At 41.1% G+C, this 57,976-nt stretch overlaps 1 protein-coding gene across 1 annotated transcript; it reads left to right on the top strand.

The window, feature by feature from the left end:
• The first annotated feature begins 739 nt into the window (after positions 1–739).
• On the top strand, positions 740–34,033 carry LOC136878741 (glutathione S-transferase). The gene is made up of 4 exons (XM_067152198.2): positions 740–938; positions 19,488–19,655; positions 22,761–22,903; positions 33,731–34,033. The coding sequence occupies exons 1-4, from the start codon at positions 803–805 to the stop codon at positions 33,896–33,898; spliced, it is 615 nt and encodes a 204-aa protein (XP_067008299.2). The 5' UTR covers positions 740–802; the 3' UTR covers positions 33,899–34,033.
• The last annotated feature ends 23,943 nt before the right edge of the window (positions 34,034–57,976 follow it).

The raw sequence follows: 57,976 nt of genomic DNA, 5'->3' as shown, positions 1-57,976 counted from the left end.
GCCCTGCATTATCTCTACTTGCCTCTGGCATTCCTCTAAAATTTCACGAACTACGTGTCCGCCTACGTAGCGTAACGTAGCGTAGCGGGTCTGCTCGATGTAACTCGTGTCTATCGCTGGCTGTTTTTTTCTATTCCTCATAGCACCTGGCCTTGCGCACCTTCCTCACGTCTCACAGCCCCGCGTCCTCAGTCTAGAAATTGAAACTCCGCTGGTTCTGCAGAGCAGCAGAGTGTTGAAGTCAACATTATCGCGAGTATACAGAGCTAATTACAGGAAGAGGCTCTTGATAAACTATTTTACTAAGACTAATTTATAGCTGGTTAACGCGGCGCTCCTCTTATTAATGTGTTCTTATTGTGATGAATGGCTCAACAAGCAAATGTAGCGACAAATTGAAGTCCTAAAGCTGTCCTAATTCTATTGCAGCCACTTATCTGCACTAGATACCCGTACTGTTGCAATAGTACAAAACTAACTCGTTAACGCATGGTACAGGAACTATTCTCATATATTTTCGTGAGTTTCTTCTTTTAGTTCTGTTTCTTACTTGATAACTGTAGTAGGTAGCACGAACCGTCACTGGAGTTGGCTCTACGGTATTTGCGAAGATTGTTATGTAATTTATCGTATTAGAGAAATAGCAATCAGCTTATCAATATCTCTACAAGGAGGACGTTGATAAAAAAGTGCCCACTCATTGTCTTACGCAATGTTCAGCCAGACAGCCTTGAGTTTCGTTGGTGTACATCAGCGACGAGCCCACAGATCAGTTCTATGTCTGGCAGCTGGAAGGAGAACAATGGCTCCCAAGTACAAGCTCACATACTTCAATGCCAGAGGGCGCGGTGAACCTATTCGATTCCTGTTTCATTATGGAGGTATTGAGTTTGAAGACATTCGCATCGAAGTTGAAGATTGGCCTAAGGCGAAGGAATGTAAGTACCGGACAGTTTAATTTGCTCATTGCTTTTCATTTTGGGGTTTCAGATCAGTCATGTGCGAATATTGTCTTGCCTCTATTTTAAATAATATTCAATGAATACTTTTGACCTCGGATTTGGACAAGAACCCTTTGTTTGAAGCTACGTCAACGGTCGGTATTTATTAAGACGAGTTATTTGAGAATCATGACACTAAGGCCGGGTGTACAGGATGCTTTTTTCACAGCACGAGTAGGCATGCTAGGCGTTAGAGGGATCACATATTTCAGATAAATTTCAGCTTATCGTAGTAAACGGTAACTGATACAGAGCTCGAGAGACCCGATGCTGTCTCCTGCGCCACATTGAGCTTCACTTGTACTGTTAATGCTGGAATTTAGTATCCTCAAGTATCCACTTGCATGACCAGATTCCTTTTCCGTTTAGTTTCATAATTTTCATCACCTCTCGCGTATTGTAACGCTACTCTTTTGTCGGAAATCACCCAGAACAAATGGAGCTGCTTTTCTTTGTATTTTTTTCTGTTCTTGAATCAAGTAATTCTGGTGAGGGTCCGATACAACGGAACCATACCCTAGTGAGAGAAAGAAGAAGAGCTGCTCGACTAAGTGGTATGTTCCGAGCTGTCAGCGGAGAGATGGCGTGGAATGACATTAGTAGACGAATAAGTTTGAATGGCGTTTATAAAAGTAGGAAAGATCACAATATGAAGATAAAGTTGGAATTCAAGAGGACAAACTGGGGCAAATATTCATTTATAGGAAGGGGAGTTAGGGATTGGAATAACTTACCAAGGGGGACGTTCAATAAATTTCCGATTTTTTTGAAATCATTTAGGAAAGGGCTAGGAAAGCTACAGATAAGGAATCTGCCACCTGGGCGACTGCTCTAAATGCAGATCAGTATTGATTGATTGATTGATTGATTGATTGATTGATTGATTGATTGATTGATTGATTGATTGATTGATTGATTGATTGATTGATTGATTGATTGATTGATTGATTGATTGATTGATTGATTACCAGAGACTTACATGCCCTCTCCTTTACATCCTCACTAAAACCCCTAAATACCCTCACAACCATGTGCAGAGATCTGTACCTTTTATTTACAATCCCATTTATGTGATTATCCCAATGGAGATCTTTCCTTATATTTACACCTAGATACTTACAACGATCCCCAAAAGGAACTTTCACCCCATCAACGCAGTAATTAAAACTGAGAGGATTTTTCCTATTTGTGAAACTCACAACCTGACTTTTAAACCCGTTCATTATCATACCATTGCCTACTGTGCCTCTCACAACATTATCGACGTCATTTTGCAGTTGCTCACAATCTTGTAACTTATTTATTACTCTGTACAGAATAACATCATCTGCAAACAGCCTTATCTCTAATTCCACTTCCTTACTCATATCATTTATATACATAGGGAAACAGAAAGGTCCAATAATACTGCCTTGAGGAATTCCCTTCATAATTATTACAGGGACAGATAAAGATTCGCCTACTCTAATTCTCTGAAACATAGCCACCAATTCAGTCACTCTTTTGTCAAGTCCAATTGTATGCATTTTGGCCAGTAGTCTCGCATGATCCACCCTATCAAATGCCTTAGATAGGTCAATTGCGATACAGTCCATTTGACCATCTGAATCCACGACATCTGCTATATCTTGTTGGAATCCTGCAAATTGAGCTTCAGTGGAATAACTTTTCCTAAACCCAAACTGTCTTCTATCAAACCAGTTATTAATTTCACAAATATGTCTAATTTAATCAGAAAGAATGCTTTCCCAAAGCTTACATGCAAAGCATGTCAAACTGACTGGCCTGTAATTTTCAGCTTTACGTATATAAAAGTTTCCTTTATACGCATTCATTTGGTATAGCTCCTTCATGCAAACAATAATCAAATAAATACTTCAGATATGGTACAATATCCCAACCCATTGTCTTTAGTATATCGCACGATACCTTATCAATTCCAGCAGCCTTTCTAGTTTTCAACTTGTGTATCTTACTGTCAATGTCATTGTTGTCATAGGTAAATTTTATACTTCTTTAGTATTAGTCACCTCCTCTATCTCGAGATTATTCTTGTAACCAACAATCTTTACATACTGCTGACTGCATACTTCTGCCTTTTGAGGATCCTCGCATACACACTATGTTGAGCGCCAATTATGTTTGCCACCATGTTATCCTTAGCTGACTTCTTTGTTAGAATCAATTTCCTAGTAAGTTCCTTCAATTTCTCCTTTTGAGCGAGTGCTGACTGTACTCATTTTCCACCGACTTTATATAACGAGTGTTCATTCCAACTTGTAAGGCGGTCTGAACAACAACAATATAACAGGGGATGTCTCTTAGTGGAATGAACATTCTTTATCATAAAGTCGGTGGAAAATGAGTACAGTCAGCACTCGCTCAAAAAAAGACAAACTTTTTCCATAGACGAAATTACATCTAAAGTTTGAACTATCGAAGTTGTACGATGTGAAATGATAGCTGTCTAGGTAGAAGAGTACATAAATTTAACTGAGTGCCTTGAAAACTCCGGAAGTTGTCGGGGAAACGGATTGAAAAGCACGTTTTAAACAAAACGAGCGACAAACTCGCTCACGTGTTGGAAAGCTTCTAGAATTTAAATGGCTAAGGTAGTGATGGCCCGGCACTCTTTAGGTCATAACGTTGAAAGTATTGTAGACATCTGCCAAGTTCCGAAAGATGTTTCATAGTTCATAAAGATTTTTCTTTGAAGAATGACAGTTTTGGATCCCCAAAGGTGTTGGTCCAGCCTTAACGGTGTGACAGAGTGGGCGGTGGGGATTAATGACGTTCAGAGCACGAGTATTGCATCTGCAGGTTGAGCAAGATACTACTCACTGGGCTAATCATGCTGCAATAGCACATTGTGGCTTAGTGAAGAACTGCCTCACTCATTATGGCGCCACCGATATCAATCAATCAATCAATCAATCAATCAATCAATCAATCAATCAATCAATCAATCAATCAATCAATCAATCAATCAATCAATCAATCAATCAATCAATCAATCAATACTGATCTGCAATTAGAACAGTCGCCCAGGTGGCAGATTCCCTATCTGTTGTTTTCCTAGCCTTTTCTTAAATGATTGCAAAGAACGACATGGCATTAGGAGGTACTTTTCTAGCATCCAACCAGCCTTACGGTTGAAAACATTACGAACTTTATTACATACTAGCACACTCGTCACAGCTTCGCCCGTGGTAATAACGCACGGAACTCATAATGATATGTGATGTACCAGGAAGGCATAGGCCCTGGCACATATAAATCACACATTTTATTTTCTAGCATTCAATTCAGTTCCGATACGTGAAGAGCTGTGTGAGAGAATGATCTCGTACCTACTGCACGACACGAGCGAGAACGCAAGTCAAGCAAGGTCAAGTGCCGTCACCGCCGCTTGCAGCTTACTTCCCTACCGAAGTTTCTCGATTGTATTTTTACGAACTTCTTAACGCCTGGACCGATTAACACGAGACCAACACTGAATTATAGCTAATATTCTGAAAGTAAAACCCTGCAAATTTGAAATCAATCCGTCCAATGGTTTCTGAGATATGACAATTTAAAATTTGGGAGAAATACTCGCCCCTTATCGCCGGATTCCAAGCGCCGCCCGCCTGACGTGTATATATAGGCCACTGGGCCAAGGCCATAGCGAATGCAGTCCCGTCAGTGCAGTCCCGTGTACAGAGTCATGTGTGCACAGTGTGTGTAGAAAGTATGCTCCGTCGCGATTCGCGAGGATATAATAGTGGCCGTACTCAAACGCTGTTGTAATAGTAAAAGGACGTCGTACCGTACGTAAAGTTTCTGCCGCGCCGCGACGACTTTAAGATTCTAGACATTTTTCAAGGTGCTAGAATACTTACAAATTTGTTATAAAAGTGAAGCTATAATAAGAAATAAGAATAGAAGTATCTCATATTTCACTGACTAAAATACGACACCGTGAACTGTGCAAGTTCCACATAATTCTAAACTGTGCTAATATCATAAATCATTGCGTGTAGTAAACTGAAATCGTAATTTAAAACCACTTCTAAGACATATTTCCCTTACAGTGAACTGTGCGAGAATGTATTTACTCGATATTCGTCCCAGAAGAGGGCAAAGATTAACTAATTTCATTGTGCACTTTCTCGATCTTTCGATCACTACGGTGAGAAATCCAGTGAACATTAAGGACATTTTTAAATAATATTAAGTAGTACGGACTAGTGTGGTGTGAATACAACCATAAAACCACCTTAATCTGTTAATAATATTTGTTCAGAGACTGTGATAGAGACTGTGATAGATCACGTTTTCAAATGCTTATGTACTGTGTATATAAAAACTGTGTTTTCTACAGCATGGACTGTGAATGTTAATTTAAGGCCTAAAATCAGTGTGAAAATAGAACTGTGCATTACGACGGTGTGTGATACTAACATCCGTAATATTTTCAATAGTGCCAATTGAACTTTCCGTGTTCCGACATTACTTTCAAGAACAACGGAAATCTTGGCAAAAGTAATTCGAGATCCTGCTACATTAAACGTCGCTTCCAACGAGGGATTTACATGATTTCTTCAGTTACGGTACCCATCGAGGGACGTCGACGAGGGAGATAAACGTGGTATCTTCACTGAACATCGCCGGTGCTGAGTTCAAGTCTTCGTCCGCACTCCGCGGAATGTTTCAGACACCGTACAGCTCAACTCCAACATTAGTAAGCAGATCTTCTTGTAATCTGAGTGAGTAATCACAACTGACTGACTTTTTACTAAGCACTTTGTTCAGTACAGTGTTCTTACAAGTGCTGCGTGTGGATGTTAATTCATAATTTCATCGTCAGTTAAAAATTCATATTTTGCTGTAAATTCCTTTCTAAGTCATTAATTAATTGAAGTGCTTTACTCGTTTCATTTTTCAATTTAAACAAACTGAAAGACATACTGCAAGAGTCAAATATTTAATTTATCAAACTTTCCATGACAAGTGTGTGTTTATTTTGTGTTTCAAAATTTAGAAAGACTGTAGGTCAGCACCTTAAATGATGACCTGACAATTTGCAAGGTGCTAGGCAATATTTGTGTGTGTTTGCATTTAAAATTAGAAAGACTGTAAGCTATTCATGATCTATAGAAGAACAATAATTTTTTTGAAATTCTCAAGCGAACAGACGTCAAGAAAATCATGACATAAATATTTTCTTCTTCATGTTTGCAAATATTAACTACCAAGTTGAGTTGCAATTGCAGGGTGATATATCTGTGGCTGTTATTAATAAATTTTATAGAAAAAAGAATTACCATCTATTATTCGCCCTGTGATACTATCCGTCTCTGTACCTGCTCCAATATACACCGGACACTACCTGAGATCCTTCCCATGCTCACACCCCACAATAATTTCCCGGTACAATATATTAATTAATAATGGTGCGTGTGGGTAAACTGATGAAGTAGTTTTGTGATTAGTGATAATATATATGTTATATTAATGTAGATAGGTAGATTGATAAAACAAACTGGTTTCGTACAACTAAGAGGCCATTATCAGTGGTATTTCCTGAGAGCCATAGATATTGGCATATTTGACCATTTTAGACTGCACACTCGTAACGATGGAGAAAACACATACAGTTATACCTAGAAAGGTTAGATTTTATTTTTGTCATGCTTAATTTCGTTTCGAGGACAATTTCCGACGTGCGTGCGTAAGGTAGGTACGTAGGTATTAAAAATTAGTAGGTAGGTAACAATTACAAAATAATTTTTATAGGTTTTGATGACTAATCGTACCAAGTCTTCAAATTATTCTCTCCCATTATTTATTTCGATGCAGTACTGTTCTTTTCTTTCCGTTGAGAAAGAGGTTCGTAATTCAGGAGTGGTTCAAGTGTCAACCATCTGCGTGTTGACTCAGAAAGCAACGACACTACAACGCTGCGTATCGTTTAGGTGCAGATCTACGTCCCAGTGCTCCGACGTTTTTGTTGCTGGCCGCGTCAGCTGTGTCTCACTATTTCATGAACATCCTTCCCAATGAAGATGCTGTTGACGTTTGAGATCATGTATCTCATGTATGTAATTTTGTAACCGGATCGGTATTACCCTCCACATATAAACAAACTCACAAAATTCATGCTCTCTTTTTATAATATTATAGTATTATGGATTATTATACATTCTGTAATTACATGTATCCAATGACTTTCTACCAATGGTCGAACTTACTTTTGTAATGTACAAATTAATCAATTTATCTCTTTCATATGATATCCCACTCGGCCGCATTTCATAGGTTTCGATTTCTACCTACCTCAGCCCTCCTGCCTCGCTAACCCCCCGACAGATTCTGCCCAAGTTCCAAATTAATTGTGTAATGTACACATTAAGCTCTTTCATCAGTGGCGTACTCTGAGGGCTACCAAGGCTATCGCTGAAGCCCATACTTCAATTGAGAATGATGGAAGTTTAAAGCACATTATAATGTAAGCATCTGACACATTTTTCCGTTTACAAAACTTGAAAGCAGCGAGAAAAAATGTCGCTCGTATTTCTGAGAGCTAGGCATCGGAGATTGATATCGCAGCCAAGACTCTGGTCCCTCTTCCCTCTACTCACCCCTCGCGGCTTGCTGCTGTATATCGGATACCGGGGTGATAGGTGTGCTAGCCTTCGGTCCGTCAGATCGCCACTGCTAACTATCAACAAGGCGTTACTCATCGTATATACTTCCTCACCTCATACTTCTGACTTAATCATATAGATAACAGAGCGCTGGTATTTCACTTTCGTTTACTTCTACATCCTTGTAGGAAGATACTGCAGAGCTGCTGTTATAGAAGTAATATAGTTTTCTTTTTATAGGTAGATCTGCTGAAATGGAATGCAATATTGCAGGTTCAATTTTGTTGGTTGGAATCAAACCCGTGATCATGGGTTAGACACCACCCCTGATCTTCCAAGGAAGCTAATAAACCAGTGAACGATGGGTACGACCACTGTAAAATTCAACATTTGTATTTAATAATAATAATGGTGCATGGCATCTGTATAGGCTTCGTGGTGAGGATGAATGACGAAGACGTTATAAACATCCAGTCCCCAAGCCAGAGCAATTAACCGTATGAGGGGGTTGATTATGAAAATTGAACCGGGCCATCAGACCAAAGGCAAGCATTCAATCCATTTAACCACAAAACCGGACTCTAATTTGCTAAATCTTAGGCTATCATCTCCACTGATCAGGGGTTGAGCATTGGCAGTAGCAGAGGTCGGGGCAGTAGCTTGTGAAGCAGCCTCCACAACGCAACAGGCTTCTCCGTTGGCTATCGGCTGCAGGCTTGACGTTTACTAAACCAACCACTGGTAGCCCACGTCTTGTTACCAGCATACGCCACTATCTTTCATATAATATCCCACTCGGCCATATTTCCTAATTTTCGATTTTTCATCTCCCCCACCAGACTCCCCTGACTCGGTAACTCCCCTTCCTTGATTCTGCTCAAGTTCCAAATTAATTTTGTAATGTACAAATTTATTCATTTTATACCCCACTCTGTTGTTTTACCTAGGTTTCGTTTTATAACCCTGCCCCCTAACCCTTGCGGGTCAATTTCCAAAAAACGTGTTTCTAGAAAGGGGCTGCCTAGCCGAGGCGGTAGAGGCGTGCTCGATTCGCCCGGAAGGACGTGGGTTCGAATCCTCGTCAGGAAGTCTTAAAATTTAAGAAGTGAGATTTCCACCTCCGGAGGTTCACTCAGCTTACACCAAAAGTGAGTACCAGGTTAACTCCTGGGGGCAAAGGCGGCCGGGCGTAGAGCTAACCACTCCACCCCATCATGTGCCGAGGTTACGATTGGTGGAAGCCTTTACCTTCCACCCCTCCAAGGGCCTTCATGGCCTGGGCAATATGATCTCTGCACAAAATCCAGGGTCATTCCCAAATATCTTGTCTTGGGTTGCCATGGTAGAGAGGTATTGTTAAAAGTCAATGGCGGGGGATCTATTTTGAGTCTAGCAAAGTTCATGGAAACCGTCTTCGACGCGTTAACCTTAACACGGTTAACGTCGCACCAGTCCTCACCAAATAAATATTTAGAGCTCAGATGTCGTTTAGCTATAACGTAGAGTGTAACATCGTCTGCGTATTGCACTGTACGTACGTGCGATAATCTTTGAAGATCGTTCACCATGAGGCTGTAGTGCACCGGTGAAAGTGTGCTGCCTTGGGGTTCTCCCGCTTCCACTCCGCTCACCATCTACACTCACAAAGAACGATCTTCTGTCCAGGAACCTGGCTACCATTCGAGTCAGGTAAGGCCGTACATGGGCATCAAAGTGCATTTTACATAACAACAAAGGGTACCACACTGTATCAAATGCGTGTTCGATGTCCATGAATACAGCCGGGACCGGCAGTTGTTATGTCGTATACCAGTCGTAGTACGTTTTGTCCTGAACCCGAACTGCTCGGGTCGTATTATGTCATGACTGTTGAGGTGGGAATTGAGGTGTCTTAAGACGCATCTCTCAAGTATCTTTGAAATATGGGACAGCAATGAGATGGGTCTATAATTTTGAGGGAAACGTTGGTCCTTTCTGGGCTTGGGGATCATTATTATCTTTGCTATTTTCCAATCACTAGGGAAGTAGCCAATGAAAAATGCAAGCATTGAATATATCTGACTAAAATTTCAATGCATTGGGGGGCAAATGTTTTAAGTGCTCTGTTCTTACACTATCAGGGCCTGCGGCTTTGCCCTTTTTCATAGACAGCACCATGCAGAAAAAGCACATTGCCCGTCTTAAAGATGGCTGACCTAGGCAACGCCGTAAATAGAAAGTAGAGTCAAGACCAACTACAATTACATCAGACCGTAACCCAAGAAAAACATGGCGGATATGGGTGGGCGACATGAGAGGTTGAGGAGAAGATTATGCACGTTTATTCCGAGTCATTCAATAGAAACACCACAAGTTAAGCGTCATGAAACGCAACCTATTAGCTCAAAATATGACTACACCAAGTGTATCCCTATCGCGGAATTCTATTGTGAGTCTAATTGTAATTTCAGTGGGAAGATAACGAAGGGAGAATTATTTTATCAACGTCAGGTTGAGACAGACCCGCATTTTAAAAGTATTTCTATATGAAACTCCAGACAGCAAATAAGATAAATATATATAAACAATAATATTATTAATCATGCATGAAATACTATGCAAAGTCACCATTAACCACAGCCCACTATGTAAAACGTGCAAAGAAATACATTTTCGTACAAAATTTCAACTCTCCAAAATCCACCCGTATTGTTGAGTAGGTACAGTGATATTTGTATGATCCATTTGAATATCTAAAGCACTTGTCACCTTAGAACTCGCCGGAGTTGATGGCAAATTATCCTCTTTTAATTTATGGAAAGGAACGTAATCCACATTTTCACTCACGAGGAATGGGGTTAGGTTTAGTTTACGCACCTTGTTTGTAAATCACTGAAAATTATTAATCGCATCATTCTTGCACCGCCGTTTAAAATTGTTTTCGTTTCACAATCATAACTCTTGGCCACTATTTTCTGGATCTTTCCGGGACTGGTTGACTTTGCATCGGCTGATAGTGGAAAATACTACGATAGGCATCAGCATTCTAATAGCATCACCACCTTCTATGGATATCAATATCTTCCCTAACAACAAATTTGATTATTACAAGTCGTCCATTTCATGACCGTATCGATGAGTATAATCAAGAAGTTAATATAAAGAACCGACTAATCGATACTTTATTTTTTGCCTCAGGCAAAATTGAATATATATTAACACTTACAGAACATGTTTCGACCACTTAGTGGTCATCTTCAGCTGTATAAAGAAAAAACTAAGATGAAAAAACATTAGGACAATAAGCACAAGTGATACTCTTGGCTTATGATGAAAAAAATTGCAGTGTTGACGGTTTGGTAAAACTTCTTTGGTAATTCCTCTGTTATAAATGGCGGTCATCTGATCAGGACATCTTGCCTCTCGTTCTTATTTGGAAAAGATGTTTATTCTGCGCTGTCCAGAGGGTCTGTCTTTGAGCGCGACCTAGTGTAGTAGCGATGTGACACAGTCTGACAGTTCCTGCAATACTCTGGAGAGAAGGGAAGTAGAGTTCTGTCGTCATCTAATATATCATGTGAGGGAGGAGGAAGATTTGGCTGTGCTTCTGCGATGTCGTGTTTGATAATATCTCTTGTCCGTCTTGTCTGTTTCCTGTCTACCCATTCCAAGTATTTACTGATATGCTCGTATAAGAAGTTTTTTGCTCGTTGTTTTCGTTAAGATTCTGTTCACCGTTTTCTAATTTATCAAGAACGATGTGGATGTTTTCCATGTTGTTCATTAGACTTCCTTTATTTATCATACAGATGATTTGAAGGTCCTGTCTGATATTAGTGAATTTGTGGTTCCCATGGCCGAGAATCTTCTGTATTTTTCTGCATTGACGTGTTCTTGATATCTAATTAAGAAGCTCCTTCCTGATTGTCCCACGTATGTTTTTTTACACTGAGTACATGTTAGCTTATAAATGCCAGATTCCTGGAATTCGTCATCCTTAAGTTTATTAGCTTTATTGTGATTAAAGAACCTATGTTTCGTATTGTTTTTGGTTGAGAAAGCTACTTTGGTGTTGTATTTCTTGAATAAGTTGGTTATTTCATAAATCCTCGGGTTATTAAAGGTGAATTTGACATATCTCTTTGCCTTTTAAGTTTAATTTGTTGTTGATATTTGCATTTAGTAATGATTTCATTGATGCATTTCAAATATCACGACATACACTGTACCCGATAGGGACATACGGCGAGGACTAATGGTCAAGTTTAATGGTCTAAGTCAGAGATGTAGTGCCATTTTGAGGAGGGAAACTTAAAATTAATAAGTCTCAACATCCTGGAAGGAGATAAAATCATCCTATAAATTTTATTCCACAATTTTTCTTTATTTATGATCAAGTTGGGCAAGCATTTCTTTGTCTGAGAGCGAGTTCGCGGGAGTTCGAAGCTTGTGACGCTATGGGTGTAGCCTGCCCCAAGGAAGCACCAAGATGAATATTAGGAGATGTTACCCCCACCTTATGCTGTAGCCGAGTGGGAGAGGTAAACCTTTCGAATCGAAATATGGGAGCCATCTTTAAATCAGCATGACCAACTTGATCGTCTACGTTGAAAGAATTCATTAAATACATATTACCGCATTGCCTTTTGATCCAAAAGAGCTAGTCGTAATTGGAGAATTTATTTAGAGTATGTGATGTCCTTTTTAGTAATAATCTGCTGCTGAAAGGAAGAAAAGTTGGTTCCGTAATGACGGAAAGTTACTGCGAACTATCTGGTTTATCTCTTCACACCTCATCGACGAGGACGGGAGAAGTTGAGGAGAGATATGTATTGATTACTAGAGATCCCACGATCGGATTTCGTACGGATATGTCTCATTTACATTAGGAGGTTACCTGTCACCTCATTATCTCACTATTTTGAATCTGTTAGGCCGAGAACAGGCTGTATGCGAGTTTTGAGAGGGTGTAGTTTCATAGTTGTTACAAGGCTGTAGAAGCGTCATCCCACACCTCGCGAGGGGTGGACCTATGTCCAGGCGAGCTCCAAGTTTTTCATTGTCTAGTGAACTGTTGAATTTGAAAACTGCTAAAACTCCTTAATTCAAATGAAATGTGTGCTGAACTAATACGCAAGGCTCAAATAAGTAACTGTGTCGAGTTTTGAACATATTGTGTAAACTCGTAAACATATTTTAATTAATATTACCGGTATTACTTCAACGCTTACCCGAGATAACAGAGGGGACACGTAATAATAAATGCACTGTTCCGGCCTAAGATGCAGGGTTAACTCAGTGTGGAGTCGTGTATACTTTCATGCGGGTCGTATCGTAAAACCTTGTATCAGTATTCCTTGATTCGCGACTTGCTAATCAAAGATCGCGTCGGTTTGTGCGTGGTAAAGCAGACGTGCCTAACGAGGATTCAACCTGTGCATATTCTATGTCTAGATAATTGAAGAGTTTCCATTCGCCAAGGACGATGGAGATTAAACCCAGCAGTCAACTTGTGGAATCAGCGTCCGTCACAATGGAGATGAGCCGGCGCTAAACCTGAGCTGACGAAGCTATGTACAGTGATATAAGGCTGAGTAGCACCATTCTTTATGCATGACGTTGGGGTACGGGAATTTGTTTTGAACTGTAGCTATAAATTGTCAGGCATTCAATTTTATTTAAATATAAATGTGCCTAAGCAGAGCACAGAGCTTTTCCCTTTGTAACAAGTCTGAGCGGCTTTAATTGTAAATATGTGTAAATTTATTTGCGGAGAAAAGTATTTTACTTTCCATTTTATTTGGTGTTCCTTACGTTTCACTAATCGTTTTATATGATGAGTAGTTTTGATAGATTCTGGGTGTGATGATGCAGGGGAAGCTGATCCTTAACCAGCGGAAGCAGTAGTGGTATTATTGAAGAATAAGTTGTGTGAGAGAAGAAATGCGACTGTGAGAATCGCCCAGATGACCGAACCTGCCCTCCAATGAGACATTTAGCTAGGGACTATTTCATGTTATTGTGTTCATTTAACGTGTGTTTGATATTACGCTTTGAACAATGTGAAACGATCATTGTGCTTTTTTTGTTGTTTTATTAACGCGTGTGTTGTTTTAATTACCGTGTGTGTTGTTTTGATTAACGCGTGTGTGGTATGTAAATCGCGTAGGCATGTCAGATAGACACTAGACCCAGCTTTAAAAGATCCGCAATAATAATAATAATAATAACAATAATAATAATAGTTACGGAGATTCCGTGGTTGACAGAGGTGAAAGAAGGTGCGGCCATAAATGGGTCTATCTACTACAGTACAATCGAAAGATTAATTAAAAGCTTTAAAAATCAAAGTTATATTTGTTTACCCTTTTATCCTTTTTTCTAATGCAAGATATTAACAAAACCAGTCGCTCAGCGAGTACAAGATTTCAGGTGCAATAGTTTAAAAACAAAGTAGGAGAAATAAGAAAAACAACAAAATTTGTCAATTAGTCCTCTGAGCTTGAAGCTCCCTATTTTACAAATGTTCCTTGAGCATCGTTGCTCCAAACACTCAAGAGTTAAGGAGACAGGTCTCCCAATTTCCTTTACAGAGTTCTAATAACACTTCTGACTTGGTTCAGTATGACTCTGAACCTCTCATATATTGAATTAAAAATATCAATACAATAAAAAACGTACCTTGCCACCAACAAAATATCCTCCATTTTCTTTGACTCTAGCATCAAGTTTGCTGAGGAATTGTGGTACTGTCTCCTTCAGAGCAATCTCTTTTTTCTTCTGCTTGATTGCCTCATCCGGCTCGTAGAAATATGCTACCAGAACTGGAAGAGAGAATCAACACTGCTGTTATCTGTAATGCCTCAGAGTGCATGAAGAGGGATACAATACTAAGTAAACAATCTCATGTTCCAAAATACAGGATCATACTTGAGCTCCACAGAGTATCGTGAGTGCATAGATATGCCCTTTATATTTTCACTTGGGTGAAAACAGCCTACTTCTTCAACTAGTTCCTTCTCCTATTCATATTTCTGTATTTCCACGTAATTATGTAGCTTTTAACAGGGAATCTCGACAAGACCTTTTGAATGTGGTTAATGAATTACTGTCCCTGACACGGAACGACAAGGAAGTCTCAAACAGGTCACATTAAATACGTAAACACGGCGAGTGTCTACAGTTTTGAAAAGAGAAGAGAAAGTAAGAGGAAATATGCTGAGATGAGTTGGTTAGTACTTTGTGTATTAAAACAAGTATGTAATATTTTCATCGTTTATCGGGTTTTAGGCAGTTAAATTCTTGATAGTGAGGCGTTGTATGCACATCATCACTAGAGTTAACAATGAATCTAAGGCAACAGTTCAAAGCTCGCTGCAGATTCATCCTCTGTTCCTTAGTTTCATTCTATAAGGTGGAATACGTCTACTGTGGCTCACACGTAGGCACTTCCTAGAGCCGACAATGATTGCTTGTGCTTTCGATGGATTTGTGTGAATTTTGTTTGATCGTGCATATTCGGTTAGTTGTTTCAAGTCAGCTTCAAGGTGTTTCAGATGTAAATAATAATTTAAGCCTAGGTCGGACGCGGTACCTTATCCCACGTTTGTCTACGCCCGATGGTGCTTAACTCGGGGTTGTAGCGACGAATTGACAACTTACCGGAATTAGCAGGAATGAAAATATAAAATTTGAATAAAATGTGAGTAAATAAGTTTAGGTTATTTATTATCATTATGTGTGAAACGGAACGTGATTTAAAGGATTTCAATAATTATACTACGTAAAGAAGCAAAATATATCGCCGGTCTCGTTCAACAGCCAAGTGGCCGGCAAGCGCGAGGAGAAGGGGAACGTGCCGGGGAGAACCAGTTGGAGTGGAGAAGGCGGTGCAGAGGGTGTGTCTCCAGACGGGAAGTGTGTGTGCCGGCTTAGCATTGGCCAGCAGGTATTCATTGCTGATCGCGCGGAACTTGAAATGTCGCAACTTTTAGGCCCCTTAGTTAACGTGCTAATGAATGTTGGCGCCTAAAATTGATGCTGGCATTGTTTTTACATGTACCTCAATGTGTTTTCTAAGTTTCATCGCGATCGGCGACTTTACCATTGCCAATGTTCCCTTGTCAGAGGGAAACCATATATTTTGTTTGAGACTCCTGTGGAGTGTTTGTTTGTGTGAGGTTCGAGCCTAACGTGACCTCTGGTCTGACAGGCGTTTTGTTCTTGCGAACGAGTCGATTGATTTATTGCCTCAGCTGATTTATTATCAAATTCAGATACAAGCGGCCCGGTGTTTTGTATTTATTATTTTCGTTATTATTGTTTTCCTGCATATTAAATGGCTAGTTAGGATTTCAGGATCCCTGGAGCCATCGTGGACCTGTGTTCGGTTCTGTGCTTGGGAACAGCTATCTCACAGTGTTGGGACGAATGATGTGCGTCTCACATGCTGCGTGTACATAAAAATGTGTGTTTCTCATGTGTCTTTTTTTGTGTTTCGTGTCTTGTTTGGGTTGCTTTTCAGCGTCGACAATGGCTGTTCTCCATTGGTTTGGCGAAATTGTATATTCAGGTGAAGATTCGATCCGAACCCAAGACTTATGATGCCTGATAAGTTTGTATCATATCATGTCAGGTTATTCCATTGGGGAACCAATTTTTGGTAGGATAGATGCCATTCAGACTTGTCTGCATTCAGTGTTTAATTTAAGTGCCCAGTAATGTGGGAATGGATTCAGTGATTTATGTTAAATGTTTCCGTACACGTCGAGTCATGACATAGTTGCTTTACGAATGGTGGGTACTCAGACTTATCCTTCAATATCAGAATTTAAAACAATCCAAAACGATGTAGAATCAATTCTTATAAATCACTTGTGCATGTGTATCATTCCTAATAATAATCAGAATTTAATAAACCCCTTTGATGTAATATAAACTTGTTTTCATTCTAATATAGATATGACACCCGTCTTTTTCTACCCATTATGCCGCTAAGTTATTTTATATTTGATGCCCACTTGATTTTAATCCGAAAGCGACCCTGAAGATTCAACGCCTGATGCCATAGGGTAGGGGCGGGTGCAACTCAAATCAAGAGAAACACATGCTAGCACTCTAATTTCCGCCATTATGGACAGTTTCAATAGGTCGGTTAAGATGTGAGGTATTTTAGTAGGTCGAGGTAGAGTGCACATCATCTTTGTGGTTTCCATGGTAGTGATGGCAAGACAACCTTGGTATTGATTAATAAATAAATATATTTCCATTCCGTTGACTATTGAAGCTCAACTTGTAGGAATCCAGCTAGATATAGCAGATATATTGAATTCAGGAGGTCATATGGACTGTATCGAAATTGACCTGTCTAAAGCATTTGATAGGGTGGATCATGGGAGACTACTAGCAAAAATGAGTTCAATTGGACTAGACAAAAGAGTGACTGAATGGGTTGTTATATTTCTGGAAAATAGAACTCAGAGAATTAGATTAGGCGATGCCTTGTCTGACCCTGTAATGATTAAGAGGGGAATTCCTCAAGGCAGTATTATTGTTTTCTTATATATACATGATATGGGTAAAGAAGTGGAATCAGAGGTAAGGCTTTTTGCGGACGATGTTATTCTGTATAGAGTAATAAAAAAGTTATAAGATTGTGAGCAATTGCAAAATTACCTCGATAATGTGAGATGGACAGCAGGCGATGGTATAATGATAACCGGGGTTAAAAGTCAAGTGGTGAGTTTCACGAATGGGAAAAGTCCTCTCTGTTTTAATTACTGCGTTGATGGGATGAAAGTTCCTTTTGGGGATCATTGTAAGTACCTAGGAGTTAATATAAGCAAGGATCTTCATTGGGGGTAATCACATAAATGGGATTGTACATAAAGGGTACAGATCTTTGCACATAGTTGTGAGGGAATTTAGGGGTTGTAGTAAGCATGTAAAGGAGAGGGAGTATAAGTCCCTGGTAAAATCCCAACTAGAGTATTGTTCCAGTGTATGGGACCCTCACCAGGATTACTTGATTCACGAACTGGAAACAAATCCAAAGAAAAGCAGCTCGATTTGTTCTGGATGATTTCCGACAAAAGAATAGCGTTACAAAAATGTTGCAAAGTTTGGGCTGGGAAGACTTGGGAGAAAGAAGACGAGCTTGTCGACTAAGTGGTATGTTCCGAGCTGTCAGCGGAGAGATGGCGTGGAATGACATTAGTAGACGAATAAGTTTGAGTGGCGTCTTTAAAAGTAGGAAAGATCACAATAGAAATTTAACGTTGGAATTCAAGAGGACAAATTGGGGCAAATATTCGTCTATAGGAAGGAGAGTTGGGGTTTGGAATAACTTACCAAGGGAGATGTTCAATAAATTTCCAATTTCTTTGAAATCTTATAAGGAAAGGCTAGGAAGCACCAGGTATGGAATCAGCCACCTGGGCGACTGACCTAAATGCAGATCAGTATTGATTGATTGATTGATTGATTGATTGATTGATTGATTGATTGATTGATTGATTGATTGATTGACATGGAAATTTTTTCCTGTGCTATTGAGACGATTTGGGAAATTTTGGTACAAGGCGCACCCCTTAAACGTCCTATGGTTTAAGTGCTTGAGTTTTGTGAAACACACTTCAGCGTTTTATATAAGTAAGTAGTGGTACCTGACGTGCTCTGCTACGCCTCAATAAATAACGTTTTTGTTTTTTCATTCTAGTTTTTATAATGTTCATTAACGTATTCTTTCATTATGTTTGGTTGTTTTATGTAAATTTTTCATTAGAGTTACATGTATTGTTTCACTTTGGAACAATCTGTCCATCAAGATCGTTTCGATCTTAGTGCGAACTTACAGAAGTATTTCATCTTGAAAATAAATAGATTATTTTTAATTTTCAAGAAATTCAAGATTTTTCCTGTACTATTAAAACGATTTGGAAGATTTTGGTATAAATCGCACCTTCTAACTCCCTCTGGTTTAAGAGCTTGAGTTTCGTGAAACATACACTTTAGCGACGTCGTGCCGTGATACCCAGACTTGTTCAATCCCTCTTTGAGTCTGCTGTAAGATCAACCCTTCTCTCCTTGGAAAACTTGCAGAGTCGACCCGAGTTACGTCATTAACACAGTAGCTACCTGTCCCTTATTTCCCGGGGCTTTTCCGAATTTGAACAACATTTCCTGTATAGAGGATTAAAGTCGTTTGAAACGTGAAGTGTCCTGAATGCGTCTTGCTGTCCATGAATGCATTTTATATCAAATAATGCATGTTTGTAGATCTAACGATTTACTGAGAAAGTAGGTCGTGCGGTTACAGTCACGTAGCAGTGAGTTTGGGGTCGAATCCCACCATCGGCAGCTCTGAAGGTGGTTTTCCGTCGTTTACTGCTTTAGCACCAGGCAAATGCTGGGGCTGTATCTTGCTTCCTTTCCACTCCTAGCACTTTCCTTTCCTTGCGTCAACGAAAAAAAAATACAATATGCTTTAGGTTGCAGTGACACAGAGAGGTTTTTGGCGACGGTGGGATAGGAAAGGCCTAGGAGTTATTAGGAATCGGACTTGGCCTTAATTATGGTAGAGCCCTAGCATTTGGCTGGTGTGGACCGTACGTCCAGCCAGTAGAAAGCCTATTATTGCAATGAACGACTGATGACGACATTTAATCACAAAATGAGAACTAAGGACGCGAATCTCTTATTTTCAAAGTTTATTTCAATTGTTTGATTTCCTGTTAATGCAAGTATAAGGTACTAATTTTTGGCTGAACTTTCTGCAGCTATTGCCTTCTGTAGATTTGTATACTATATTCTGTAAGCTTCTTATAAACATGTCTCCAAAATAAAGCCTGTCACTTAAAAACATTTTTTCTCTCCACAGCTACACCTTATGGATTGGTTCCCTATATTGACATTGATGGAAAACGAATCACTCAAGGAGCTGCTATTGCTCGTTACGTGGCAAAACTAGTCGGCCTTGCTGGGAAAGACGATTTGGAGAACTTGGAGATTGATTCCGTTGTTGACACCATCGTTGATCTTTTAATGGGTAAGATGATATATTTGGTAGTAAAAATAATATGTTTTTCCTCAGTGAACTTTTTTTCCATAAAGTCGATCTGCCTATTGGTCTTCCTATGTCCACTCAAACACACAAAATTTGTTCGTCCAGAAGATGACACTGCTTTGAGATGGGATGAACAGATTGTGCAGGTGTAAAATGAAGTATTTCTTTGCCGGACTTCTTTTGTGTGGTTGACTGTACATTGTTACCCGACTCTATGGCCAAATGGTTCGCGTGCTGGTTTTTGTGGAAGAGGTCCCGGGTTCGATTTCCGGCCGAATCGGGGATTTTAACCCTCATTTGTTAATTCGTCCGGCTCGTGGACTCTGTACCTGTGTGTGCCGTCTTCAATATTAGAATTATTCAGCCGTGTTGGAAGACGCGTAAGGACAACAGGTATGATTTCCAAGAAGCCACAAGTCTGCGATAGGATCGTTACATCGGGTGAAACAGAAGAGTCCGTTCTGGAGGCAGCTCGTAATAATCCACACATCAGTACAAGGGCGATTGCACAACAGGTAATCACCAGCCAGCCGTCCGTCTGGCGAATACTGCATGAACATAAATTTCACCCACACCATCTTGAGCTATACCAAGAGTTCCATGGGCAGGATTTCGAAGCTCGAATGGAGTTCTGTGATTGGGTATTCGGCAGTCAGGACAATGATGCAGCATCCGTATCGGAAATCTTGTTCTCGGACGAATCGAGTTTCCAAAATAATAGGAACGTCAATCGCCACAACATGCACTATTGGAGTCCGGACAATCCTCACTGGGCTGAGACGGGCGGCCCATCAAGTACGATGGGAAGTGAATGTTCAGTGTGGAATGTTCGGGGATCGCCTGATTGAACATTATTTCTTTGAGGGCTGTTGGACGGGCTCACACTACCTGCACTTTCTGCGTCAGGACCTCCCACTGCTGCTGGAGGATGTGCCCTTGCACGATCATTTGACGATGTGGTTGCAACAGGATGGAGCTCCAGCACATTCGACATTGCCCGTTCGTAACCATTTGAACGAGCAACTGCCAGGGAAATGGATAGGACGAGAGGACCCTTTTTTTGGCCCACCAGATCACCGGAATTAACACCGTCAAACTTCTTCTTGTAGGGCCATTTGAAGAACGTCGTTTACACTCAAGCGCCGGAAAACCCCGACCAGCTCCGGCAAGTCATCACGAACGCCTGCAGAGCAATTACACCTAGAATGCTTCAGCACGCAAGCCTATCTATAGAACACCGGGCCCAAATGTGCATAGACCAAACTGGTCATGACATCGAACATTTGCTACGATAAAACATTGTCAGGGCAGTGTCATCATCATCATCATCATCATCATCATCTGTTTACCCTCCAGGTTCTGTTTATCCCTCGGACTTAGCGAGGGATCCCATCTCTACCGCGTCAAGGGCAGTGTCCTGGAGCTTCAGACACTTGGTCGGGGATACAACTGGGGAGTATGACCAGTACCTCGCCCAGGCGGCCTCACCTGTTATGCTGAACAGGGGCCTTGTGGAGGGATGGGAAGATTGGAAGGGATAGCCAAGGATGAGGGAAGGAAGCGGCCGTGGCCTTAAGTTAGGTACCATCCCGGCATTCGCCTGGAGGAGAAGTGGGAAACCACGGAAAACCACTTCCAGGATGGCTGAGGTGGGAATTGAACCCACCTCTACTCAGTTGACCTCCCGAGGCTGAGTGGACCCCGCTCCAGCCCTCGTACCAATTTTCAAATTTCGTGGCAGAGCCGGGAATCGAACCCGGGCCTCTGGGGGTGGCAGCTAATCACGCTAACCACTACACCACAGAGGCGGACCAGAGCAGTTGTGTTCCTATTATTTCTGGTCCGTATGTGTCCGGCTTGCTAACTAATCGGCTCTTCTTAGGGCCTCAAACACATTCATTCAGACACAAATAGCATGAAATCGGCTATTGATCTTACATTACACGCAGTACGTATTAAAGGAAAGAATTATGGAAACTTCGCTCTGGACTCGAACCTCCCACCTCACACGTAAGTCCCCTCCGCCGTGCTTTTACCAAGTACGCCACGATTCCATACGTCTCAGTGTGCATCTTATAGCATGTATTAGGTTTACTGCGGTCACAACATCAATTTGGTGTTTCCCCGGTTTGTCAGGTTCATATGATCTAGGAGGCACACGCATGCCTTCCAGTGTTTAATGCGAGTATAATATTACGGCGTCTTGTAATGGTGAGGTGGTAAATACCGAGATATCCGGTTGTGGTGTCTGACCATACCGACAGGGCAGGTGTTTTCAGGACGGAATTAATATTGCGGGTTGCATAAAACTACATTGGAAAGGGCGGCTGAATCACACGGTATAGATACTGCAGAATAAACGAATTATCACATGGCGAACAAAAAGTAAATGCTGACTTGAAACAACTAACCGAATACGCACGATCAAACAAAATTCACACAAATCCATCGAAAGCACAAACAATCATTGTCGGCTCTATGAAGTGCCTACGTGTGAGCCACAGTAGACGTATTCCACCTTATAGAATGAAACTAAGGAACAAAGGATGAAACTGCAGCGAGCTTTCAACTGTTGCATTAGTTTCAATGTTAACTCTAGTGATGATGTGCATACAACGCTTTACAATCAAGAATTTAACTGCCTAAAACCCGATAAAAGATGTAAATATTACATACTAGTTTTAATACAGAAAGTACTAACCAACATATCTCAGCATATTTCCTCTTACTTTCTCTTCTCTTTTCAAAACTGTAAACACGTATTTAATGTGACCTGTGTGAGACTTCCTTGTCGTTCCATGTCAGGGACAGTAATTCACGTGGAAATACAGAAACATGAATAGGAGAAGGAACTAGTAGAAGAAAATATAAAGGGCATATTTATGTACTCACGATACTCTGTGGAGCTTAAGTATTATCCTGTATTTTGTGACATGTGATTGTTTACTTAGTATTGATGATGATGCTTGTTGTTTAAAGGGGCCTAACATCGAAGGTCATCGGCCCCGATTGTTTAATTAGTATTGTATCCCTCTTCATGCACTCTGAGGCATTACAGATAACAGCAGTGTTGATTCTCTCTTCCAGTTCTGGTAGCATATTACTACGAGCCGGATGAGGCAAGCAAGCAGAAGAAAAAAGAGATTGCTCTGAAGGAGACAGTACCACAGTTCCTCAGCAAACTTGATGCTAGAGTCAAAGAAAACGGAGGATATTTTGTTGGTGGCAAGGTACATTTTTTATTGTATTGATATTTTACTATTTTAATTCAATATATGAGAGGTTCACAGTCATACTGAACCGACTCCGTACACAGGGTGGTGGAAAACAACGTGAACTCTGTATCCACAAAGAGGCACACGAGATGCGGTCAGTTTACTACACAGTAACTCTCTTTCAACAACTCACTTAACAGTAACTCTCAAATCACTCTTCCCAATACCTAACTTGTCGCTGTCAAGATCGTCTCCTTACATATATATATATATATATGTGTGTGTGTGCCAGTTCACGTTGTTTCCCACCACATTGTCACATTGTCACACTGATCCAGCACATTACTCCATTTGCTGTCTCATGTTTGTAAAGAGCAATTGAAGAGAGCTCTAGTTTCCTTCACATCCATACTGAACCATGTAGTGGTCATTATCATCATCTGGAGCAGTTTCCAACCACAGGCTGGGTCTGCTTGGAACATAAGCCTCTCCATCCACCACTTCTCTTCTCTCACTGTCGTGTAGTTCTCTCTTCTCCACACCTTTCAGCCATCTGTCCGTCGGTCTTCCTCGAGGTCTCCTTCCCTTCAACTCCATTTATAACATATTTCTAAGTATCCTTTCTTCTCCCATTCTCCTAACATGTCCATAACACTGCAACCTTGATTTTTCTATCTTTTCCTGTAGGGGTACCTCATTTCCCGAACTCTCTCATTTCTTACTCTATCCATTCTTGTTAAACCTACTCGACATCTTTGAAACTTCATTTCCACTGCTTGTGTTCTACTTTTATCCCTCTCCATCATCCGTGTTTCTGATCCAAACGTCATAAACCACACAAAATATGTATTTTAGATAATTCCTTTACATCTCCGCCTCATCCTCTCACACTCTTAAAGGATTCGTTTGCACACCTTCCTCTTTCCATCCTGTTTCCTGCATTTTATTCAATTACATTTCCCAGCTATTTGAAGTTTTCAGCACTCTTCAACTCCTCCCCTCCTAATGTCATGGCATTGTACGTTCAGTTCTTCCCATATATTTAACTCTCCCTGCACGTCACTCTCACTGTTTCCCCATATTAGAAGATCATCTGCAATCAACACTGCTTTCATTCTTCTCTCCCCAATGGTCTGTGCTACCTTCTATATTATATCATCCATCACCACTATAAATAGCAGAGTGAGAGGGCACTTCCTTGTTTTACATCATTCGTTAACCTAAACCTTACAGTTCTTTCACTTACGACTTTGACACAGCTTTCCCTTCCGTCATTCATCTCACCCACGTCACTATCTGTTCATTTACTACTTTTACTCTCATAGCTCCCCAGATCTTGTTTCTACGGACACAGTCATATGCCTTCTCTATGTCCATGAAGGTCAACACTAAATCTTCCCCATACCCAAAGTGCCGTCCTTGTAGTTGCCCCACTTAGAATATGAAGTCAATAGTGGACCTTTCTTGTCCAATACCATACTGTTCTTTTCTGAATTACTTTTCCATTGCCTTTCTTATTCGCTTTCCCAGTACTTTTTCATATATCTTGGCACAGTGACACATCAAGGATATACCAAAGTAGTTCTGACATTTTATTCTGCCTCCTTTCTTAAATATGGGTTCTATCACACCCTTCTTCCAATCTTCTAGTACCGTACTTGTTTCTCATTCCACACTACCCGCATCATCCTGTATACCTACTTCCCCTGTAACTCTTATCGTCTCCACACTTAACGCATCCACTCCTGGTGCTTTTCCCAGTTTCATCTTATTCATAGCTTCCTCCACTTCTGCTTAGGTTAACTCCTCCATTTTCTCATCACACATGCCATCAATTTCCTCAATATAATATTCTTCACTAAATCCAACCACATTCAGTAGGTCATAGAAGTATTCCTTCTACATTAGTCTAATTTCCTTCCTTTTCTCTACTACGTTACTACTTTTAACCTCAATTTTGTCCACTTCACTCTGCCTACACTTCCTTTTATTTATCGCGGTTCCATATAATACTTTCCGATTGCCTTTCCATCACTGTGTCCACTTCTCCATTCGCTTCCTCCTCTTCTCTGTAACTACCTTTTTAGCTTCCATCCGTTTGTTCATATATTCTTCTCTTGTCTCTGGTGTTCTTTTTTGGAACCACAACCGAAAAGTCTTGTTTTTCCTTCCCTGCTGCATTCCTCACTCTATTATTCCACAGTGATGTCTTATTCAATTTCTTCCTTTCACATGCCCTTCCACATGTTGCTTCCAAAGCTTTTACTAATGTAGTTTTGGATCTGTCCCTTTCCTCCTCTCCTGTCCTTGGTTCGTCAGTTAGTAATTTCTTCCTTGTTAGTACCTGATACTCTTCCTTGGTTTCTTTCAGTTTCCATACTTTTATATAAATTTCCTGCGATTCTGCATTTTTTTTTCTTTCAGTATTCGAAGATTCATTGCTAATAGCCAATGGCCATATTCTAAGGTCAATGATGGTATTGCGTTCACATCTGTGATGTTCCACTTTATCTCAGAGCATATCTTCCGCAACTGATTTCGGTGACCAATCCCTGCTATACCATGTTTTCTTGTGGCCCTCTTTCTTCTTAAACTATGAGTTTCCTACCATCAACCAACTCTTCTTGTAAAACTCCAGAAATTTCCTTCCTTCATCATTCCTCTTTCCCCAACCTTCTGGTTAACTCCTGTCCATACCTACGTGCGCATTAAATCTCCCATGGTTAAAATGTACTGGCCATTTAGCTTTTTCTGCAATGAAATCCTCAAAAGCTTCCTTCTCTTGCAGAGTGCAGCCTGCCTGATGGCCATACACCTGATGAACTTCCATGACCATTTCTTTTAGAAATAATTTTATTTTCATAATTCGGTCACTTATTCCTTTAACTTCCACTTTCAGTCCCTTTCTCACTACTGCTCCTACCCACTATCCTTTCCTTCTCCCTTTCCACGTCAGTACCACCAGAAACCATTCCTCAGTTCTTTATTACTTTCTCCTCTCCATCTTGTCACTGCCAAACATTAACTTACTAGGAAACTGAATCTAGCAAAGAAGGCAGCAAAGGATAACATGATGGCATGCATAATTGGCAGTCATACAAATTATAGTGAAAAATTGAAGGGTATGTTTAGGTACTCTAAGGCAGAGACAGGTTCCAAGAAGGACATTCCAGGAAATAATTAATGAACATGGGGAGTGTGTATGTGAGGATCTTCAAAAGGCAGAAGTATTTAGTCAGCAGTAATCAAAGATTGTTGGTTACAAGGATAATGTCCAGATAGAGAAGGAGACTAATGATAAAGAAGTATTAAAATTTACATATAATAACAACGATTTTTACACTAATATACAAAATTGATAACTAGGAAATGGCTGAATTGATAAGATTTCTGGGGATATACTAAAGGTAATGGGTTGGGATATAGTGCCGTATCTGAAGTAGTTATTTGACTATTGTTTGGTTGAAGGAGATATGCCAAACGAATGGAAGTTGCTGTAGTAGCCCCTGTGTATAAAGGAAAGGGTAATAGACATAAAGCTGAAAATTACAGGCCAGTCAGTTTGACATGCATTGCATGTAAGCTTTGGGAAGGCATTCTTTCTGATTATATTAGACAGGTCTGGAAAATTAATAACTGGTTCGTTAGAAGGCAGTTCGGTTTTATGAAAGGTTATTCCACTGAAGCTCAACATGTAGGATTCCAGCAAGATATGGCAGACATCTTGGATTCAGGAGGTAAAATGGCTGTATCGCGATTGACCTGTCTAAAGCATTTGATAGGGTGGATCATGGGAGATTACTGGCAAAAATGAGTGCAATTGGACTAGACAAAAGAGTGACTGAATGGGTTGCTATATTTCTAGAAAGTAGATCTCAGATAATTAGAGTAGGTGAAGCTTTATCTGACCCTGTAATAATTAGGAGGGGAATTCCTCAAGGCAGTATTATTGGACCTTTATGTTTTCTTATATATATATATATATATATATATATATATATAAATGATATGAGTAAAGAAGTAGATTCAGAGGTAAGGCCTTTTGCAGATGATGTTATTCTGTATAGTGTAATAAGTTACAAGATTGTGAGCAACGGCAACGTGACCTCGATAATGTTGTGAGATGGACAGCAGGCAATGGTATGTTGATAAACGGGGTTAAAAGTCAGGTTGTGAGTTTCACAAATAGGAAAAGTCCTCTCAGTTTTAATTACTGCATTGATGAGGTGAAAGTTAACTTTGGAGATCATTGTAAATACCTAGGTATTTATATAAGGAAAGATCTTCACTGAGGTAATCACATAAATATGATTGTAAATAAAGGGAAGAGATCTCTGCACATGGTTATGAGGGTATTTTGGGGTTGTAGTAAGGATGTAAAGGAGAGTGCATATAAGTCTCTGGTAAGACCCCAACTAGAGTATGATACCGGTGTATGGAATCCTCACCAGTATTACTAGATTCAAGAACTGGAAAAAATCTAAAGAAAAGCAGCTCGATTTGTTCTGGGTGGTTTCCGATAAAATATTACTTACTTACTTACTTATTTACTTACTTACTTACTTACTTACTTACTTACTTACTTACTTACTCCTTGACGCTACGGTCCTTGCAGAACCTTGGTCTCCGCAACAATCTTCTTCCAAAGCTCTCTGTCGATTGCCTTGGTCTTCCATCTCCGGACTCCCATGGTACGTAGATCAGCCTCCACCTCTTCTATCCATCGCTTTCTTGGTCTACCTCTACATCGTCTTCCACCTGGATGCCCCTCCAGCACTTTCTTAGGTTCTCTTGTAGTCTCCATTCGATGGACATGTCCTAGCCAACGCACTCTAGCAGTCTTCATGAAAGATACTATATCCTGCTCTTCGTACAGGTCTCTAAGCTCCTGATTAGATCTAATACACCATCCCAGTGCAGTTTTAACTGGCCCAAAAATCTTCCTCAATACCTTTCTTTCCCGTGTCATTAACCTATATTCTTCTGTTTTATTTAATACCCAGGTCTCAGCTCCATATGTAACCACGGGTCTAATGACAGTCTTATAAATGGTCAACTTAGCTTTCCTGGATATTTGTTTATTTCTTAATGTTGGAATTAAGGCAGCATAGCATCGATTTCCTGCAGCCAGTCTAGAATTTATTTCCGTTTTTGTTTCATTTTGTGAAGTAATCAGAGAGCCTAGATATCTAAATTCCTGTACCCTTTCAAAACACTTTTCTCCACACCTAAGTGCATTTGGAGGTTGACTAGATCTGGAACTCACTAGGAACTTAGTTTTGTTGTTATTCACTACCAGGCCAATTTGCTGTGCTCCCCTCTCCAATTCTTCATAGGTTTCGAGAAGTGCATTCTTTGTACGAGAAATAATGGCCACATCATCTGCATATGCCAATATTTGAATTAGTCTATGATATATGTTCCTTTCACGATTTGCAGTGATGGTACGCACAGCTGTTTCTAAAGCAATATTGAAGAGGACAGCAGACATTGGATCTACTTGCCTCAAACCCACTTTTACGTCGAAGGTTCGCGATACTTTCCCTTGTACGCATACCTTAGATTTACTTCCACTCAAATCTGTTTTTACCAACCTAATCAGCTTCCCAGGATAACCAAGGGCTTTCATTTCGATGAGTAGTTTTCCTCTTTGCACTGAATCGTACGCTTGTTTAAAATCAACGTACAGTTGATACAGTGGTATGTTATTTTCATAGCACCTCTCCAGGATGATCCTCATTGTAAAGATATGATCTATTGTTGAACGGTTTGCACGAAATCCACACTGATATTCTCCAAGATCCTGCTCTGCTTTGTGTGTTAGACGCTTAGCTATTATTATGCTAAAGATCTTGTAGCCTATGCAAAGCAGAGATATCCCTCTGTAATTTTCACATTTCAATTTATTTCCCTTCTTAAGAATTGGGTACACCAAAGATGTTTCCCATTCTTCTGGTAATTTCTCTGTTCGCCAGATTTCCAGTATCATCTTATACAATGCTTGTATCAACACCGTACCACCATATTTTAACAACTCAGCTGTTATTCCATCTTCTCCTGGTGACTTATTATTCTTCATCGATAAGAGAACACCTTTTACTTCCTCCAAAGTGGGTGGTTCACTATTGCATTCCTCAGATTCATCTTCATTAGATTCACTATTTGGCAATTCTAATTCATATTCTTCATTTTGTATTTTAACTGGATTCAAAACCTCCTCAAAATATTCCGCCCATCTATCTAATATTTCCTGGGTATTTCCAAGTAGTTGCCCATCCTCATTTTGTATGCAGCTTACTCTTGGTAGAAATCCACTTTTTCTCTGCTTTACGTTTCTATAAAACTTTCTACTTCTCTTATGCTCATAATCTTGTTGCATCTCTTTTATCAGATCTTTTTCCATTTCTCTTTTCTTTTTTCTACAAAGATTCTTGGCTTCCCTTCTACATTCCACATACGTTTGGTGAGTAGCTCTTGTTGCTCGTTGCATATATATCATCGTTGCTCTATTTCTTTTCTCCAAGGCTATCTTTACTTCCTCATCACACCAATCCTTCTTTGGCTGTTTCTTTCTTTCTCCTAGTACCTCCTGGGCTGCATTTGTGATGGCTTCTTTAATCACCCGCCATGATTCATCCACTGTTACTGCATTTTTATGGTTTTTCAAACCTTCTTCAACCTGTCTTTCATACTCCTTTCTCCTTGCATCATCATTAAGTTGTTCTTGGTTAAATCCTTTCCTCCTTTCTGCTTTACCTCTGACTCTTACCGCAAGCTTTTGTTTCAATTTAGCTTTCACCAAATAGTGGTCTGAATCTATATCTGCACCTCTATAAGTACGCACATCTTGTACATCTGACGCATGTCTTTTATCAATCAGTAGGTGGTCAATTTGATTCTTGGTGTTCCCATCTGGTGCCTCCCAAGTTTCTTTATGAATTCTCTTGTGCTCAAATGTAGTGCTACTGATTACCATATCCTTTGCTGTAGCGAAGTCAATAAGCCGTAACCCATTGTTGTTACTTTCCAAATATAAACTCTGTGCTCCTATTGTGGGTCTAAATTCTTCCTCTTGTCCCACTTTTGCATTGAAGTCCCCAATTACTATTTTAATGTCATGTCTAGGTGCCTCATCGTACTGTTTCTCTAGTTATTCATAAAACTTATCCTTTAGTTCATCCTCCTTTTCTTCCGTAGGTGCGTGTACGCTTATAAGTGTATAATTGAAGAAGCGGCCCCTGATTCTCATGATACAGATTCTTTCATTTACTGCCTTGTAAGACATTAAGGTATGCTTCAGTTGTTTAGATATCATAAAGCCTGTTCCACAGATGTTATCGCCATTCCCACTGTTGATTAAAGTATAATCCTGTAAATCGAACATCTCAATTTCCCGCCATCTAATTTCTTGTAGAGCAGCGATTTCAACATTATACTTTCTTAGTTCCTCTTCTAGTTTTCTGCTTTTCCCTGGCGGGAGTAGGCTTCTCACATTCCAAGTCGCTAATACCAATCCATAACTATTTCCTCGCCTAGGTCGTTTGTCAATTTTATCCGTCCAGTTTGTTCTTACTCTTTGCGGCTTCTCAACAGTTTATTTTTTAAATGGGATAGAGTTGTCAACCCTATGCCCAACCCCCAACCTGGAGGACCAGGGTATCCCTTTTAGTCTGGATCATCACCTTCGACCTGTCCGGCAAGGGAGGCCCTACCAGTAGCTAAGCTACCGCCGGCATAGCTCTCAGGATCTTTTGACCACACAAGCCCCACCACCATGACAAGATAAAGATACCATCGATGGGGGATAAAATATTAGAGTTACAAAAATGCTGCAAAGGTTGGGCTGCGAAGACTTGGGAGAAAGGAGACGAGCTGCTCGACTAAGTGGTATGTTCCGAGTTGTCAGTTGAGAGATGGCATGGAATGACATTAGTGGACGAACAAAATTTGAACGGTGTCTTTAAAAGTAGGAAAGATCACAATATGAAGGTAAAGTTGGAATTCAAGAGGAAATATTGGTGCAAATATTCATTTATATGAAGGGGAGTTAGGGACTGAAATAAGTTACAAAGGGAGATGTTTAATAAATTTCCAATTTCTTTGATATCTTTTAAGAAAAAGCCAGGAAAACAACAGATAGGCAATCTGCCATCTGGGCGACTGTGCTAAATGCAGATCAATATTGATTGATTGATCGATTGATTGATTGATTGATTGATTGATTGATTGATTGATTGATTGATTGATTGATTGATTGATTGATTGATTGATTGATTGATTGATTGATTGAATATATCTCTTTTCCTTTTCTCCATCTTATCCACAATCTCCTCCATTTTGTTTGTTAATGTCGCAATGTTCAGTGTTCCAAATTGTTGTCCGTTGTTCTAGCCTTCTGATATAACCGTCCGGCTTAATGTTCCTTTTCTTAAAAGCAACTTTTTATGTAGTGGTATAATACAATAATTACAATCAATTAAATAGATAACGTAAATGGGCAATGATTTTGGATCTTCTGGTGAAGAACCTGTTCTTCATTAATAAAGAAACTGATGATGCATTTTCGCTGAGAGGATGAGGAAACCATAACATAGCTATGTAGCCTACAAAAATTTAACTGCCATTTCGAACTGGAAGTTGTCGAAATCTTGGTTCAAATTCCGTACTAAAAATGCAGCTACTGGACAACCCTTACATCTTGGTGGTGCGGCGTACAGCGGAGTGGAGTTGCAGTTGTGTTGGAGAGAGACAGAACGAACTGGGAGGTCACTGGGCGCCCAGATCACTTTAATGTTAGGGAATGAAAATGAAATCTAAATGAGGTGTGTTAATCGCATGATAAAACTCAAATATTTCTGCAGCACGCACAACGAATATGCACCTAAACGCCACAAGCTATCCGTACTTGTTTGAAGATATCTCTGTTGTGTAATTGGTTGCGAACCATAACTTTTGAATCATATCCTTGAACCATAGGGGAGAAAATTGAAAATGAATGAAGGATTGCATTTTAAATAAAGTGTGATGTTTCTCTGATAAACCACAAATCGGAAGTCTTCACAAGGTGGTATAATAGGCCTTTCTGTTAAACGGTGAAAAACTCACCCACGGGCTGTATTTTCCCTGTAGTGCAGGGAGGCATCTGGGGAACATCATTCTATACTTTTGCGAGGGGGAATATGTTCATGGCAGCATTTATCACTATAAGTAGTCTGGGAATCTAGCAGTAGCAAACACTTGTCTTCTGCGATTGGGAAGAAAGCCTCTTTAAAAGAATAGTTTAGTTCTTTTATCCAAGTTTTCACTAATTTTGTGGCTGTTGGGATTATATTTTCGGAATGTAGCATTTCTTTCAAAACTGTCGGACCAAAAGTTCCAGTTGTCTCCTGTGGTACAATTAATAATTTCTGGAAAAGTGTACCTGTCATACTAACAGTAGGCATAATTGTGTACGAATGGGTAAATGCACTAACTGATTGAGCACCTGCTTCTGTATGTTTCTCACCAACACACAATAGAGTCCTTTTCGCTTTTAGTTCGTGAACGAAACCACTCTTATCTGTATTGTATAATGAAGAAGGTGTGTAATCTAAAAGTCACTCAGTAGCTATTCTCACACATTTCTTGGCGATTTATCTTCTTCTTCTTCTTCGTTTTCTTCTTTCAGATATGCGCGGGATGCTAATTTCATGATTTTTCTACTTTTGATTCGGAACTTTTTCCATGAAGCATCTCAACCAACCAGTAGATGCGCTGAAATTACTTTGCCCTATTGAGATCTCTCTTCATCTATCCAAGGTGCACAGTTGCAGGTCTTCTTCGCAAACATTCTGCTTGAACCTTCTTGTATCTGCAAAGCGAAAAAAGTGACTTTGTACATCAATTTCTTGTGTTCAACGGGACTTACTGACGTAGATTCTAATTGGTTCCTCCACATGTAAGTTATTGTAGCTGTTCAGCATGCCAATTTTGCGAACAGTGGTTAATGAAAGCCACTTCTTAACCCCCCCCCACTATTTAACCATAAATAAATAGCTTTCCTCTTGTACGCAAGATTTGCGGTGTGTTTCATTTTCTTCTGTGGACTGTAACTGGTAGATATGTTAGGTAACTGCGATGTCGCGTCGCTTCACTCGATTGACATAAATCAGGCTCGAGGTTCAAACTCGGATCCGTAACACCTCTCGTACCTGGCACTGGTGTGGAGATGAGGTGTTGCTGCTTCGACTGTCACTTTCGCTATCACTATTACTCTCCAGTCATGACTCCCAGACAAAGCCGGAACCAATGCGATGATTTTCAATTGTCCGCCTCCGTAGGGTAACAGTTAGTGTTATTAGCTGCCGTCCTCGGGTGCCCGGGTTCGATTCCCGGTACTACCAGAAATTTAAGAATGGCAGGTGGGCTGGTATGTACATGCAGCTCACTTCCTGTGCCTAAAAAGAGCAGCACCACCTCCGACTCCATGGTTAAATGTTTAGCGTGCTTGCCTTTGGTCACAGGGGTCCCGGGTTCGATTACCGGCAGGGTTGGAAATTTTAACCCTAATTGGTTAATTCCCCTGGTTCGTCTTCATCTTCATTTCATCCTCGTCACGACACGCAGGTCGCCTACGGGAGTCAAATCAAAAGACCTGCACCAGGCCTCTCCGGAAAACACACAGCATTTCATTTTAAATTAGTTCTATCACATGTCGACTTATCTCCCTGTTCCGAAGTTATTTCACCCATATCCTCTGAGTGAAATTGTATTGTCGGTTTCGATATGTCCGTATTGCTAGTTGGATAAATTTAACCGCTCATGTGCACTTTTAATGTGTGTGTTGTATTCTTTTGATTGCAGCTCACCTGGGCAGACGTTCACTTCGCTGGCTTACATGAAACTCTCAACTTCTATGCAGGCGACAAAGTGGTTGGGAAATATCCGCACCTCCAAGCTGTCGCCGACAAGGTGTACGCAATTCCTGCCATCAAAGCGTGGATTGCAAAGAGGCCTATTACACCCCTTTAATTCTTCGTGATATACAATATTTGTATATTTTTACATTTATATACGCAGCAGCCCATCATGTAATCCACATGATTCGTGAAAGATTTTTCACTTCATCATTTTCCAGTGAAATAAAGTGAAATCAAAATTGCTTTATTAAGTTTTTCATTCTTCTCCCTGGACGATTTCCCAGTCAGAGTGGGTTCCCCAGCTTGGCAGGTTCGGTGCTGGCTCAGTTCGGTCGTATTTGAAGATGCGCAAAAAATTCAGCCTCGTGTCGGTAGATTTACTGGCACGTACAAGAACTCCTGCGGCACTTTGTTTCGGCACCTCGGCGTCTCCGAAAACCGTAAATGTAGTTAGTGGGATATGAAAATAATAACATTATTATTATTATTATTATTATTATTATTATTATTATTATTATTATTATTATTATGTTTATATAAAACAATAGATCGTATTTTAAAGGAGAGCGCAGGTTTCTTGGCACATGTAAAACTCGCTCTAAAGAAATATTCACTCGCTTGTACTATTGTTCCTACAAAAACATTCCCATCACTCTGCCCGGAGTATTTAACAACCCAAACTGAAAACTTGAGCATCAGTGTTCTTGAATCAGGGCAGACTAGAAAGCAGGAATATAAACCTGGAGACGAGACTTGCTAGAAGAAAACTTGCCATATTTTTCAGTCTATTGCAGACCTTAACCTTAGCAGTGTGCAAGTAACTACAGTACATTTTGTGATCGGGAGCAGAGAATTGACAACGGTGCTCCACTCCTGTCTATGCGGTGCTTAAATGAACGAATTTTGACACCGCAAAACCGGTACTAAATATAAGATTAGACATCTAATTCCTTCTGAAGTCGTTGTACCAAAGCTTAATCAGATCGGAGATGAGCAGATGGAAGGGATTCCTTGTGATCTCTGTTGAAGTATCTGCTTTGCAATATTCTGGAGTGCTTCGCTCACATCCATCACAACAACCTGTTTAGGATATTTCATAATCTTGAAATTATTACAAATAAACACTGCAGCCATTACGCAGGTAGATAAGTTAGAAGAAGATGTCCTGTATTTTCAACATACGTTTGTTTCCTAGCAGGAGCCGTTTTAGTAACCCCTTGATGCAATGTATTTGCATATGAATATTCATATTTCAGTGCAATTCAGGTCACATGTAGGTTTCAGGTTCGCAAATGCCGATGGCTTGTAAAATGATTGGTCCGTAATTGCTAGCCGCACTCGATACATGCATCATTAAATCTTGAATTGTTGGTTTAATTCAGAAAATACATTTTGAACAGCATGGGTTTCACTTGCTGTCCAGCTAGGGACGCTATTAAAAGGTCTAGTCTAGAATATATATGTTTTGCCTTCTCTAGTTTCATAAAAATAGAAAATAACGGATTTTTATCTATTACTTTCCTTATCTGCTGTCATTTTTCTTCACGCAGACGCTGATGATTTGATTTTCTTAATGTACTGTGATCTGGAACAGACTTCCCACTATATTTCTGCAAATACTTTTTCATAATAGGGCTGTTAAGCTTGGAAAGGGGAATAGCACATGCCACAAATATCTTTGCTGTTTCAGTAAATATACATACATAGGCCCTATATATTTCGTGGATTTGGAGAAACCATTGCTCGCCGGTGAATTGTTGTCACACAGCACCCTTACTACATTTGAGTTCCTTATTCATCACATGTTTTGCGCTAGCTTTATGCTGCATAACATGATTACGTCGATGATTTTAATCAATTCTCATGGATATATCACAACCATTGCACCTCAGAACAGACCCGTCGCTCTGAATACCATCTGCACTAAACTGTTTGGCACTCACGTATTTTCTCGGCGTTCATTTTATGTTTCAGCATACTTCGTACTAATACTGGCAACATAGGCAAATGGCAGACCCCACACACAGTCAAAGCGCATTCTGAACCGTCGTCTACGTAATACTAAGAAGGGCGACAGATAGGCAGATGATGGAGAACGGTAAGGTAATAGTTCAACAGTCACCAAGTTCATACTTACGCTGCCGATTAGCGCATTATAGCAAATACAGTAGAGATAATACGCGACACTGAGCGAGATATCGAGGGACAGCTATTGGAGCTCACTCTAGCGGATAGACCTGAACAGTACTGATTCTCTCATAAGAGCACGTGTATTTTTGTGGTAAGGTTTTGGTGTTATTTTTGCGTTTTCAGTGAACTGGCGTAATTAAATAGTAGCGTGTGTCATTCCTTGATATCTCCTCTCCACATGAGGGGAAAGGTATGTGCTGTGTTTGGCTGCAGTAATTACGAAGTAGAGAAAAATGCGCGGTCATCCTTCAGGTTTCCTCGTGACAAGAACATGTAAGTAATATTGTGTTTGCATATATATTCTCCCAGTGACAGAGATTTTTATAGTACTTCATAATCTTCTGACCTGCTCGACCCATGTTTTAACTGGCATAAAATGTAATACGCATATTTTATTCTATAGTGCAGCAGTTAACCTTCAATACCGATGTGTTGTTGTAGGTGTGATATGTGGGTTTTGAAATGTCACAGAAGCGATTTGGGTAAGGTGTACAGGAAAGAAGGGACGTTACCCTTATATAAGAATTATAAGATCTGTTCAGATCATTTCCAGGCCAGCGACTTTAGAAATCCTCGACAATACAGCCAAGGGTATGTTACATTTTTACTCTAATTGTACGTAAATATTCCTCAAAGCATCACTATCGACAACATTTTCATACTTTTCTTTCTTTCATCCCTCTTCTCAGATTAAAGCCGAGATTTTATATATTTTCTTTCTGGTAGTAGGCTTCATGTTATGAGGAAAATTGTCCGGCTTTTAAATGTTAATTCATTGCATCATGTGTGTAAGGAATGTGCCGATATTTTTATTGACAAGTGTGTTAATGTGATGATACAATGTTTTTAAATGAGAAAAAAGACAAATCCAACCGTAAAAGTTCAGGCAGGAATGCTAAAGCTAAAAAGTAATGGATAAATGAAAGATTAAGCCATTTCACAGCAGCCCATTTCATATCTTGTTTATGTGTTTAATTTCAGTCTTTGAATAATAACCTTTTAAATAATTCTTCATTCATTTATCCAGAATTGCTTTAGCAACTTCGAAGTTAATATCTCAATAAGACTTTCTTCTAGACGTAATTTAGTTATCCATTTCTGTATATACATTTCCACTGATATTTGAATTTAGCGCGATTTGTTCAGGTCAAGTCGCTAGGAGCGCCACCGTCGAATTGTCTCCCATTTTAGCAAGGCGAAATCCGTAAGTGTCGCGTATTGTCTCTACTGTATTTGATTATAGGGAGCCTACGATGCTAGCGGCGAATTGTTGAACTACGTAGAACCAGGCTTAACAGAAGAAACATTCAGTTTTCTTGTTTAATTTCTTTAGGAAAAATGCAGCGAAGGAGCCAAATAAAGTATTACACAAATGGGAAAAGGTAGTGACATTAAGAAAAGGTGCAAAAGGAGCTTGCATTGAGAAGAGGGGCAAGGAAGTGCAACTAAAATACAGTTAAGGGTATTCATTTTATGTCTTCTTTGCAAAATCAGGTACTTAGGGCATTTTAATAGCGAACAAGAATTTAGGTGCAGCACCTAAAATTCCTAGTTCTTGTGATAAAGTCTGCCGTCTGCGGTAAGACTTTTCTTTCTTTAGGAAATGTACTGCTGTCAATACTTCGATGTTTGGACTTGTTTCACCGGGTATGTGGTTCACATGCCCACGGTCGAGGCATTACGACCATTGAAGCTAAGAGGACCAAAAATTGACCTCTGACGCATTTTACACATTTTTTGTACGGTTGAGAGCTTAACCTTCTGCTTACCCTTAACTATCAGCCATCAATGCTTTATAACTGCAAACGATGGCCGCTATGTTCGACTGTTGGGTCGAATTAACCCGGAGATGAATGCTATGGAACTCGATTTGGCGTCTGCGGTGGCTGCAGGACGTCATGTGTCCAATCAAACTGTTAATGATAGATTGTAAGATGCCAGTCTACATTCGCGACGGCCATAGTGAGGTCGAGCTTATACACCTCGACTTCATTACAAATATGCAGGAATAAGATTTTGATGACATATCATCTTTTAATAGTTCATAACAGACATTGGTAACTGATCATAGTTCCCACGTTGTAGAAATGCTAATTTATTAGGTAATTTTTGTCAATTTTTATTTTTAGGCCATTTTCTAAAATTATACGTTACTATTTGGTCATTTTGGATTTATTACATTTTTCATTTATTTATTTATTTATTTATTTATTTATTTATTTATTTATTTATGTCTTTCTGTACATGGCGGGGCTTAGGCTATGAAGCCTGCTATTATGCCAAACCATATAATTATGCAACTGCATATACATAATATACTAAACATTATAACTACTTAAAATTAAAAATAAGTTTATTATAATTTAGAGCTAACGTGAAATGTCATTTAACTGAAATGTAAAGCATCATAAAAATAATTTATCATTTTAGAATGAATTTATGCTATTTACTATTATTAAAACTATATCTTAAAAAATATAAACTGTAATATTTCTAACCTTACATTCGTTTAACTTAATAATCTAACATTTACGGGTGCTTCTAAGAGTAAATTAATATGAATGTAGGTAAAATTTCCAGCACATTCTTCTGAATAGCTTTAGGTTTGTTTATGTCTCTAATTTCAGCCGGGAGAGAATTCCAGGAACGTATGGTCCCCGGTACAAATGACTTGTTATACGTGCTACTGTGATGAGTGGGGATGGGGAGCAGGGATCGTACTGATGACCTTGTGGGTGTTCTACCTGAAGGAGAGAGGTAGTTGAAATCTATTCTCAGATAATATGGTTTACCTGTTCGCAGTATTTTGTGCAGAAGAGAAACAGCATGGTACTTACGTCCATCACATAATCTTAACCAGGACAGCTGATGGAGGAATGGGCTGATGTGGGAATGGAGCGAACATCTAGAATGAATCTAATGCAGGCATTATGCGCCCGTTGAAGTTTTGAACCAAGTGAACAACTTATGTTATTATAGACTGCACCACCATAATCAAATATTGGTAGTATTAGTCCTTGAACGAGCAGTTTCCTGGTTTTGACAGGTAGAAATTCCCTCATTTTGTAGAGTGAGTGTAATGAAGCGAATACACGTTGAAAAATGTTTGTTACGTGCTCTGACCAACTTAAATACTTATCAAAAATTATTCCAAGGTTCTTAACGGAGTCTTTCTGTGTTATAGATGTTCCATTGATCTTGATAACCGGTATATTGATGCTTTCTAACTTGGCATGTGCGTTGTTAGATCCTATTATGCTGGCTTGGGATTTTAATGGGTTTACCTTCAGGCTACTAGTCCATTCGTTAATGTTATATAGGTCTTCGTTTAATTTCATGGTTTCTTCTTGTATGTCATTCGGCTTGGTATGAATATACAATTGGATGTCATCTGCGTATAAGTGATATTTACAGTTCGTCAGTTGTTCTGATAGGTCATTCATGTATAAGGAGAACAGAAGGGGTGTTAACACCCCAACCTATGCTACCCCATCTCAGTATTTAGCCATCTAGACATATTGTCTCCCACTGACACACATTGTTTACGTCCACTGAGATAGGAACGTACCCAGCATAATACATTATTAGAAAATTTCATCATTTCTAATTTGGCTAGTAAAATGTCTTTGTCTACGCAGTCAAATGCCTTTGTAAGGTCGAGAAGAATAAGAATTGTCATTTGTCCGTTATCCATTGCTAGCTGAATGTCGTTAGTTACTTTCATGTCAAGATGGCGGACGGTTGCAGGAGTGTTGTAAGTGTGTTCCTGATAATAAGCGTGTTTCTTGTGGTCCAAGTGCTTTTATCGATGTTGCGTGTGAATGAAATTGAACCGACTAGCGTATACTTTGATGTTAAGTGCGGCGTAACTTGTTGGGAAGATACACTCTCCAATAATAAGCTGCAAATAAGTGCCCACGTGTTGTGTATTAACGGCAAGCAGCAGAGAATGGCGTCCAGTCAGCGTGTAAAGCACAAGCCTTCGGCCAGTGACACATCAATCCTTACGCGAGTATCCTACTGTAACGGTTCAAATCCCGTTACAAAATGATATCTGTATTTTTATTATTGTATGATTTTATCTGTATTATTATTATTATTATTATTATTATTATTATTATTATTATTATTATTATTATTATTATGTCAGTATTATTATTATTTTATCTGTGATATTGTTACTATTATTGTAATTATCCGTTTTATTCAATTTTGCAATTGCCTGTTGCTTGCAAGATTGCACTTAGATGTATGCATATATACGTATGTGTAGATTATCATTAAACACCTGTACAGTGAGAATTGTTGTATATATCAGAGATTGGAAGTGACGTTGTTATATTGCTATACCAGTGGAGATTCTGCCAAGTCATCGCCACTCCATGGCTACGTCATCGTATTTATTTAGATATGCGCTCACGGAGTTAGTCGCCGCGGGGCTATTTCACCACTGTATGTAATATCTGTCGCGTAGGTGGGAGTATGTCATTGTTATTTCTGGAGATTACGTAGCTGTGTCAACCAACGTCTATATAAGGTGGGTCCATATTGTAGCGTCAGTCATTACTTATACGGATGCAGTACAGTGAAGTAGTCTACTAGATCAAGAGGCCTTAGGTGGTCAGCCAACGAGTGTGAACGAGAGATGGAGAAGACTCAGTGAGCCATTAATTATTGGTCATTGAGAGAGTGACACCAAAAGGTTGGTCCGTCACTTAGTGGAAGACGCGGACGCAAGGCTTACCAAGGAGTCAGAGAGGGCAACCCTGGACCTGCCAAGAGGTCATACCATATTGACTTACAAAGAAGTCAGATGATATGGAGAAGAAGCAGTCGCAAGGATGTATCACCACGTTAGGCGTGACACATCTACAGTAAACACCAGAGCAATGGATTACGTCGTAATTACACTCAAAGTGTTGAAGGTACAGTCAAGTGAATGTGAGGGAAATATTTCGTATAAATTGTTAAATGTCCGGTCAAGAAGAATTCAAATTCATGCCTAGTTTCTTTCAGTTGCAATGTCATAATTTCATATTCTCATCTGTTTTATCGCAACAAGACTCACTATTTTTTGATATATTATTTAAAGAATATATATTGTTCTATCAAACGAATTCATAGTTTCATTTCATTGACAGTAAAATATCTTAACCTCAAAATTAATGGGGAAACCGAACGCCAATCTCCTTTTCCCAGAACTTATATGGTATGTTGTCAAAAGTAAGCTTATTACCCCACACCCTAGAGATAGTCAAGAGTCTCATTTTATTATTGCTGTACTGAGTGACAGCTGGCGCCCTTCAAATAACGTATGTGTAAGTAAGCAGGTAACAAGTAAGTGTGAGTACAAGGTCAGACGAGTGTGTATTTTATTTAATGAATGTTAATTTTTATAATTTCCATTTTAAATGCAGATATTCAGATTTTTCAAGTTAAATTCAGATTAATATGTTTCAAAAGTCAGCAATTCAGGAACAAACTTACACTACTACTAGCAGTTGCCGACGATGTCCAGCTGAACCCAGGACCGGAGGTAAATACCAGCCTTAGCATCTACTACCAGAATGTCTGTAGTCTTAAGAAATCACTCGTGGACTTTAATGTCGCTCTGAGTGACATGCATTACGACTGCGTGTGTTTAGCGGAGTCCTGGCTCGGCTCTTCAATCGACAGTAGTGAAATACTGCATGACAATTATGCTATTTTCCGCCAAGATAGGCAAAATATCATTACTAGTAAGAACAAGGGAGGTGGGGTTTTAATAGCAGTGAACTCTGCGTACGGTCCAGTGAAACGACCTGACTTAACGGGAAACTGGGAATGTGTTGTTGTGAAAGCCACCCCATCCCCTGACCGAGCGCTATACATAGTCTGCTGTTACCTGCCCCCGGACGAGGTGAAAGTACGGCTCGCAGACTTCCGAGAAACCCTCGCTCGAATCAATCGCGTAGCAAAACAAAATGACACTATTATTGTGTGCGGAGATTTCAATATAAGCCAATTAGCCTCGGCGTCAGACGATTCGGGATCTATTAATCCTATTCTCGCCCATGTCAACGAGGAAGCCTGCTTTCTTTTAGAGATCACTAACGAATTTAACCTTCGCCAAGTTTGCGGTTTTCCAGCACGAGGAAATAACTTCCTGGACCTTGCTTTCGTGTCTGAAAAAGTCACTAATAATACCCTGTGTGAAGCAACAGAACAGTTAGTACAATCAGATCATTCTGCGCTTGAGCTCAAACTTCATATTTCCCGTGTTCCTCGTTTACCACAGACTACAAAATCATTATTTGTTTGGACAAAAGCAGACTTTCCCCATCTACGAAATATCTTATCCCGTTGCCCGTGGAACTTGCTCGAATCCTGCCCATCTCTTGATGCCGCAGTTGACTTGTTTTATGACTTACTGCACAGCGCTCTTCAGGACGCCGTACCTTCCCGCATAATGAAGACCGGGCGTCTTCCCTCTTGGTATGATTCCGAACTTACAGACAAAATGCGGGCAAAGGAAAGAGCAAGGAAACGAGCTGCAAAGTCTTCACTTCCTTCAGATTACATCGAATTCGCGGCGCTAAGAAAGGAATACAAACAAATGCAGCGGAGAAAGTACAGGGATTATGTCGGGTCTGTTGAGGAAGATATTATCAGACACCCACAAGGATTTTGGAAATTTATTAATTGCAAATCAAAATCTAGGCGGCTACCATCTATGACGACTAATGAAGACAAGGAAATTAGCTCATTGAAAGAAATTCTGAATAATTTTGCTGACACTTTCAAAACATTCCATCCACCCAGTGTTCCCTGTAATTCTCACACCGAACAATTAGGGGAAATTAATTTATCATCAGTAGTAACTTCGGCATCGGAAGTCTGCAACATCTTGAAGTCGATGGATACGAAGAAGTCTTGTGGTCCAGATCAAATTCCAGGAATTGTGTTACCTGAGTGTGCTGAGGAGCTGGCAAACCCACTAGCCACGATAATCAATAGGTCTCTTCGTACAGGCAATTTCCCGTCGGAATGGAAGAAAGGCTATGTTATTCCAGTATTTAAGAAAGGTGACAGATCTTTATTTGTCAATTACAGACCAGTAGTTCTTCTTTCACTCCTTTCCAAAGTAGCGGAAAGAGTCGTATACAAAGCCGTGTACAGTGCAGTCAGTGGTTTAATTAATATTAACCAGCATGGGTTTGTCCAGAAACGCTCAAATACCACCAATCTTGCTGTGTACTACCACTTCATATCTAGCGCTCTGGACAATTGCAAGCAGGTTGATGCCGTGTACACAGACTTTTCCAAGGCTTTCGGCTCAGTGTAGCATAATGCTCTTCTGACTAAGTTGTCAGCATATGGCATTCATGGAAGCTTGCTTGAATGGTTTAAATGCTATCTTAATGAAAGAAGGTATTCAGTAAAATACGAGGCTATAATTTCTCGCCCTTATCAGCCTATGTCTGGCGTCCCACAAGGTTCACTACTGGGACCTTTATGTTTCCTTCTATTTATTAATGATCTGCCATCACAAATCCATTCGAGCAACTACCTGCTCTATGCTGATGTTCTTAAAATCTACAGGGTAATTGAAAAGATGAGTGATTGCGAATTGTTACAGTCTGATATAAATAATATTAGTGATTGGTGCAAAAAGTGGCATTTAACCCTAAATATTTCAAAGTGCAGTGCAATATCCTTCACGAGAAAAATGCAAGTTAATGTATTCAATTATAATGTAGGGGATCAAGAAGTGAAGCGTGTTAATAAAATTAACGACCTTGGTATTATTTTTAGTAATCAAAATAGTCCGTCTTTCAATGAGCATGTGTTAAATATCGTTAACAAGGCATTTAAAACGTTAGGCTTCCCCAAAAGAAATTGCAAGAGTTTTAAATCTGTTGTCCCATTGGAAACCCTGTATTTTTCGCTCATACGATCTAGTCTAGAGTACTGCTCTGAAGTGTGGATCCCCTCACAGCAATACTTAGTTAATGCCTTAGAGCGAGTACAGATCAGATTCTCAAAATGGATTAGTAAAAAGTGTTTGGGTATCAAGCTGTCATCGACAGATTATGATTTGTTTTGTACAAATATGTGTATTGAGTCGCTTAGGACTAGGCGCAGATATGTCAACGCACGTCTCATACACAAATGTATCGGTAATTTCCTTGACTGTCCCAATTTACTCCAGTTGCTACCAATTCATGTTCCTTCCCGCAATACCAGACAGGCTGTCACCTTTCACTTACCCAGGTGCAGAACGGAATCACACAGGAGTTCTTGGTTTATGCAGGCCCTAAGATCCCTGAACGAAATTAGCGGGATAGTGGATATATTTCACTATTCAGCTAGTGAAATTCGCAGACATCTTATGGACGCTTCATAGACAGAGTGTTCCTTGTATCTTGTTCTGCCCATTTAGTAACTGAAAGTTATACTTCCTTCCTTAGGTCATTTCAAATGTATAAACACTTTTCTGTTTTCATGTCTTTTTTTCTTCCTAATGTGTTTTGTAAATATGTATATATTATATATTGCTAATTTATAATTAGTGGTAGTAGTAAGTTCTGTTAATATTGTTATTATTTGAATGTATTATATCATCTGTAATTGGAGAATCAGTAACTCTGTTGATGATAAATAAACAAATCAAATCAAATCTGTGTTGGTACCGTAGTTTGATCTGAACACTGATTGATATCTGTCGAGTAAGTTATGATGTAAGAGATAGTCTGTCATTTGTTTGTGCGCTAGTTTCTCCAGTACTTTTCCTAGTACAGGGAGGATACTAATAGGGCAGTAATCGTCAAGGGTTGTGGGGTACTATTTTTCGGCAAGGGTCGGATGATGGCATTTTTCCAGTTCTCAGGAAAGATTCGCGTCATAAGAGAGGTGTTAATAATGCGCGTTATTGTAGGAAGAATGACGCCTAGAATTCTTCTTAAAAGCGACAGGTTTATTCCGTCGTGTCCAGTAGACCTTGATTTTATGTCATTGAGGGCGCTGTTTACATCACCTGGAGTCACGTGAGAGAAGTAGAATGTTTCTCCACCATGCTTTCCCTTTGAAGATATTCTGTCAATAGTGGCTCTCTTGGTATTTCCGTTCGTCTGGATGTTTCTAGAGCTAAAATAATCATTCAGATCGTCCAAAGGTATATTACAGTTACTGTCCTTTGTCTTCGTTTTATTTAGACCCATATCGCGGAGAATCTTCCATACAACAGCAGAATCATGTGTGTTTGAAATTTCGTACGAGCAGCGTATTTTAGGGTTTCTTATCATCTACGTGACTTTATTTCGGAGTCTTTTTATAATTCTCAAAATTTCCCTGTGCTGCATGTTTCACATAGCAACTATAGGCTGAGTCTCTGTCTTTCATTTGATCACGAATTTCTTGATTCAGCCAAGGGTTAGAGGGTCGCTTTACTCGAGCAGTACGTAATGGGACATGTCTGTCGTATAAATTGAAGTGTAGTTCGTTAAAATGAGATACTTTGTCGTCGATGTCCTTTACATACTGAATTGTGTGCCATGGTGTGCTCAGAGCGTCCACAATGAGGGCTTCTTCGTTCAAATTTTTGAAATCCCTGTATGTGATCATCTTAGGCCCGTATTTTGGACCTTTTAAAGGGTATGCAGAGTAAATCATATAATGGTGGGAAAGGCCTGGCACAGGCATCTGTCCATGTGTCAATATACGGACATTCATTATTGTTTACAATGGTCAGGTCGAGGAGTGTGTGCGAGGTTGCAGTATGGTGTCCGGCTCCATAGCTAAATGGGTAGTGTGCTGGCCTTTGGTCACAGGGGTCCCGGATTCGATTCCCGGCAGGGTCGGGAATTTTAACCATAATTGGTTAATTTCGCTGGCATGGGGGCTGGGTGAATGTGTCGTCTTTATCATCATTTCATCCTCATCACGACGCGCAGGTCGCCTATGGAAGTCAATTTAAAAGACCTGCACCTGGCGAGCCGAACATGTCCTCGGACACTCCCGGCACTAAAAGCCACACGCCATTTCATTTTTTTTGCAATATGGTGTGTGGGTTGTAAGGGTAGAATTGTCATATTAATGGATTCAAACATGCATGTTAGTCGCCTTTTCTCAGTGGTTTCATTTGTCACGTCAGTGTTGAACAATCCCATTAAAATCATATGTTAATACCTGGATATTAAATCATGTAGCGCTTCTTCTAGATTTGTTGTGTTTCCAGTCTTCGGTGGGCGGTTCACTACACCGAGTAAACACTTCGTACCACAACAATTTCTACGAACAAGAACTCTGGTCTGTGAGAGTATTCACTTGGCGATTGAAATATTACCTTGTATTTCAAATCATCACGTATGAATATTCCGACTCCGCCTCCAGGCTTTCCCTCTCTCTTGTTCCCAATGAATATGTATCTACTCATTTTAACCAGCGCTGAAGGAATAGACTGACGCAGCCATGACTCTGAAATCATTACAGCATGCAGATTACAGGTTTAAAATATTTCGGAGAATTCTGAGAAATGTGGGACAATGCTCTGTGTACTGACATGTGCTATTTGTAGGGAAGTGGAGGGAGCCAGAATGTCTTTGAGATGGTTAGCGGTATTATGCGAGGGGGCTGGCACGGCGGGGTAATGACCTGCCTGGGACAGTGGTGAAAGGAGGCTGAAATGAGAGACATTTGTTTCCTGGTTGCTAAATGCTGCCAACTTGAAAGTTAAATGATGACAACTGATAGTAAGAAGTACCTACTACAACTATAAGATTAGCACCTAATCAAAACTACAACTATGTGGAAAATTAACTTAAGTGAACTAAAATAACTATGGCGGTCCTTATATTGCAGAGAGTCTGCTCATGGCTAGTGAATACTGTTCAAATCTCAACGATTATTTATGGCTATTTTACGTTTCCCTTGTTTTACGTATATGATCCCATCGCTAGACCATACGTTCTGGACGATAAATTTTGCGACTGCGTCCTGAAGAAGTCGGAGTCTTGCTGGAGTTAGGTCCTCGCGGATGGTTTTATTCGAGCACTTAAGTTTCTTTTTGTTCGTGAACAGAGCGTTTCTCTCACGGTATGTCACAAACTTGACAATTATAGGTCGCGGACGCCCGTTCTGGTTTTTCCCAACCCTGTGAGACCTATCAATGTCATCCACAGAAAGACTGACCCCGATTTCTTTCGCAATGTCAAGAACTAAATTGTCAGTGTTCTCGTCCGCAGTTTCAGGTATACCGAACACACGTAGGCACTGCCTTCTTTGATACTGCTCCAAACAGTCAGTTTTATCCTCCAGTTCAGTTTTTAATTCACTGATTGTCTTGTCCCGCTCCTCCAGAGTCCTCCTAAGTTCTTCAATTACACTCGTATTAAAATTCATCATCATCATCATCATCATCATCATCATCATCATCATCATCATCATCATCATCATTATCTAAAGGCTTCGCCTTGTCGCTGCAACCATTGATGTCTTCTCTCTGCGATCCTTTTCATCTCTCCATAACCTTGGCATCCCATCATCTCAACTACGTCTTCAATGATCTTCTTCCGTGGTTTCCCTCTGCCTTTCTTTCCCATCACCTTGCCTTCAAATAAGTTCTTTATGAAGTTATTATGCCGGAGAATGTGACCGAAAACTGACGCTTTTCTCCTTTTTATCGTTGTTATTAAATGTCTCTGGGTGTTTATTTCTCTAAGCACTGCTTCATTAGTTTTCTTCTCAATCCAGCTAGTTCTTGTCATCTTCCTATATAGCCACATTTCCACTGCCTCTAGTCGTTTCACGTCCTCCTTCAAGAGAGTCCATCCTTCACAGCCGTATAGCAGCACACTCCAAATTAACGTTTTGATAAATAATTTCTTTTGTTCAGTATTTAAGGATTTATTAGTTAAGAGCTGCTTCTTCTCCTCAAAGGCTTTCTTACACAGGGAAATCCTTCTTTTTATTTCCACAGTGCATCTGTTGTCATCGGTAATAACTGATCCTAAGTAGCAGAACTTGTGCACCTGTTTTATTAAAATATTTCCAATTCTGAGCTGTGCCTCTGGCTTCATTTTAGTTTTATTAGTTTTAGTTTTATTTACATTAATGTTAAGTTGGAAATCTTTTAAGATGGATGTTAATTTGTTGAGCACGGTCTGGATGTTCTTCTCATTGTCAGCCCGAAGTGCAATATCGTCGGCAAATCTAATACAGTGTACAGTTGTTCCATTTATTTTAATGCCAGGTGTTTTGGATTTAAAAATTTTCATGGCCTCTTCAATGTACAGATTAAATAGAAATGGTGATAAGGAACACCCCTGTCTTACTCCTTTCCTGATTCTCACCTTGCATACTTTATCATTACTTTCGATGTTTATTCTTTGATTGATGTAGAGGTTAAGTATTCCTTTTCTGTCTTTCCAGTCCAAATGAATGTCCTTCATAATTTTGAACAGTCTTTTCCAATGAACATTGTCAAAATCTTTTTCCAGGTGTACAAAAGCTATATATGTATTTCTGTTATAGTCTCTCTTAACTGATCAACAACTGACTTTGTTACCTGGTCCTGGATAAGGTTGGCAAGCGTGCCAAGCGTCTCCTTGCTGCTCAGCGCATCCTGTCCGACCTGCTTAACTATGGCTTCCATTGGCACTTGCTTCACCTTGCGTGACATTATTAATGTTACCGTGTGTTTGTGGATCGCGGAGAGGTGAAAGAAGGTGCTGGTGGGAATGGGTCTATCTACTATATCAAAGATTAATTTAAAAATTTAAAATGAATGTTATATTTCTTTTCAAATCTCAAACTTAACAAACTTTTCAATGAGTGAAATAACAAGGTTACAGGTACAGATAGCAGTTTGGAAATAACAAGTGTTGAGCTTCCAGCTCCAAATTTACACGTTTACTACATCGCAAATGTTGCGTTTAGTTAGTCATGGAGAGAAATCTCCCAATTCAGGAGCACTTTGCTCCAAAGGTTACAAATACGGCCTTCCAAGGCCCCACTCAATTTTACACAAAACCAGCAAGCGTTTACACTCTCTCCGAATTCCACAAACGAGGCTGGATCCCAATTTCTTACGCAAAATCATACCATTTCCAGCCTCTCTAGGCCCAAACTACAAGTTACAATTTTTACACAGGGGCATCTATTACCCAAACTACTGGGCCTTCGTGGAAAGAACAGGTTAAATTACTGGCCCGAACACAAAATGAATGGAGGCGTACACTTGCTCTCCTAGAAAATTAAGTTCCGTGGTTTCCCATTTTCACACCAGGCAAATGCTGGAGCTGGGCCTTAATTATGACCACAGCCACTTCCTTCCCACTCCTAACCATTTCCTGTCCCATCGTCGCCATAAGACCTATCTGTGTCGGTGCGACGCAAAGCAACTAGCAAAAAAGAAAATTAAGTGTAAAACCCTAATTGGGCTCTCGGCCCGACGATGCAGAGGCTAATCCCAAGCTACTGAGGTGACTAGAATGAAGGTTAACGCTTTACAGAAAGGAGAAACAGTTAAAAAATCGTAGTCACCTCAAACTAAATTGAAGGGGAACTCAAGAGTGTAACGCACTCTCTATCCCCGATTTACAATTAAAGACTTTATGAAATTTTACATTAGCCGAAAGAGGGTTTACATTTTAGAAAACCGGTGGTTACAGAGTAGATATTGGAACCTTCCCCTCGTGTAAGTCTGCGGAGGTATCTACAAAGAGATATGACTGGTCGCCATTACCTGGGCTGATGAACTGCCTGGCGAAGAATGAGGCACCCCACCTCCTGTCTTAACGCACACACTCCCAGAAATTCGGCGATCAAAAGACAAGGTAGCCCCCCCCCCATGCCATCCCATGTTCGATGCATTGAGCCGTAGGCTCAATGCGAGAACTTTTTAGCCCGTCGACCGATACCGGTCTTGAGCGCTATGTCTTTAATATTTAATCCCATGGCTGTAAAATTGCTGGTGAATAGGGTTAGGGTGAGAATCTAGACAATCTTTGGCCAGAGTATGGCCGGGCGCGTGAGCGCTGCGTTACGTAGTTATTTGTACAGTAGTGGCGCTAGGCACGTAGAAGAGAAAGTAAAATGCGCTAGGTGCGCGGAGAAGTTTACTTTACGAGTACTAGCGGTCTCTTGTGTTTGAGGCCGCGAGTATCGTAGGAGCCTAGATTGTGAATAAGAGGGTTACCACTTAGTGGGGCCTTCCTGTAGATTGTCTTGGCTAGGTTTATCATTCTCACCCTAACAGTGTCTATCTGACACAGGTCGTGGAGGTGGGTGATACGTGTATACCGATCGCAAAGCCATTCACTCACGACTGACGGAGCCATTCACTGCCATTGATTCACTCACGGCCGCTTGGAGCGCTTCACCGGACTGCCTGCCAGCACGAGCCCCGGCTCGCTCGCCGCCAGCTACTCCGAGGGTCGACCGGCAACGGCCGCCATCTTGGAATTTACAGGGCGGTCCGATCTTCTGGATACCGTCCTGTAACCACCATTCTGCGGTCCTGCATATTCACACCAGTCGCCAACGACACCAGAACCAGCTGCCAGCCTGCCTGCCACTGTGCGGGCAAACTCAAATTGTCGGGTTGTCCCGCCTAACCAGCACAGCAGCCCAGTAGCCTAAATTCAGAAAAAGAGCAACTCCAAAAGAGCAAAACATGTCTTACGGCTACTTGGTCTGCCTTCCGCTGGTCTAGGTGGCATACCTAACGTCCACCGCGGGATTACCGCCACCTGGCTGGTAGTTAGGTGTCACTTCAGCGCCAGGCGGCGGCCCCAGGCCCCCCATTATTTTTCTAGTCGACTAGCGGCCAACATATCTTGCAAACGTAGCTGGGTTCGTTAGCCGGTCCCACTGTGAGATTCGCCGAAACCTAACGGTGTCAACATAACCTTGTCTCACAGTGGTAAGCCGCTGCGCGGTTCCTTGTGTCCACGCTCAGGCGTGTTTGACACCCCCCCCCCCCCTACAACCACTGCTATTTTTAGCAATTAGGATATGGCTGTAATATTGCGCAGGTATTCGTGAGGTTCCGCCCCACACCTTTCTTACACGCCTCCTGACCTCGGCAGGAGTCACTCCTTTATGTTTGCTATTAAATTGTAGTCAAAATGACCAAAGTTGGTCCGAAAGTCAATGTTTCAATTAAGGGTAAGCACGGGCCAGAAATGAGGGCCACAACTCGCCATACGACAAATGAGAGCAGGTCATCAGCGACCCCTTCTCCCTCTAGTGCAGCGATGACGTCATCGCTCCGGCAAAACCGCCGCACCTCGCCGGCCAACTCAAACCCCGAACGCGACAGCCCCGAGAGCCCTGATGCCTCGCCGAATCCACTTACTGACCCACCAAGTGAAGACGCCGGCTTCATCCTAGTGGAAAATAAGAAGAAAAAGAACGACGGTACGAGCTCCCCACCTCCTACCCCTATCAAGCTCACGTCGAACCGTGCACCAATCACTACCAGGAACAGATTTTCCCTGTTTAACTCCCCCTCAATAGACACTCCCTCCTACACTAACCTGAAAGTCCGCAAACCCGCCTCCGCCATCTCTGCCACCTCTGCCACCCCCAAGTCCACTGCCAACCCTTTAATGACAAGCGTCACTGCTCAACCCTCAACCTCAGCTACTCCTGCCACCCCCGGGGGCTCGTCCCCTGCCACGGCAGCTGCTGCCCAGCCTCAGCCTAGGCGCATCAATATTCCACCTGTCTACATCAGGAATGTGAAAGACGTGAACAACCTCATCGCTCTTCTACGAGAAAATGAGATCGATTATAGAATGAAAGTTCTTCACGACGGGGTGCGAGTCGACACGCGCACTAGAGAGGACTACCTGCTACTGACGGAACTAGTTAAACATTACCAAGCTGAGTTCCACACTCGTCCTCTCCTGGAGAAACGTTTCAGGAAGGTAGTTATTAGAGGGCTGCACTCCACCAACGTGACAGAGGATATCAAGGCCGAACTCACAGAGCTAGGCTACGTGATATCTTCCGTAGTTCAACTGACATCGTACAGAACTAAACAGAAAATGCCGCTGTTCCTCGTCACGTACGACGGGACCAACGCGCAGGAGAACTCCGTGTTTGAAATCAAGCACATCCAAGGAATAGCAGTTAAGATGGAACGTTTCCGGGGAACCCAAGGCCCCGTCCAGTGTTTCCGATGTCAGCGGTTCGGTCACGGCACGTCAGGTTGCCACTGTCTAATCAGATGTGTGATCTGTGGCCAGAACCACCGGGCAGGAGAATGCCCCAGGAAAGACGACAGGGAACAGCGGCCGACCTGCGCCAATTGCGGCGAGTCGCACACAGCCAACTTCAGAGGCTGTAGTGTGTACCGCCGCATTATAGAATCAAGCTACCAACGTCTTCCTGGCAATAAGAGACGTGAAGCGGCACCTATTGACCCTCAGCGACAGGCCTGGAGACGGGATGACGTCACATACTCACAGAGCATGGGATCGAACCCCGCACCCAGCTCCACTACCTCCCCTGCAATATTCTCTGCCACAGATTTCCCCTCCCTCCCCTCTACCTCTACCGCCACCCCCTCCCCCTCCCCGTCTGAGGGGGGTTTCATAGATATCCTTAAACTTCTGTCTGACCCCACAATCAAGCCACTCTTCTCCCTCCTACACTCCACTCTTCTTCGACTCAAAGCCGCGACTTCCAAGTCAGAACAAATGGAAGTCATAATGAGTGCAGCCCTCCAATGGTTCAGCAATGGCCCGTAGACTGAACACGAGACCCCAGCAGTTAAGGATCCTTTATTGGAATGCGGACTCGATCCTTGGAAAAATGACTGAATTAAGTCAGATTGCCAAGGAGATGTGTTTAGATCTCATCCTCATCGGGGAAACTAAACTCAAACCTGTAAACAGGATCTTCCTTCCAAACTATTCTCTCTACCGTAACGATCGCCCCGGTGATTGTGACGGTGGGGGAACAGCTATCTTCATTAAAAACACCTTAGTTCATACCCGCATACCCACTCCAGCCGACCTTCGAACCCTAGAAGCCACCCTCGTTGAGGTTGAGACCAGTAAAGGACCCCTAACCGTTGCCTCGTGTTACCTACCGCCCAATGTAGAGTTTTTCCCGGCCGACCTCGACTCAGTAAATAATGGACGTCCTAGAATCATCCTAGCTGGGGACTTCAATGCGAAGAATCCTAGATGGAAGAGCAGGGTTCTCAACGACCGTGGGAAGAAGCTTGCCAGCTACTTGGACAGACATCAGTTACTCTCCCACCCACCCGATAAACCCACTCACTACCATTACTCCGGCCTACGTCCTGACACAATAGACATCGCTATCTCCCGTAACCTCAATATGTACCCTAATCTCTATACCCAAGACCCACTAGACTCCGATCATTGCCCCGTCCTACTCACCCTAGACGCCACGCCCCTTTCCGACCCCCCCCCCCCCTCATCCCACTACATAGAAGGAAAATTGACTGGCAGCTTTTCAGGACCACACTCTCAGAGAACATCACAGGCAATCCCAGCATTCGCTCTTCGGAAGACATAGACGTCCAAGCTGAACTAATTGCCACAGCTATTAGGAATGCAGCTGAAACTTCCTCCGTGGGACCGAAGACTAGACCCCCGCTACGGCGCCCGCTCCCCTCTGCAGTACTCCAGCTTCTGAAGCTCAAGAATAGAGTTAGGAAGCTGTGGCACGTCACCAGGGACCCCAATATGAAGATCTTATGGAATAGACACCGGCGAAACATTAGAGTACTAATGGAACACCATCGCCGAGCTGCATTCCAGTCGAGGTTGGCCGAGTTAAGCTCTACGGATGGCTCCATTTATCGTATGGCACGTAAATTTACAGGTGAAAGGACAGGCATACCCCCACTGCACGGACAACGTGGAGTGGCCCACTCAGACAAAGACAAGGCAGAGGCATTCGCAGACACGTTCGAATCTACGTGTTCTCCGAATGAGGAGCCAGCAGACGAAGACTTTATAGATGAGGTCGAGGACAGCCTCCTCGAACATGACGATAATGACCTTCCTAGGGACTTCAAATTTGTTTCAACCAGAGAGGTAGTACGTCACATCCAGCGCCTGAAAAACAGGAAAACCCCCGGCCTGGATGGGATTTCATCTACCTTCCTTAAGAATCTCCCTAAGAAGGCCATTACTTTTCTGACTAAACTTTTCAACGCAATATTTCGCTTTGCTCACTTCCCAACCTGCTGGAAAGTGGCTAAGGTTATAATGCTGAGAAAAGGAACAGCTAACCCGACGTTCCCACAGAACTACAGACCTATTAGCCTGCTCTCAGTTATCTCCAAACTGTTTGAGGCTATTCTCCTCTCCCGCCTACAGACTGTAATAGACGACCTCAATATAGAACCGAACGAGCAGTTCGGCTTTAGGAAGGGCCACTCCACCACCCACCAACTACTACGACTGACTGAGGACATTACGAAAAACTTTAACGACAACAGGTACACAGGAGTCTGTTTTCTTGACGTCGCTAGGGCATTCGACAAGGTCTGGCATGACGGACTAGTATATAAGCTAAGAACCCTTGGTTTCCCTGGGTATCTCACAGCATTAGTCGCAAGTTACCTCAGCGACCGTAGCTTCCAAATCTCCGTAAACAAGGAGCTATCGACAGCACGCCCCATCACAGCCGGAGTACCGCAGGGTGGGGTAATTTCCCCAGTGCTTTTCAAAATCTATACCTCCGACATGCCAAAACCTGAGAATGTCAATCTATATTTATATGCTGACGATACAGCTCTGTCCGCGGTCTCATGGCAGGCCCCGAGAGTCGAACACCACCTTCAGACAGCGCTGACCACTATCGAGCCCTGGCTCGAGAAGTGGCGCATCAAAATTAATGTAGGCAAATGTCAGGCCACGCTCTTCACGAAGAGACGCGGCAGACTGGCGGGCGGTCTGAACTTCTTTGGTGAGGTAATCAGATGGTCCGACAGCGCCAAGTACCTGCGGGTCACCCTAGACAGCGGACTGACCTACCGTCAGCATGTAACTAACATTTCAGGCACCGCCCATGCAAGGGTATCAAAATTATTCCCTCTGATCTATGCTGAAAACAGCCTCACACCACAAAACAGGCTCCTCCTGTACACGACGATGGTTAGGCCGCTAGGTAGCCTGAAAAAGCCACAGCTTATATACCCGAGGGGACGGTTCGAGAGGGTTCTGGACCAAATTCGGACACACCCTCTTATTTTTATTGGCCGAATTCAAAAGGTACAAGAAACCTATTATTGGCTGAAAAATAATTACAAAAAAATTCATGATTGGCCAGATTCAAAAACTGGCGGAATGAGAAAGAAGTGTTGCAAACCTTGAAATAACAAAATAAATTAACATTAATTAAGTTGAAAAAACATAAAAACAGGAAACTTCTTTAAATCACTAATTCTTTTACCTTGCACCAGAGTGCATTACCTCAGTTTTTGTAATGACATCTATGGAGAAAAGTTTAAACTTCTTGAAGTAAATGAACACAAAACAAATAAATCCAGTCAGTTTAGGCAACTTCAAAATAACACATTGCTCAATAATTCAATAGTGACATCTTCTGGTCATTGTCCCAACTTCATGTAGTAGCTGCTTCACGTTTAGTAAGAGAGATAGCGTTCCTTAAGGCGCTTCTTTTAAATGTGCGGAGTGGAGGTGTTCTACCTGGTACAATTCATTTATTGGATTTCTTGCCTTTGCTTTCACCAATCACTTCACTAACACTCACTCGGAACCACTGCACTGGTAGAGATAATGTAATACTCTCTGAGCTGCCACAGTACGAAAATTCACCTGCTAAATTCACGTTCCCCACGAGCCGCGTATTCTATGCACTGTCCGCCATGTATTGTCTTACATGTTTGAGGATTTTAAAGCATCTACGCGTGTGGTATCGGATATTATCGCAACTTTAAGCGAGAATCTTCACTACGCTTTGTCATTCACCACTTCTTGGAAATGTTCACATTCCAGGAGAGACACCTCCAATTGGAGAAGTGTCTTCCTCGTGAAGAGTCGAGATTTTCTTCTGAAGGGAAGATATTCATTGGAGTAATCATATGAATGGGATTGTATATAAAGGGTACAGTTTTCTGTACATGGTTAGCAGGGTATTTAGGGGTTGTACTAGGGACGTAAAGGAGAGGACATATAAGTCTCTGGTAAGACCCCAACTAGAGTATGGTTCCAGTGTACACCAGGATTACGTGATTCAAGAACTGGAAACAATCCGAAGAAAAGCAACTCGATTTGTTCTGGGTAATTTCTGGCAAAAGAGTAGCATTACAAAAGTGTTGCCAGGTTTGGGCTGGGAAGACTTGGGAGAAAGGAGACGAGGTGCTCGACTAACAGGTATGTTCCGAGTTGTCAGTGGAGAGATGGAGTGGAATGACATTAGTAGGCGAATAAGCTTGATTGGTGAGTTTAAAAGTAGGAAAGATCACAATATGAAGATAAAGTTGGAATTCATGAGGAGAAATTGTGTGTTTATGGAAGGGGAGTTAGGGATTGGAATAACTTACAAAGGGAGATGTTCAATAAATCTCCAATTTCTTTGCAATCATTTAAGAAAACAACAGATAGGCAATCTGCCACCTGGGCGACTGTCCTAAATGTAGATCAGTAATGATTGATGCGGAGCAATAATGTCTATAACACAAATATAGGCTGTACCAAATCGATTAGTGAACTGATTGTAAAGATTCATTTTAAAATTTATGTAATTTTCAGTTTTCGGCTAATTTAACTAGATTTTTGCCGTCATTATGATCATTTTTAAACATTGTTGGGTAATCAAAATTCTAGTCCTGCAGATGAGCAAGCTTACCCTTGAAGGGCAAGGCGGGCCACCAGGGGCCTAATGAATGCGACACGGGCCCACTTGCTAAAATAAAAATTCGGAGAAAACGTAAAAGCTATGAATAACTAGCATTCAGCAAGTAGAACTAAAGAAATATATTGACAAATTATTTGATCAAAGGGATTATTCATTATTTCCTATCAAAGACCAGAAGTACCACTACTTCAGTCCGACTCGTTGGCTGAATGGTCAGCGTACTGGCCTTCGGTTCAGAGGGTCCCGGGTTCGATTCCCGGCCGGATCGGGGAATTTAACCTTCATTGGTTAATTCCAATGGCTCGGGGGCTGGGTGTTTGTGTTGTCCCAAACATCCCTGCAACTCACACACCACACGTAACACTATCCTCCACCACAATAACACGCAGTTACCTACAAATGGCAGATGCCGCCCACTCTCATCGGAGGGTCTGCCTTACAAGGGCTGCACTCGGCTAGAAATAGCCACACGAAATTATTTTTACCACTACTTCACATGAGAGGGAATTTTCAAGACACGTTTTCTCACATTATTAGTCACAACTCCTATGTTACCGTTGAACCGGAAAGACTTTTCTCAACCTCAGTGGAATGAACACCTTTCTTTGAAGCACCGTGTCTAGGGCCAATTGAGAAGAATATGGTTGCCAGCATCGAGTCATCGACAAATAGCGATGTATGGATTTCGCTTTCCACCAGTGAGTTAGTACTACACATCTTTTTCGCCTCTTATATAACACATGAAATGACGTATATCTGTCTCGATCTGTCCAGTAGCGGCGATTGGAAATTAGAAGTGGGTGTGTGGGGAGAGGGAGCAAAACATGTAGACAACACAAAGTCCTAAAAGCCATACGCCATTTCATTTACCACTACTTTGGGAAAAGGAGGAAAACTGTAAACAGCACTAGGAGAGCGCTGCGTCCTCTGAGGAAAAGGGAGAACCATGGACTTGTTGTGTACAGACATGCTATTATCATAAATTTGCCAATTTTGGACTTACACCACTTCTGCGCTGCACGCCTCATTTATGTCTTGACTACAGAAGTCTCAGTGTATTTTGCTATTCTACTTACCTTTCATAAAACACGCATTGATAATTAAAATCTTTACCGGGCGAGTTGTCCGTGCGGTTAGAAACGCGCAGCTG

This window comes from Anabrus simplex, chromosome 8 (genome assembly GCF_040414725.1).
Source record: "Anabrus simplex isolate iqAnaSimp1 chromosome 8, ASM4041472v1, whole genome shotgun sequence".
Classification (NCBI taxonomy): Eukaryota; Metazoa; Arthropoda; class Insecta; order Orthoptera; family Tettigoniidae; genus Anabrus; species Anabrus simplex.
The sequence above is the reverse complement of the archived record's forward strand: the minus strand, read 5'-3'. Positions and strand labels throughout refer to the sequence as shown.

Coding starts and splice junctions, on each gene's coding strand:
- LOC136878741 (XM_067152198.2), top strand. CDS start 803: ATGGCTCCCAAGTACAAGCTCACATACTTCAATGCCAGAGGGCGCGGT. Junction 19,656..22,760: donor CATCGTTGATCTTTTAATGG/GTAAGATGATAT, acceptor TCTCTCTTCCAG/TTCTGGTAGCATATTACTAC. Junction 22,904..33,730: donor GATATTTTGTTGGTGGCAAG/GTACATTTTTTA, acceptor TTTTGATTGCAG/CTCACCTGGGCAGACGTTCA.